This window comes from Eschrichtius robustus, chromosome 21 (genome assembly GCF_028021215.1).
Source record: "Eschrichtius robustus isolate mEscRob2 chromosome 21, mEscRob2.pri, whole genome shotgun sequence".
Taxonomy (NCBI): Eukaryota; Metazoa; Chordata; class Mammalia; order Artiodactyla; family Eschrichtiidae; genus Eschrichtius; species Eschrichtius robustus.
In genome coordinates, this window is record NC_090844.1 from 38,258,912 (window position 1) to 38,329,498 (window position 70,587).

Sequence of the window (70,587 nt, forward strand, 5' to 3'; positions counted from 1 at the left end):
AAGAGTTTCTAGAAGGAAGGCGAAGCAGATTGCGTTTTTTAGTGTAGCTCCAATGAGGGCAATGAGGCAGACTTCCATGGCATGTAGGACGTGAGAGAACAGAATCCCTGCAGCTGTTGGAGCGCTGAGGACATCTAGCTTTCCCAAGGAAGAGTGCAGTGTGTTGCCCTACCCTCTGAATACATTGACTGACTGGGAAAGGCTACTAGGACTGGATGTTTCTTAGAATGGCAGAGGAGCCTGCTGGTACTCACTGTATTTGTAGGCAAAAGGGTGCCTACACGAGGGTGCCTAGTGTCTAGAAAAGTGAAGAAACGTTAAAGTATAGCAGAACTGCGAATACGACCTAATGGAAACTGCTAAGCGCTTTCGCTCAGCAGGGCTTTTCAGGCCTTAGCTTGAGGCAAGTACTCACGTCAAGTTTCCCTGTAGCTCTAGAGCATGACAGGAGGAGCTCCCACCCATGCTATGGAAGCACCGTGTTTTCTTAGAGAAAACTCCTTTTCCTTCCATAGGGCTGCCTGCAGTGACTAGAGGCCATTCAAAAACAGTGTTATTTAGGTATCTTCAGTGCTGCATGGATAGAGCTTTTAAAATGGAAACGCAAGGTTTGTGCCATCAGGTGTTCTTTTCCAGTGAACATGCAGCCGAACACCTTCTGATTTATAACAAGTCAAAAGTGACTCTAGCTACACCCTGGTCCCTTGGGGAATCAACTTTTCTTCACAGGGTGTTCTGCATGTATCGAACGCCCTCATCCTTTGAACGTTCTATGTATGCTATCGGGCCTAACCCTATTCTAAAGTCCTGCAGTGTAACAGGAAAACATTTGCTTTGGTTCCAGTAGGAATGCAAGCCTCTTTAACCTGTAGGTATGGGGTCCTTGTGTAAGAGTTCCTAGAAGGAAGGCGAAGCAGATTGCTCTTTTTAGTGTAGGACCAATGAGGGCAATGAGGCAGACTTCCATGGCATGTAGGACGTGCGAGAACAGAATCCCTGGAGCTGTTGAAGAGCTGAGTCCACCTAGCTTCTTAAGGAAGGGTGCAGCGAGTTGCCCTACACTCTGAATACGTAGAGTTACTGGGAAAGGCTTTTATGTCTGGATGTGTCCTGGAAGGGCAAAGGAGACTGCTGGTACTCACTGTAATTGCAAGAAAAAGGGTGCCTACACGAGGGTGCCTAGTGTCAGGAAAAGTGAAGAAACGTTAAAGTAGAGCAGAACTGCGAATACGACCTAATGGAAACGGCTAAGCGCTTTCGCTTCAGCAGGGCTTCTCAGGCCTTAGCTTGAGGCAAGTACTCACGTCAAGTTTCCCTGTAGCTCTAGAGCATGACAGGAGGAGCTCCCACCCATGCTATGGAGGAACCGTGTTTTCTTAGAGAAAACTCCTTTTCCTTCCATAGGGCTGCCTGCAGTGACTAGAGGCCAGTCAAAAACAGTGTTATTTAGGTATCTTCAGTGCTGCATGTATAGAGCTTTTAAAATGGAAACGCAAGGTTTGTGCCATCAGGTGTTCTTTTCCAGTGAACATGCAGCCGAACACCTTCTGATTTATAACAAGTCAAAAGAGACACTAGCTACACCCTGGTCCCTTGCTGTATCAACTTTTCTTCACAGGGTGTTCTGCATGTATCGAACTCCTTCATCCTTGGAACGTTCTATGTATGCTATCGGGCCTAACCCTATTGTAAAGTCCTGCAATGTAACAGGAAAAACTTTGCTTTGGTTCCAGTAGGAATGCAAGCCTCCTTTATCCTGTAGGTATGGGGTCCTTGGGTAAGAGTTTCTAGAAGGAAGGCGAAGCAGATTGCGTTTTTTAGTGTAGCTCCAATGAGGGCAATGAGGCAGACTTCCATGGCATGTAGGACGTGAGAGAACAGAATCCCTGGAGCTGTTGGAGCGCTGAGGACATCTAGCTTTCCCAAGGAAGAGTGCAGTGTGTTGCCCTACCCTCTGAATACATTGACTGACTGGGAAAGTCTACTAGGCCTGGATGATTCTTAGAAGGGCAGAGGAGCCTGCTGGTACTCACTGTATTTGTAGGCAAAAGGGTGCCTACACGAGGGTGCCTAGTGTCTAGAAAAGTGAAGAAACGTTAAAGTATAGCAGAACTGCGAATACGACCTAATGGAAACTGCTAAGCGCTTTCGCTCAGCAGGGCTTTTCAGGCCTTAGCTTGAGGCAAGTACTCACGTCAAGTTTCCCTGTAGCTCTAGAGCATGACAGGAGGAGCTCCCACCCATGCTATGGAAGCACCGTGTTTCCTTAGAGAAAACTCCTTTTCTTTCAGGAGGGCTGCCTGCAGTGACTAGAGGCCAGTCAAAAACAGTGTTATTAGGTATTTTCAGTGCAGCCTGGATAGAGCTTTTCAACTGGGAAAGCAAGGTTTGTGCTCTCAGGTGTTCTTTTCCAGTGAACATGCAGCCGAACACCTTCTGATTTCTAACAAGTCAAAAGAGACTCTAGCTACACCCTGGTCCCTTGCTGTATCAACTTTTCTTCACAGGGTGTTCTGCATGTATCGAACTCCTTCATCCTTGGAACGTTCTATGTATGCTATCGGGCCTAACCCTATTGTAAAGTCCTGCAGTGTAACAGGGAAAACTTTGCTTTGGTTCCAGTAGGAATGCAAGCCTCCTTTATCCTGTAGGTATGGGGTCCTTGGGTAAGAGTTTCTAGAAGGAAGGCGAAGCAGATTGCGTTTTTTAGTGTAGCTCCAATGAGGGCAATGAGGCAGACTTCCATGGCATGTAGGACGTGAGAGAACAGAATCCCTGCAGCTGTTGGAGCGCTGAGGACATCTAGCTTTCCCAAGGAAGAGTGCAGTGTGTTGCCCTACCCTCTGAATACATTGACTGACTGGGAAAGGCTACTAGGCCTGGATGTTTCTTACAAAGGCAGAGGAGCCTGCTGGTACTCACTGTATTTGTAGGCAAAAGGGTGCCTACACGAGGGTGCCTAGTGTCTAGAAAAGTGAAGAAACGTTAAAGTATAGCAGAACTGCGAATACGACCTAATGGAAACTGCTAAGCGCTTTCGCTCAGCAGGGCTTTTCAGGCCTTAGCTTGAGGCAAGTACTCACGTCAAGTTTCCCTGTAGCTCTAGAGCATGACAGGAGGAGCTCCCACCCATGCTATGGAAGCACAGTGTTTCCTTAGAGAAAACTCCTTTTCTTTCCAGAGGGCTGCCTGCAGTGACTAGAGGCCAGTCAAAAACAGTGTTATTTAGGTATCTTCAGTGCAGCGTGGATAGAGCTTTTCAACTGGGAAAGCAAGGTTGGTGCTCTCAGGTTTTCTTTTCCAGTGAACATGCAGCCGAACACCTTCTGATTTCTAACAAGTCAAAAGAGACCCTAGCTACACCCTGGTCCCTTGGGGAATCAACTTTCCTTTACAGGGTGTTCTGCATGTATCGAACTCCCTCATCCTTGGAACGTTCTATGTATGCTATCGGGCCTAACCCTATTCTAAAGTCCTGCAGTGCAACAGGAAATCATTTGCTTTTGTTCCATTAGGAATGCAAGCCTCTTTAACCTGTAGGTATGGGGTTCTTGGGTAAGAGTTCCTAGAAGGAAGGCGAAGCAGATTGCTCTTTTTAGTGTAGGACCAATGAGGGCAATGAGGCAGACTTCCATGGCATGTAGGACGTGCGAGAACAGAATCCCTGGAGCTGTTGAAGAGTTGATTCCACCTAGCTTCTTAAGGAAGGGTGCAGCGAGTTGCCCTACACTCTGAATACGTAGAGTTACTGGGAAAGGATTTTATGTCTGGATGTGTCCTGGAAGGGCAAAGGAGACTGCTGGTACTCCCTGTATTTGCAAGAAAAAGCGTGCCTACACGAGGGTGCCTAGTGTCAGGAAAAGTGAAGAAACGTTAAAGTAGAGCAGAACTGAGAATACGACCTAATGGAAACTGCTAAGCGCTTTCGCTTCAGCAGGGCTTCTCAGGCCTTAGCTTGAGGCAAGTTCTCACGTCAAGTTTCCCTGTAGCTCTAGAGCATGACAGGAGGAGCTCCCACCCATGCTATGGAAGCACCGTGTTTTCTTAGAGAAAACTCCTTTTCCTTCCATAGGGCTGCCTGCAGTGACTAGAGGCCAGTCAAAAACAGTGTTATTTAGGTATCTTCAGTGCTGCATGGATAGAGCTTTTAAAATGGAAATGCAAGGTTTGTGCCATCAGGTGTTCTTTTCCAGTGAACATGCAGCCAAACACCTTCTGATTTATAACAAGTCAAAAGAGACTCTAGCTACACCCTGGTCCCTTGCTGTATCAACTTTTCTTCACAGGTGTTCTGCATGTATCGAACTCCTTCATCCTTGGAACGTTCTATGTATGCTATCGGGCCTAACCCTATTGTAAAGTCCTGCAGTGTAACAGGAAAAACTTTGCTTTGGTTCCAGTAGGAATGCAAGCCTCTTTAACCTGTAGGTATGGGGTCCTTGGGTAAGAGTTCCTAGAAGGAAGGCGAAGCAAATTGCTTTTTTTAGTTTAGGTCCAAGGAGGGCAATGAGGCAGACTTCCATGGCATGTAGGACATGCGAGAAAAGAATCCCTGGAGCTGTTGAAGAGCTGAGTCCACCTAGCTTCTTAAGGAAGGGTGCAGCGAGTTGCCCTACACTCTGAATACGTAGAGTTACTGGGAAAGGCTTTTATGTCTGGATGTGTCCTGGAAGGGCAAAGGAGACTGCTGGAACTCACTGTATTTGCAAGAAAAAGGGTGCCTACACGAGGGTGCCTAGTGTCAGGAAAAGTGAAGAAACGTTAAAGTAGAGCAGAACTGCGAATACGACCTAATGGAAACTGCTACACGCTTTCGCTTCAGCAGGGCTTTTCAGGCCTTAGCTTGAGGCAAGTACTCACGTCAAGTTTCCCTGTAGCTCTAGAGCATGACAGGAGGAGCTCCCACCCATGCTATGGAAGCACCGTGTTTCCTTAGAGAAAACTCCTTTTCTTTCCAGAGGGCTGCCTGCAGTGACTAGAGGCGAGTCAAAAACAGTGTTATTTAGGTATCTTCAGTGCAGCGTGGATAGAGCTTTTCAACTGGGAAAGCAAGGTTTGTGCTCTCAGGTGTTCCTTTCCAGTGAACATGCAGCCGAACACCTGATTTCTAACAAGTCAAAAGAGACTCTAGCTACACCCTGGTCCCTTGCTGAATCAACTTTTCTTCACAGGGTGTTCTGCATGTATCGAACTCCCTCATCCTTGGAACGTTCTATGTATGCTATCGGGCCTAACCCTATTCTAAAGTCCTGCAGTGTAACAGGAAAACATTTGCTTTGGTTCCAGTAGGAATGCAAGCCTCTTTAACCTGTAGGTATGGGGTCCTTGGGTAAGAGTTCCTAGAAGGAAGGCGAAGCAGATTGCTTTTTTTAGTGTAGGTCCAATGCGGGCAATGAGGCAGATATCCATGGCATGTAGGACGTGCGAGAACAGAATCCCTGGAGCTGTTGAAGAGCTGAGTCCACCTAGCTTCTTAAGGAAGGGTGCAGCGAGTTGCCCTACACTCTGAATACGTAGATTTACTGGGAAAGGCTTTTATGTCTGGATGTGTCCTGGAAGGGCAAAGGAGACTGCTGGTACTCCCTGTATTTGCAAGAAAAAGGGTGCCTACGCGAGGGTGCCTAGTGTCAGGAAAAGTGAAGAAACTTTAAAGTAGAGCAGAACTGCGAATACGACCTAATGGAAACTGCTAAGCGCTTTCGCTTCAGCAGGGCTTCTCAAGCCTTAGCTTGAGGCAAGTACTCACGTCAAGTTTCCCTGTAGCTCTAGAGCATGACAGGAGGAGCTCCCACCCATGCTATGGAAGCACCGTGTTTTCTTAGAGAAAACTCCTTTTTCTTCCATAGGGCTGCCTGCAGTGACTAGAGGCCAGTCAAAAACAGTGTTATTTAGGTATCTTCAGTGCTGCATGGATAGAGCTTTTAAAATGGAAACGCAAGGTTTGTGCCATCAGGTTTTCTTTTCCAGTGAACATGCAGCCGAACACCTTCTGATTTATAACAAGTCAAAAGAGACTCTAGCTACACCCTAGTCCCTTGCTGTATCAACTTTTCTTCACAGGGTGTTCTGCATGTATCGAACTCCTTCATCCTTGCAACGTTCTATGTATGCTATCGGGCCTAACCCTATTGTAAAGTCCTGCAGTGTAACAGGAAAAACTTTGCTTTGGTTCCAGTAGGAATGCAAGCCTCCTTTATCCTGTAGGTATGGGGTCCTTGGGTAAGAGTTTCTAGAAGGAAGGCGAAGCAGATTGCGTTTTTTAGTGTAGCTCCAATGAGGGCAATGAGGCAGACTTCCATGGCATGTAGGACGTGAGAGAACAGAATCCCTGGAGCTGTTGGAGCGCTGAGGACATCTAGCTTTCCCAAGGAAGAGTGCAGTGTGTTGCCCTACCCTCTGAATACATTGACTGACTGGGAAAGGCTACTAGGCCTGGATGTTTCTTAGAATGGCAGAGGAGCCTGCTGGTACTCACTGTATTTGTAGGCAAAAGGGTGCCTACACGAGGGTGCCTAGTGTCTAGAAAAGTGAAGAAACGTTAAAGTATAGCAGAACTGCGAATACGACCTAATGGAAACTGCTAAGCGCTTTCGCTCAGCAGGGCTTTTCAGGCCTTAGCTTGAGGCAAGTACTCACGTCAAGTTTCCCTGTAGCTCTAGAGCATGACAGGAGGAGCTCCCACCCATGCTATGGAAGCACCGTGTTTCCTTAGAGAAAACTCCTTTTCTTTCCAGAGGGCTGCCTGCAGTGACTAGAGGCCAGTCAAAAACAGTGTTATTTAGGTATCTTCAGTGCAGCGTGGATAGATCTTTTAATATGGAAACGCAAGGTTTGTGCCATCAGGTGTTCTTTTCCAGTGAACATGCAGCCGAACACCTTCTGATTTCTAACAAGTCAAAAGAGACTCTAGCTACACCGTGGTCCCTTGCTGTATCAACTTTTCTTCACAGGTGTTCTGCATGTATCGAACTCCTTCATCCTAGGAAAGTTCTATGTATGCTATCGGGCCTAACCCTATTCTAAAGTCCTGCAGTGTAACAGGAAAAACTTTGCTTTGGTTCCAGTAGGAATGCAAGCCTCTTTAACCTGTAGGTATGGGGTCCTTGGGTAAGAGTTCCTAGAAGGAAGGCGAAGCAAATTGCTTTTTTAGTGCAGGTCCAAGGAGGGCATTGAGGCAGACTTCCATGGCATGTAGGACGTGCGAGAAAAGAATCCCTGGAGCTGTTGAAGAGCTGAGTCCACCTAGCTTCTTAAGGAAGGGTGCAGCGAGTTGCCCTACACTCTGATTACGTAGAGTTACTGGGAAAGGCTTTTATGTCTGGATGTGTCCTGGAAGGGCAAAGGAGACTCCTGGTACTCCCTGTATTTGCAAGAAAAAGGGTGCCTACACGAGGGTGCCTAGTGTCAGGAAAAGTGAAGAAACGTTAAAGTAGAGCAGAACTGAGAATACGACCTAATGGAAACTGCTAAGCGCTTTCGCTTCAGCAGGGCTTCTCAGGCCTTAGCTTGAGGCAAATTCTCACGTCAAGTTTCCCTGTAGCTCTAGAGCATGACAGGAGGAGCTCCCACCCATGCTATGGAAGCACCGTGTTTTCTTAGAGAAAACTCCTTTTCCTTCCATAGGGCTGCCTGCAGTGACTAGAGGCCAGTCAAAAACAGTGTTATTTAGGTATCTTCAGTGCTGCATGGATAGAGCTTTTAAAATGGAAACGCAAGGTTTGTGCCATCAGGTGTTCTTTTCCAGTGAACATGCAGCCGAACACCTTCTGATTTCTAACAAGTCAAAAGAGACTCTAGCTACACCCTGGTCCCTTGGGGAATCAAACTTTCTTCACAGGGTGTTCTGCATGTATCGAACTCCCTCATCCTTGGAACGTTCTATGTATGCTATCGGGCCTAACCCTATTCTAAAGTCCTGCAGTGTAACAGGAAAACATTTGCTTTGGTTCCAGTAGGAATGCAAGCCTCTTTAACCTGTAGGTATGGGGACCTTGGATAAGAGTTCCTAGAAGGAAGGCGAAGCAGATTGCTTTTTTTAGTGTAGGTCCAATGAGGGCAATGAGGCAGACATCCATGGCATGTAGGACGTGCGAGAACAGAATCCCTGGAGCTGTTGAAGAGCTGAGTCCACCTAGCTTCTTAAGGAAGGGTGCAGCGAGTTGCCCTACACTCTGAATACGTAGAGTTACTGGGAAAGGCTTTTATGTCTGGATGTGTCCTGGAAGGGCAAAGGAGACTGCTGGTACTCACTGTATTTGCAAGAAAAAGGGTGCCTACACGAGGGTGCCTAGTGTCAGGAAAAGTGAAGAAACGTTAAAGTAGAGCAGAACTGCGAATACGACCTAATGGAAACTGCTAAGCGCTTTCGCTTCAGCAGGGCTTCTTAGGCCTTAGCTTGAGGCAAGTACTCACGTCAAGTTTCCCTGTAGCTCTAGAGCATGACAGGAGGAGCTCCCACCCATGCTATGGAAGCACCGTGTTTTCTTAGAGAAAACTCCTTTTCCTTCCATAGGGCTGCCTGCAGTGACTAGAGGCCAGTCAAAAACAGTGTTATTTAGGTATCTTCAGTGCAGCGTGGATAGAGCTTTTCAACTGGGAAAGCAAGGTTTGTGCTCTCAGGTGTTCTTTTCCAGTGAACATGCAGCCGAACACCTTCTGATTTCTAACAAGTCAAAAGAGACTCTAGCTACACCCTGGTCCCTTGCTGTATCAACTTTTCTTCACAGGGTGTTCTGCATGTATCGAACTCCTTCATCCTTGGAACGTTCTATGTATGCTATCGGGCCTAACCCTATTGTAAAGTCCTGCAGTGTAACAGGGAAAACTTTGCTTTGGTTCCAGTAGGAATGCAAGCCTCCTTTATCCTGTAGGTATGGGGTCCTTGGGTAAGAGTTTCTAGAAGGAAGGCGAAGCAGATTGCGTTTTTTAGTGTAGCTGCAATGAGGGCAATGAGGCAGACTTCCATGGCATGTAGGACGTGAGAGAACAGAATCCCTGCAGCTGTTGGAGCGCTGAGGACATCTAGCTTTCCCAAGGAAGAGTGCAGTGTGTTGCCCTACCCTCTGAATACATTGACTGACTGGGAAAGGCTACTAGGACTGGATGTTTCTTAGAATGGCAGAGGAGCCTGCTGGTACTCACTGTATTTGTAGGCAAAAGGGTGCCTACACGAGGGTGCCTAGTGTCTAGAAAAGTGAAGAAACGTTAAAGTAAAGCAGAACTGCGAATACGACCTAATGGAAACTGCTAAGCGCTTTCGCTCAGCAGGGCTTTTCAGGCCTTAGCTTGAGGCAAGTACTCACGTCAAGTTTCCCTGTAGCTCTAGAGCATGACAGGAGGAGCTCCCACCCATGCTATGGAAGCACCGTGTTTTCTTAGAGAAAACTCCTTTTCCTTCCATAGGGCTGCCTGCAGTGACTAGAGGCCATTCAAAAACAGTGTTATTTAGGTATCTTCAGTGCTGCATGGATAGAGCTTTTAAAATGGAAACGCAAGGTTTGTGCCATCAGGTGTTCTTTTCCAGTGAACATGCAGCCGAACACCTTCTGATTTATAACAAGTCAAAAGTGACTCTAGCTACACCCTGGTCCCTTGCTGAATCAACTTTTCTTCACAGGGTGTTCTGCATGTATCGAACTCCCTCATCCTTGGAACGTTCTATGTATGCTATCGGGCCTAACCCTATTCTAAAGTCCTGCAGTGTAACAGGAAAACATTTGCTTTGGTTCCAGTAGGAATGCAAGCCTCTTTAACCTGTAGGTATGGGGTCCTTGGGTAAGAGTTCCTAGAAGGAAGGCGAAGCAGATTGCTTTTTTTAGTGTAGGTCCAATGCGGGCAATGAGGCAGATATCCATGGCATGTAGGACGTGCGAGAACAGAATCCCTGGAGCTGTTGAAGAGCTGAGTCCACCTAGCTTCTTAAGGAAGGGTGCAGCGAGTTGCCCTACACTCTGAATACGTAGATTTACTGGGAAAGGCTTTTATGTCTGGATGTGTCCTGGAAGGGCAAAGGAGACTGCTGGTACTCCCTGTATTTGCAAGAAAAAGGGTGCCTACACGAGGGTGCCTAGTTTCAGGAAAAGTGAAGAAACGTTAAAGTAGAGCAGAACTGCGAATACGACCTAATGGAAACTGCTAAGCGCTTTCGCTTCAGCAGGGCTTCTCAGGCCTTAGCTTGAGGCAAGTACTCACGTCAAGTTTCCCTGTAGCTCTAGAGCATGACAGGAGGAGCTCCCACCCATGCTATGGAAGCACCGTGTTTTCTTAGAGAAAACTCCTTTTTCTTCCATAGGGCTGCCTGCAGTGACTAGAGACCAGTCAAAAACAGTGTTATTTAGGTATCTTCAGTGCAGCGTGGATAGAGCTTTTAATATGGAAACGCAAGGTTTGTGCCATCAGGTGTTCTTTTCCAGTGAACATGCAGCCGAACACCTTCTGATTTCTAACAAGTCAAAAGAGACTCTAGCTACACCGTGGTCCCTTGCTGTATCAACTTTTCTTCACAGGTGTTCTGCATGTATCGAACTCCTTCATCCTAGGAAAGTTCTATGTATGCTATCTGGCCTAACCCTATTCTAAAGTCCTGCAGTGTAACAGGAAAAACTTTGCTTTGGTTCCAGTAGGAATGCAAGCCTCTTTAACCTGTAGGTATGGGGTCCTTGGGTAAGAGTTCCTAGAAGGAAGGCGAAGCAAATTGCTTTTTTAGTGCAGGTCCAAGGAGGGCATTGAGGCAGACTTCCATGGCATGTAGGACGTGCGAGAAAAGAATCCCTGGAGCTGTTGAAGAGCTGAGTCCACCTAGCTTCTTAAGGAAGGGTGCAGCGAGTTGCCCTACACTCTGATTACGTAGAGTTACTGGGAAAGGCTTTTATGTCTGGATGTGTCCTGGAAGGGCAAAGGAGACTCCTGGTACTCCCTGTATTTGCAAGAAAAAGGGTGCCTACACGAGGGTGCCTAGTGTCAGGAAAAGTGAAGAAACGTTAAAGTAGAGCAGAACTGAGAATACGACCTAATGGAAACTGCTAAGCGCTTTCACTTCAGCAGGGCTTCTCAGGCCTTAGCTTGAGGCAAGTTCTCACGTCAAGTTTCCCTGTAGCTCTAGAGCATGACAGGAGGAGCTCCCACCCATGCTATGGAAGCACCGTGTTTTCTTAGAGAAAACTCCTTTTCCTTCCATAGGGCTGCCTGCAGTGACTAGAGGCCAGTCAAAAACATTGTTATTTAGGTATCTTCAGTGCTGCATGGATAGAGCTTTTAAAATGGAAACGCAAGGTTTGTGCCATCAGGTGTTCTTTTCCAGTGAACATGCAGCCGAACACCTTCTGATTTCTAACAAGTCAAAAGAGACTCTAGCTACACCCTGGTCCCTTGGGGAATCAAACTTTCTTCACAGGGTGTTCTGCATGTATCGAACTCCCTCATCCTTGGAACGTTCTATGTATGCTATCGGGCCTAACCCTATTCTAAAGTCCTGCAGTGTAACAGGAAAACATTTGCTTTGGTTCCAGTAGGAATGCAAGCCTCTTTAACCTGTAGGTATGGGGACCTTGGATAAGAGTTCCTAGAAGGAAGGCGAAGCAGATTGCTTTTTTTAGTGTAGGTCCAATGAGGGCAATGAGGCAGACATCCATGGCATGTAGGACGTGCGAGAACAGAATCCCTGGAGCTGTTGAAGAGCTGAGTCCACCTAGCTTCTTAAGGAAGGGTGCAGCGAGTTGCCCTACACTCTGAATACGTAGAGTTACTGGGAAAGGCTTTTATGTCTGGATGTGTCCTGGAAGGGCAAAGGAGACTGCTGGTACTCACTGTATTTGCAAGAAAAAGGGTGCCTACACGAGGGTGCCTAGTGTCAGGAAAACTGAAGAAACGTTAAAGTAGAGCAGAACTGCGAATACGACCTAATGGAAACTGCTAAGCGCTTTTGCTTCAGCAGGGCTTCTTAGGCCTTAGCTTGAGGCAAGTACTCACGTCAAGTTTCCCTGTAGCTCTAGAGCATGACAGGAGGAGCTCCCACCCATGCTATGGAAGCACCGTGTTTTCTTAGAGAAAACTCCTTTTCCTTCCATAGGGCTGCCTGCAGTGACTAGAGGCCAGTCAAAAACAGTGTTATTTAGGTATCTTCAGTGCAGCGTGGATAGAGCTTTTCAACTGGGAAAGCAAGGTTTGTGCTCTCAGGTGTTCTTTTCCAGTGAACATGCAGCCGAACACCTTCTGATTTCTAACAAGTCAAAAGAGACTCTAGCTACACCCTGGTCCCTTGCTGTATCAACTTTTCTTCACAGGGTGTTCTGCATGTATCGAACTCCTTCATCCTTGGAACGTTCTATGTATGCTATCGGGCCTAACCCTATTGTAAAGTCCTGCAGTGTAACAGGGAAAACTTTGCTTTGGTTCCAGTAGGAATGCAAGCCTCCTTTATCCTGTAGGTATGGGGTCCTTGGGTAAGAGTTTCTAGAAGGAAGGCGAAGCAGATTGCGTTTTTTAGTGTAGCTCCAATGAGGGCAATGAGGCAGACTTCCATGGCATGTAGGACGTGAGAGAACAGAATCCCTGCAGCTGTTGGAGCGCTGAGGACATCTAGCTTTCCCAAGGAAGAGTGCAGTGTGTTGCCCTACCCTCTGAATACATTGACTGACTGGGAAAGGCTACTAGGACTGGATGTTTCTTAGAATGGCAGAGGAGCCTGCTGGTACTCACTGTATTTGTAGGCAAAAGGGTGCCTACACGAGGGTGCCTAGTGTCTAGAAAAGTGAAGAAACGTTAAAGTAAAGCAGAACTGCGAATACGACCTAATGGAAACTGCTAAGCGCTTTCGCTCAGCAGGGCTTTTCAGGCCTTAGCTTGAGGCAAGTACTCACGTCAAGTTTCCCTGTAGCTCTAGAGCATGACAGGAGGAGCTCCCACCCATGCTATGGAAGCACCGTGTTTTCTTAGAGAAAACTCCTTTTCCTTCCATAGGGCTGCCTGCAGTGACTAGAGGCCATTCAAAAACAGTGTTATTTAGGTATCTTCAGTGCTGCATGGATAGAGCTTTTAAAATGGAAACGCAAGGTTTGTGCCATCAGGTGTTCTTTTCCAGTGAACATGCAGCCGAACACCTTCTGATTTATAACAAGTCAAAAGTGACTCTAGCTACACCCTGGTCCCTTGGGGAATCAACTTTTCTTCACAGGGTGTTCTGCATGTATCGAACGCCCTCATCCTTTGAACGTTCTATGTATGCTATCGGGCCTAACCCTATTCTAAAGTCCTGCAGTGTAACAGGAAAACATTTGCTTTGGTTCCAGTAGGAATGCAAGCCTCTTTAACCTGTAGGTATGGGGTCCTTGGGTAAGAGTTCCTAGAAGGAAGGCGAAGCAGATTGCTCTTTTTAGTGTAGGACCAATGAGGGCAATGAGGCAGACTTCCATGGCATGTAGGACGTGCGAGAACAGAATCCCTGGAGCTGTTGAAGAGCTGAGTCCACCTAGCTTCTTAAGGAAGGGTGCAGCGAGTTGCCCTACACTCTGAATACGTAGAGTTACTGGGAAAGGCTTTTATGTCTGGATGTGTCCTGGAAGGGCAAAGGAGACTGCTGGTACTCACTGTAATTGCAAGAAAAAGGGTGCCTACACGAGGGTGCCTAGTGTCAGGAAAAGTGAAGAAACGTTAAAGTAGAGCAGAACTGCGAATACGACCTAATGGAAACTGCTAAGCGCTTTCGCTTCAGCAGGGCTTTTCAGGCCTTAGCTTGAGGCAAGTACTCACGTCAAGTTTCCCTGTAGCTCTAGAGCATGACAGGAGGAGCTCCCACCCATGCTATGGAAGAACCGTGTTTTCTTAGAGAAAACTCCTTTTCCTTCCATAGGGCTGCCTGCAGTGACTAGAGGCCAGTCAAAAACAGTGTTATTTAGGTATCTTCAGTGCTGCATGTATAGAGCTTTTAAAATGGAAACGCAAGGTTTGTGCCATCAGGTGTTCTTTTCCAGTGAACATGCAGCCGAACACCTTCTGATTTATAACAAGTCAAAAGAGACACTAGCTACACCCTGGTCCCTTGCTGTATCAACTTTTCTTCACAGGGTGTTCTGCATGTACCGAACTCCTTCATCCTTGGAACGTTCTATGTATGCTATCGGGCCTAACCCTATTGTAAAGTCCTGCAGTGTAACAGGAAAAACTTTGCTTTGGTTCCAGTAGGAATGCAAGCCTCCTTTATCCTGTAGGTATGGGGTCCTTGGGTAAGAGTTTCTAGAAGGAAGGCGAAGCAGATTGCGTTTTTTAGTGTAGCTCCAATGAGGGCAATGAGGCAGACTTCCATGGCATGTAGGACGTGAGAGAACAGAATCCCTGGAGCTGTTGGAGCGCTGAGGACATCTAGCTTTCCCAAGGAAGAGTGCAGTGTGTTGCCCTACCCTCTGAATACATTGACTGACTGGGAAAGGCTACTAGGCCTGGATGTTTCTTAGAAGGGCAGAGGAGCCTGCTGGTACTCACTGTATTTGTAGGCAAAAGGGTGCCTACACGAGGGTGCCTAGTGTCTAGAAAAGTGAAGAAACGTTAAAGTAAAGCAGAACTGCGAATACGACCTAATGGAAACTGCTAAGCGCTTTCGCTCAGCAGGGCTTTTCAGGCCTTAGCTTGAGGCAAGTACTCACGTCAAGTTTCCCTGTAGCTCTAGAGCATGACAGGAGGAGCTCCCACCCATGCTATGGAAGCACCGTGTTTCCTTAGAGAAAACTCCTTTTCTTTCAGGAGGGCTGCCTGCAGTGACTAGAGGCCAGTCAAAAACAGTGTTATTAGGTATCTTCAGTGCAGCGTGGATAGAGCTTTTCAACTGGGAAAGCAAGGTTTGTGCTCTCAGGTGTTCTTTTCCAGTGAACATGCAGCCGAACACCTTCTGATTTCTAACAAGTCAAAAGAGACTCTAGCTACACCCTGGTCCCTTGCTGTATCAACTTTTCTTCACAGGGTGTTCTGCATGTATCGAACTCCTTCATCCTTGGAACGTTCTATGTATGCTATCGGGCCTAACCCTATTGTAAAGTCCTGCAGTGTAACAGGGAAAACTTTGCTTTGGTTCCAGTAGGAATACAAGCCTCCTTTATCCTGTAGGTATGGGGTCCTTGGGTAAGAGTTCCTAGAAGGAAGGCGAAGCAGATTGCGTTTTTTAGTGTAGCTCCAATGAGGGCAATGAGGCAGACTTCCATGGCATGTAGGACGTGAGAGAACAGAATCCCTGCAGCTGTTGGAGCGCTGAGGACATCTAGCTTTCCCAAGGAAGAGTGCAGTGTGTTGCCCTACCCTCTGAATACATTGACTGACTGGGAAAGGCTACTAGGACTGGATGTTTCTTAGAATGGCAGAGGAGCCTGCTGGTACTCACTGTATTTGTAGGCAAAAGGGTGCCTACACGAGGGTGCCTAGTGTCTAGAAAAGTGAAGAAACGTTAAAGTAAAGCAGAACTGCGAATACGACCTAATGGAAACTGCTAAGCGCTTTCGCTCAGCAGGGCTTTTCAGGCCTTAGCTTGAGGCAAGTACTCACGTCAAGTTTCCCTGTAGCTCTAGAGCATGACAGGAGGAGCTCCCACCCATGCTATGGAAGCACCGTGTTTTCTTAGAGAAAACTCCTTTTCCTTCCATAGGGCTGCCTGCAGTGACTAGAGGCCATTCAAAAACAGTGTTATTTAGGTATCTTCAGTGCTGCATGGATAGAGCTTTTAAAATGGAAACGCAAGGTTTGTGCCATCAGGTGTTCTTTTCCAGTGAACATGCAGCCGAACACCTTCTGATTTATAACAAGTCAAAAGTGACTCTAGCTACACCCTGGTCCCTTGGGGAATCAACTTTTCTTCACAGGGTGTTCTGCATGTATCGAACGCCCTCATCCTTTGAACGTTCTATGTATGCTATCGGGCCTAACCCTATTCTAAAGTCCTGCAGTGTAACAGGAAAACATTTGCTTTGGTTCCAGTAGGAATGCAAGCCTCTTTAACCTGTAGGTATGGGGTCCTTGTATAAGAGTTCCTAGAAGGAAGGCGAAGCAGATTGCTTTCTTTAGTGTAGGTCCAATGAGGGCAATGAGGCAGACATCCATGGCATGTAGGACGTGCGAGAACAGAATCCCTGGAGCTGTTGAAGAGCTGAGTCCACCTAGCTTCTTAAGGAAGGGTGCAGCGAGTTGCCCTACACTCTGAATACGTAGAGTTACTGGGAAAGGCTTTTATGTCTGGATGTGTCCTGGAAGGGCAAAGGAGACTGCTGGTACTCACTGTATTTGCAAGAAAAAGGGTGCCTACACGAGGGTGCCTAGTGTCAGGAAAAGTGAAGAAACGTTAAAGTAGAGCAGAACTGCGAATACGACCTAATGGAAACTGCTAAGCGCTTTCGCTTCAGCAGGGCTTCTCAGGCCTTAGCTTGAGGCAAGTACTCACGTCAAGTTTCCCTGTAGCTCTAGAGCATGACAGGAGGAGCTCCCACCCATGCTATGGAAGCACCGTGTTTTCTTAGAGAAAACTCCTTTTCCTTCCATAGGGCTGCCTGCAGTGACTAGAGCCCAGTCAAAAACAGTGTTATTTAGGTATCTTCAGTGCTGCATGGATAGAGCTTTTAAAATGGAAACGCAAGGTTTGTGCCATCAGGTGTTCTTTTCCAGTGAACATGCAGCCGAACACCTTCTGATTTATAACAACTCAAAAGAGACTCTAGCTACACCCTGGTCCCTTGCTGTATCAACTTTTCTTCACAGGGTGTTCTGCATGTATCGAACTCCTTCATCCTTGGAACGTTCTATGTATGCTATCGGGCCTAACCCTATTGTAAAGTCCTGCAGTGTAACAGGAAAAACTTTGCTTTGGTTCCAGTAGGAATGCAAGCCTCCTTTATCCTGTAGGTATGGGGTCCTTGGGTAAGAGTTTCTAGAAGGAAGGCGAAGCAGATTGCGTTTTTTAGTGTAGCTCCAATGAGGGCAATGAGGCAGACTTCCATGGCATGTAGGACGTGAGAGAACAGAATCCCTGGAGCTGTTGGAGCGCTGAGGAAATCTAGCTTTCCCAAGGAAGAGTGCAGTGTGTTGCCCTACCCTCTGAATACACTGACTGACTGGGAAAGGCTACTAGGCCTGGATGTTTCTTAGAAGGGCATAGGAGCCTGCTGGTATTCACTGTATTTGTAGGCAAAAGGGTGCCTACACGAGGGTGCCTAGTGTCTAGAAAAGTGAAGAAACGTTAAAGTATAGCAGAACTGCGAATACGACCTAATGGAAACTGCTAAGCGCTTTCGCTTCAGCAGGGCTTTTCAGGCCTTAGCTTGAGACAAGTACTCACGTCAAGTTTCCCTGTAGCTCTAGAGCATGACAGGAGGAGCTCCCACCCATGCTATGGAAGCACCGTGTTTCCTTAGAGAAAACTCCTTTTCTTTCCAGAGGGCTGCCTGCAGTGACTAGAGGCCAGTCAAAAACAGTGTTATTTAGGTATCGTCAGTGCAGCGTGGATAGAGCTTTTCAACTGGGAAAGCAAGGTTTGTGCTCTCAGGTGTTCTTTTCCAGTGAACATGCAGCCGAACACCTTCTGATTTCTAACAAGTCAAAAGAAACTCTAGCTACACCCTGGTCCCTTGGGGAATCAACTTTTCTTCACAGGGTGTTCTGCATGTATCGAACTCCCTCATCCTTGGAACGTTCTATGTATGCTATCGGGCCTAACCCTATTCTAAAGTCCTGCAGTGTAACAGGAAAACATTTGCTTTGGTTCCAGTAGGAATGCAAGCCTCTTTAACCTGTAGGTATGGGGTCCTTGGGTAAGAGTTCCTAGAAGGAAGGCGAAGCAGATTGCTCTTTTTAGTGTAGGACCAATGAGGGCAATGAGGCAGACTTCCATGGCATGTAGGACGTGCGAGAACAGAATCCCTGGAGCTGTTGAAGAGTTGATTCCACCTAGCTTCTTAAGGAAGGGTGCAGCGAGTTGCCCTACACTCTGAATACGTAGAGTTACTGGGAAAGGCTTTTATGTCTGGATGTGTCCTGGAAGGGCAAAGGAGACTGCTGGTACTCCCTGTATTTGCAAGAAAAAGGGTGCCTACACGAGGGTGCCTAGTGTCAGGAAAAGTGAAGAAACGTTAAAGTAGAGCAGAACTGAGAATACGACCTAATGGAAACTGCTAAGCGCTTTCGCTTCAGCAGGGCTTCTCAGGCCTTAGCTTGAGGCAAGTTCTCACGTCAAGTTTCCCTGTAGCTCTAGAGCATGACAGGAGGAGCTCCCACCCATGCTATGGAAGCACCGTGTTTTCTTAGAGAAAACTCCTTTTCCTTCCATAGGGCTGCCTGCAGTGACTAGAGGCCAGTCAAAAACAGTGTTATTTAGGTATCTTCAGTGCAGCGTGGATAGAGCTTTTAAAATGGAAACGCAAGGTTTGTGCCATCAGGTGTTCTTTTCCAGTGAACATGCAGCCAAACACCTTCTGATTTATAACAAGTCAAAAGAGACTCTAGCTACACCCTGGTCCCTTGCTGTATCAACTTTTCTTCACAGGTGTTCTGCATGTATCGAACTCCTTCATCCTTGGAACGTTCTATGTATGCTATCGGGCCTAACCCTATTGTAAAGTCCTGCAGTGTAACAGGAAACACTTTGCTTTGGTTCCAGTAGGAATGCAAGCCTCTTTAACCTGTAGGTATGGGGTCCTTGGGTAAGAGTTCCTAGAAGGAAGGCGAAGCAAATTGCTTTTTTTAGTTTAGGTCCAAGGAGGGCAATGAGGCAGACTTCCATGGCATGTAGGACATGCGAGAAAAGAATCCCTGGAGCTGTTGAAGAGCTGAGTCCACCTAGCTTCTTAAGGAAGGGTGCAGCGAGTTGCCCTACACTCTGAATACGTAGAGTTACTGGGAAAGGCTTTTATGTCTGGATGTGTCCTGGAAGGGCAAAGGAGACTGCTGGTACTCACTGTATTTGCAAGAAAAAGGGTGCCTACACGAGGGTGCCTAGTGTCAGGAAAAGTGAAGAAACGTTAAAGTAGTGCAGAACTGCGAATACGACCTAATGGAAACTGCTACACGCTTTCGCTTCAGCAGGGCTTTTCAGGCCTTAGCTTGAGGCAAGTACTCACGTCAAGTTTCCCTGTAGCTCTAGAGCATGACAGGAGGAGCTCCCACCCATGCTATGGAAGCACCGTGTTTCCTTAGAGAAAACTCCTTTTCTTTCCAGAGGGCTGCCTGCAGTGACTAGAGGCGAGTCAAAAACAGTGTTATTTAGGTATCTTCAGTGCAGCGTGGATAGAGCTTTTCAACTGGGAAAGCAAGGTTTGTGCTCTCAGGTGTTCCTTTCCAGTGAACATGCAGCCGAACACCTGATTTCTAACAAGTCAAAAGAGACTCTAGCTACACCCTGGTCCCTTGCTGAATCAACTTTTCTTCACAGGGTGTTCTGCATGTATCGAACTCCCTCATCCTTGGAACGTTCTATGTATGCTATCGGGCCTAACCCTATTCTAAAGTCCTGCAGTGTAACAGGAAAACATTTGCTTTGGTTCCAGTAGGAATGCAAGCCTCTTTAACCTGTAGGTATGGGGTCCTTGGGTAAGAGTTCCTAGAAGGAAGGCGAAGCAGATTGCTTTTTTTAGTGTAGGTCCAATGCGGGCAATGAGGCAGATATCCATGGCATGTAGGACGTGCGAGAACAGAATCCCTGGAGCTGTTGAAGAGCTGAGTCCACCTAGCTTCTTAAGGAAGGGTGCAGCGAGTTGCCCTACACTCTGAATACGTAGATTTACTGGGAAAGGCTTTTATGTCTGGATGTGTCCTGGAAGGGCAAAGGAGACTGCTGGTACTCCCTGTATTTGCAAGAAAAAGGGTGCCTACACGAGGGTGCCTAGTGTCAGGAAAAGTGAAGAAACGTTAAAGTAGAGCAGAACTGCGAATACGACCTAATGGAAACTGCTAAGCGCTTTCGCTTCAGCAGGGCTTCTCAGGCCTTAGCTTGAGGCAAGTACTCACGTCAAGTTTCCCTGTAGCTCTAGAGCATGACAGGAGGAGCTCCCACCCATGCTATGGAAGCACCGTGTTTTCTTAGAGAAAACTCCTTTTTCTTCCATAGGGCTGCCTGCAGTGACTAGAGACCAGTCAAAAACAGTGTTATTTAGGTATCTTCAGTGCTGCATGGATAGAGCTTTTAAAATGGAAACGCAAGGTTTGTGCCATCAGGTTTTCTTTTCCAGTGAACATGCAGCCGAACACCTTCTGATTTATAACAAGTCAAAAGAGACTCTAGCTACACCCTAGTCCCTTGCTGTATCAACTTTTCTTCACAGGGTGTTCTGCATGTATCGAACTCCTTCATCCTTGCAACGTTCTATGTATGCTATCGGGCCTAACCCTATTGTAAAGTCCTGCAGTGTAACAGGAAAAACTTTGCTTTGGTTCCAGTAGGAATGCAAGCCTCCTTTATCCTGTAGGTATGGGGTCCTTGGGTAAGAGTTTCTAGAAGGAAGGCGAAGCAGATTGCGTTTTTTAGTGTAGCTCCAATGAGGGCAATGAGGCAGACTTCCATGGCATGTAGGACGTGAGAGAACAGAATCCCTGGAGCTGTTGGAGCGCTGAGGACATCTAGCTTTCCCAAGGAAGAGTGCAGTGTGTTGCCCTACTCTCTGAATACATTGACTGACTGGGAAAGGCTACTAGGCCTGGATGTTTCTTAGAAGGGCAGAGGAGCCTGCTGGTACTCACTGTATTTGTAGGCAAAAGGGTGCCTACACGAGGGTGCCTAGTGTCTAGAAAAGTGAAGAAACGTTAAAGTATAGCAGAACTGCGAATACGACCTAATGGAAACTGCTAAGCGCTTTCGCTCAGCAGGGCTTTTCAGGCCTTAGCTTGAGGCAAGTACTCACGTCAAGTTTCCCTGTAGCTCTAGAGCATGACAGGAGGAGCTCCCACCCATGCTATGGAAGCACCGTGTTTCCTTAGAGAAAACTCCTTTTCTTTCCAGAGGGCTGCCTGCAGTGACTAGAGGCCAGTCAAAAACAGTGTTATTTAGGTATCTTCAGTGCAGCGTGGATAGAGCTTTTAATATGGAAACGCAAGGTTTGTGCCATCAGGTGTTCTTTTCCAGTGAACATGCAGCCGAACACCTTCTGATTTCTAACAAGTCAAAAGAGACTCTAGCTACACCGTGGTCCCTTGCTGTATCAACTTTTCTTCACAGGTGTTCTGCATGTATCGAACTCCTTCATCCTAGGAAAGTTCTATGTATGCTATCGGGCCTAACCCTATTCTAAAGTCCTGCAGTGTAACAGGAAAAACTTTGCTTTGGTTCCAGTAGGAATGCAAGCCTCTTTAACCTGTAGGTATGGGGTCCTTGGGTAAGAGTTCCTAGAAGGAAGGCGAAGCAAATTGCTTTTTTAGTGCAGGTCCAAGGAGGGCATTGAGGCAGACTTCCATGGCATGTAGGACGTGCGAGAACAGAATCCCTGGAGCTGTTGAAGAGCTGAGTCCACCTAGCTTCTTAAGGAAGGGTGCAGCGAGTTGCCCTACACTCTGAATACGTAGAGTTACTGGGAAAGGCTTTTATGTCTGGATGTGTCCTGGAAGGGCAAAGGAGACTGCTGGTACTCACTGTAATTGCAAGAAAAAGGGTGCCTACACGAGGGTGCCTAGTGTCTACAAAAGTGAAGAAACGTTAAAGTATAGCAGAACTGCGAATACGACCTAATGGAAACTGCTAAGCGCTTTCGCTCAGCAGGGCTTTTCAGGCCTTAGCTTGAGGCAAGTACTCACGTCAAGTTTCCCTGTAGCTCTAGAGCATGACAGGAGGAGCTCCCACCCATGCTATGGAAGCACCGTGTTTCCTTAGAGAAAACTCCTTTTCTTTCAGGAGGGCTGCCTGCAGTGACTAGAGGCCAGTCAAAAACAGTGTTATTAGGTATCTTCAGTGCAGCGTGGATAGAGCTTTTCAACTGGGAAAGCAAGGTTTGTGCTCTCAGGTGTTCTTTTCCAGTGAACATGCAGCCGAACACCTTCTGATTTCTAACAAGTCAAAAGAAACTCTAGCTACACCCTGGTCCCTTGGGGAATCAACTTTTCTTCACAGGGTGTTCTGCATGTATCGAACTCCCTCATCCTTGGAACGTTCTATGTATGCTATCGGGCCTAACCCTATTCTAAAGTCCTGCAGTGTAACAGGAAAACATTTGCTTTGGTTCCAGTAGGAATGCAAGCCTCTTTAACCTGTAGGTATGGGGTCCTTGGGTAAGAGTTCCTAGAAGGAAGGCGAAGCAGATTGCTCTTTTTAGTGTAGGACCAATGAGGGCAATGAGGCAGACTTCCATGGCATGTAGGACGTGCGAGAACAGAATCCCTGGAGCTGTTGAAGAGCTGAGTCCACCTAGCTTCTTAAGGAAGGGTGCAGCGAGTTGCCCTACACTCTGAATACGTAGAGTTACTGGGAAAGGCTTTTATGTCTGGATGTGTCCTGGAAGGGCAAAGGAGACTGCTGGTACTCCCTGTATTTGCAAGAAAAAGGGTGCCTACACGAGGGTGCCTAGTGTCAGGAAAAGTGAAGAAACGTTAAAGTAGAGCAGAACTGCGAATACGACCTAATGGAAACTGCTAAACGCTTTCGCTTCAGCAGGGCTTTTCAGGCCTTCGCTTGAGGCAAGTACTCACGTCAAGTTTCCCTGTAGCTCTAGAGCATGACAGGAGGAGCTCCCACCCATGCTATGGAAGCACCGTGTTTCCTTAGAGAAAACTCCTTTTCTTTCCAGAGGGCTGCCTGCAGTGACTAGAGGCCAGTCAAAAACAGTGTTATTAGGTATCTTCAGTGCAGCGTGGATAGAGCTTTTCAACTGGGAAAGCAAGGTTTGTGCTCTCAGGTGTTCTTTTCCAGTGAACATGCAGCCGAACACCTTCTGATTTCTAACAAGTCAAAAGAAACTCTAGCTACACCCTGGTCCCTTGGGGAATCAACTTTTCTTCACAGGGTGTTCTGCATGTATCGAACTCCCTCATCCTTGGAACGTTCTATGTATGCTATCGGGCCTAACCCTATTCTAAAGTCCTGCAGTGTAACAGGAAAACATTTGCTTTGGTTCCAGTAGGAATGCAAGCCTCTTTAACCTGTAGGTATGGGGTCCTTGGGTAAGAGTTCCTAGAAGGAAGGCGAAGCAGATTGCTCTTTTTAGTGTAGGACCAATGAGGGCAATGAGGCAGACTTCCATGGCATGTAGGACGTGCGAGAACAGAATCCCTGGAGCTGTTGAAGAGCTGAGTCCACCTAGCTTCTTAAGGAAGGGTGCAGCGAGTTGCCCTACACTCTGAATACGTAGAGTTACTGGGAAAGGCTTTTATGTCTGGATGTGTCCTGGAAGGGCAAAGGAGACTGCTGGTACTCCCTGTATTTGCAAGAAAAAGGGTGCCTACACGAGGGTGCCTAGTGTCAGGAAAAGTGAAGAAACGTTAAAGTAGAGCAGAACTGCGAATACGACCTAATGGAAACTGCTACACGCTTTCGCTTCAGCAGGGCTTTTCAGGCCTTCGCTTGAGGCAAGTACTCACGTCAAGTTTCCCTGTAGCTCTAGAGCATGACAGGAGGAGCTCCCACCCATGCTATGGAAGCACCGTGTTTCCTTAGAGAAAACTCCTTTTCTTTCCAGAGGGCTGCCTGCAGTGACTAGAGGCCAGTCAAAAACAGTGTTATTTAGGTATCTTCAGTGCAGCGTGGATAGAGCTTTTCAACTGGGAAAGCAATGTTTGTGCTCTCAGGTGTTCTTTTCCAGTGAACATGCAGCCGAACACCTTCTGATTTCTAACAAGTCAAAAGAGACTCTAGCTACACCCTGGTCCCTTGCTGAATCAACTTTTCTTCACAGGGTGTTCTGCATGTATCGAACTCCCTCATCCTTGGAACGTTCTATGTATGCTATCGGGCCTAACCCTATTCTAAAGTCCTGCAGTGTAACAGGAAAACATTTGCTTTGGTTCCAGTAGGAATGCAAGCCTCTTTAACCTGTAGGTATGGGGTCCTTGGATAAGAGTTCCTAGAAGGAAGGCGAAGCAGATTGCTTTTTTTAGTGTAGGTCCAATGAGGGCAATGAGGCAGACATCCATGGCATGTAGGACGTGCGAGAACAGAATCCCTGGAGCTGTTGAAGAGCTGAGTCCACCTAGCTTCTTAAGGAAGGGTGCAGCCAGTTGCCCTACACTCTGAATACGTAGAGTTACTGGGAAAGGCTTTTATGTCTGGATGTGTCCTGGAAGGGCAAAGGAGACTGCTGGTACTCACTGTATTTGCAAGAAAAAGGGTGCCTACACGAGGGTGCCTAGTACCAGGAAAAGTGAAGAAACGTTAAAGTAGAGCAGAACTGCGAATACGACCTAATGGAAACTGCTAAGCGCTTTCGCTTCAGCAGGGCTTCTCAGGCCTTAGCTTGAGGCAAGTACTCACGTCAAGTTTCCCTGTAGCTCTAGAGCATGACAGAAGGAGCTCCCACCCATGCTATGGAAGCACCGTGTTTTCTTAGAGAAAACTCCTTTTCCTTCCATAGGGCTGCCTGCAGTGACTAGAGGCCAGTCAAAAACAGTGTTATTTAGGTATCTTCAGTGCTGCATGGATAGAGCTTTTAAAATGGAAACGCAAGGTTTGTGCCATCAGGTGTTCTTTTCCAGTGAACATGCAGCCGAACACCTTCTGATTTATAACAAGTCAAAAGAGACTCTAGCTACACCCTGGTCCCTTGCTGTATCAACTTTTCTTCACAGGGTGTTCTGCATGTATCGAACTCCTTCATCCTTGGAACGTTCTATGTATGCTATCGGGCCTAACCCTATTGTAAAGTCCTGCAGTGTAACAGGAAAAACTTTGCTTTGGTTCCAGTAGGAATGCAAGCCTCCTTTATCCTGTAGGTATGGGGTCCTTGGGTAAGAGTTTCTAGGAGGAAGGCGAAGCAGATTGCGTTTTTTAGTGTAGCTCCAATGAGGGCAATGAGGCAGACTTCCATGGCATGTAGGACGTGAGAGAACAGAATCCCTGGAGCTGTTGGAGCGCTGAGGACATCTAGCTTTCCCAAGGAAGAGTGCAGTGTGTTGCCCAACCCTCTGAATACATTGACTGACTGGGAAAGGCTACTAGGCCTGGATGTTTCTTAGAAAGGCAGAGGAGCCTGCTGGTACTCACTGTATTTGTAGGCAAAAGGGTGCCTACACGAGGGTGCCTAGTGTCTAGAAAAGTGAAGAAACGTTAAAGTAGAGCAGAACTGCGAATACGACCTAATGGAAACTGCTAAGCGCTTTCGCTTCAGCAGGGCTTTTCAGGCCTTAGCTTGAGACAAGTACTCACGTCAAGTTTCCCTGTAGCTCTAGAGCATGACAGGAGGAGCTCCCACCCATGCTATGGAAGCACCGTGTTTCCTTAGAGAAAACTCCTTTTCTTTCCAGAGGGCTGCCTGCAGTGACTAGAGGCCAGTCAAAAACAGTGTTATTTAGGTATCGTCAGTGCAGCGTGGATAGAGCTTTTCAACTGGGAAAGCAAGGTTTGTGCTCTCAGGTGTTCTTTTCCAGTGAACATGCAGCCGAACACCTTCTGATTTCTAACAAGTCAAAAGAAACTCTAGCTACACCCTGGTCCCTTGGGGAATCAACTTTTCTTCACAGGGTGTTCTGCATGTATCGAACTCCCTCATCCTTGGAACGTTCTATGTATGCTATCGGGCCTAACCCTATTCTAAAGTCCTGCAGTGTAACAGGAAAACATTTGCTTTGGTTCCAGTAGGAATGCAAGCCTCTTTAACCTGTAGGTATGGGGTCCTTGGGTAAGAGTTCCTAGAAGGAAGGCGAGGCAGATTGCTCTATTTAGTGTAGGACCAATGAGGGCAATGAGGCAGACTTCCATGGCATGTAGGACGTGCGAGAACAGAATCCCTGGAGCTGTTGAAGAGCTGAGTCCACCTAGCTTCTTAAGGAAGGGTGCAGCGAGTTGCCCTACACTCTGAATACGTAGAGTTACTGGGAAAGGCTTTTATGTCTGGATGTGTCCTGGAAGGGCAAAGGAGACTGCTGGTACTCCCTGTATTTGCAAGAAAAAGGGTGCCTACACGAGGGTGCCTAGTGTCAGGAAAAGTGAAGAAACGTTAAAGTAGAGCAGAACTGCGAATACGACCTAATGGAAACTGCTAAGCGCTTTCGCTTCAGCAGGGCTTCTCAGGCCTTAGCTTGAGGCAAGTACTCACGTCAAGTTTCCCTGTAGCTCTAGAGCATGACAGGAGGAGCTCCCACCCATGCTATGGAAGCACCGTGTTTCCTTAGAGAAAACTCCTTTTCTTTCCAGAGGGCTGCCTGCAGTGACTAGAGGCCAGTCAAAAACAGTGTTATTTAGGTATCTTCAGTGCAGCGTGGATAGAGCTTTTCAACTGGGAAAGCAAGGTTTGTGCTCTCAGGTGTTCTTTTCCAGTGAACATGCAGCCGAACACCTTCTGATTTCTAACAAGTCAAAAGAGACTCTAGCTACACCCTGGTCCCTTGCTGAATCAACTTTTCTTCACAGGGTGTTCTGCATGTATCGAACTCCCTCATCCTTGGAACGTTCTATGTATGCTATCGGGCCTAACCCTATTCTAAAGTCCTGCAGTGTAACAGGAAAACATTTGCTTTGGTTCCAGTAGGAATGCAAGCCTCTTTAACCTGTAGGTATGGGGTCCTTGGATAAGAGTTCCTAGAAGGAAGGCGAAGCAGATTGCTTTCTTTAGTGTAGGTCCAATGAGGGCAATGAGGCAGACATCCATGGCATGTAGGACGTGCGAGAACAGAATCCCTGGAGCTGTTGAAGAGCTGAGTCCACCTAGCTTCTTAAGGAAGGGTGCAGCGAGTTGCCCTACACTCTGAATACGTAGAGTTACTGGGAAAGGCTTTTATGTCTGGATGTGTCCTGGAAGGGCAAAGGAGACTGCTGGTACTCACTGTATTTGCAAGAAAAAGGGTGCCTACACGAGGGTGCCTAGTATCAGGAAAAGTGAAGAAACGTTAAAGTAGAGCAGAACTGCGAATACGACCTAATGGAAACTGCTAAGCACTTTCGCTTCAGCAGGGCTTCTCAGGCCTTAGCTTGAGGCAAGTACTCACGTCAAGTTTCCCTGTAGCTCTAGAGCATGACAGGAGGAGCTCCCACCCATGCTATGGAAGCACCGTGTTTTCTTAGAGAAAACTCCTTTTCCTTCCATAGGGCTGCCTGCAGTGACTAGAGGCCAGTCAAAAACAGTGTTATTTAGGTATCTTCAGTGCTGCATGGATAGAGCTTTTAAAATGGAAACGCAAGGTTTGTGCCATCAGGTGTTCTTTTCCAGTGAACATGCAGCCGAACACCTTCTGATTTCTAACAAGTCAAAAGAGACTCTAGCTACACCCTGGTCCCTTGGGGAATCAACTTTTCTTCACAGGGTGTTCTGCATGTATCGAACTCCCTCATCCTTGGAACGTTCTATGTATGCTATCGGGCCTAACCCTATTGTAAAGTCCTGCAGTGTAACAGGAAAAACTTTGCTTTGGTTCCAGTAGGAATGCAAGCCTCCTTTATCCTTTAGGTATGGGGTCCTTGGGTAAGAGTTTCTAGAAGGAAGGCGAAGCAGATTGCGTTTTTTAGTGTAGCTCCAATGAGGGCAATGAGGCAGACTTCCATGGCATGTAGGACGTGAGAGAACAGAATCCCTGGAGCTGTTGGAGCGCTGAGGACATCTAGCTTTCCCAAGGAAGAGTGCAGTGTGTTGCCCTACCTTCTGAATACATTGACTGACTGGGAAAGGCTACTAGGCCTGGATGTTTCTTAGAAGGGCAGAGGAGCCTTCTGGTACTCACTGTATTTGTAGGCAAAAGGGTGCCTACACGAGGGTGCCTAGTGTCTAGAAAAGTGAAGAAACGTTAAAGTATAGCAGAACTGCGAATACGACCTAATGGAAACTGCTAAGCGCTTTCGCTTCAGCAGGGCTTTTCAGGCCTTAGCTTGAGGCAAGTACTCACGTCAAGTTTCCCTGTAGCTCTAGAGCATGACAGGAGGAGCTCCCACCCATGCTATGGAAGCACCGTGTTTCCTTAGAGAAAACTCCTTTTCTTTCAGGAGGGCTGCCTGCAGTGACTAGAGGCCAGTCAAAAACAGTGTTATTAGGTATCTTCAGTGCAGCGTGGATAGAGCTTTTCAACTGGGAAAGCAAGGTTTGTGCTCTCAGGTGTTCTTTTCCAGTGAACATGCAGCCGAACACCTTCTGATTTCTAACAAGTCAAAAGAAACTCTAGCTACACCCTGGTCCCTTGGGGAATCAACTTTTCTTCACAGGGTGTTCTGCATGTATCGAACTCCCTCATCCTTGGAACGTTCTATGTATGCTATCGGGCCTAACCCTATTCTAAAGTCCTGCAGTGTAACAGGAAAACATTTGCTTTGGTTCCAGTAGGAATGCAAGCCTCTTTAACCTGTAGGTATGGGGTCCTTGGGTAAGAGTTCCTAGAAGGAAGGCGAAGCAGATTGCTCTTTTTAGTGTAGGACCAATGAGGGCAATGAGGCAGACTTCCATGGCATGTAGGACGTGCGAGAACAGAATCCCTGGAGCTGTTGAAGAGCTGAGTCCACCTAGCTTCTTAAGGAAGGGTGCAGCGAGTTGCCCTACACTCTGAATACGTAGAGTTACTGGGAAAGGCTTTTATGTCTGGATGTGTCCTGGAAGGGCAAAGGAGACTGCTGGTACTCCCTGTATTTGCAAGAAAAAGGGTGCCTACACGAGGGTGCCTAGTGTCAGGAAAAGTGAAGAAACGTTAAAGTAGAGCAGAACTGCGAATACGACCTAATGGAAACTGCTAAACGCTTTCGCTTCAGCAGGGCTTTTCAGGCCTTCGCTTGAGGCAAGTACTCACGTCAAGTTTCCCTGTAGCTCTAGAGCATGACAGGAGGAGCTCCCACCCATGCTATGGAAGCACCGTGTTTCCTTAGAGAAAACTCCTTTTCTTTCCAGAGGGCTGCCTGCAGTGACTAGAGGCCAGTCAAAAACAGTGTTATTAGGTATCTTCAGTGCAGCGTGGATAGAGCTTTTCAACTGGGAAAGCAAGGTTTGTGCTCTCAGGTGTTCTTTTCCAGTGAACATGCAGCCGAACACCTTCTGATTTCTAACAAGTCAAAAGAAACTCTAGCTACACCCTGGTCCCTTGGGGAATCAACTTTTCTTCACAGGGTGTTCTGCATGTATCGAACTCCCTCATCCTTGGAACGTTCTATGTATGCTATCGGGCCTAACCCTATTCTAAAGTCCTGCAGTGTAACAGGAAAACATTTGCTTTGGTTCCAGTAGGAATGCAAGCCTCTTTAACCTGTAGGTATGGGGTCCTTGGGTAAGAGTTCCTAGAAGGAAGGCGAAGCAGATTGCTCTTTTTAGTGTAGGACCAATGAGGGCAATGAGGCAGACTTCCATGGCATGTAGGACGTGCGAGAACAGAATCCCTGGAGCTGTTGAAGAGCTGAGTCCACCTAGCTTCTTAAGGAAGGGTGCAGCGAGTTGCCCTACACTCTGAATACGTAGAGTTACTGGGAAAGGCTTTTATGTCTGGATGTGTCCTGGAAGGGCAAAGGAGACTGCTGGTACTCCCTGTATTTGCAAGAAAAAGGGTGCCTACACGAGGGTGCCTAGTGTCAGGAAAAGTGAAGAAACGTTAAAGTAGAGCAGAACTGCGAATACGACCTAATGGAAACTGCTACACGCTTTCGCTTCAGCAGGGCTTTTCAGGCCTTCGCTTGAGGCAAGTACTCACGTCAAGTTTCCCTGTAGCTCTAGAGCATGACAGGAGGAGCTCCCACCCATGCTATGGAAGCACCGTGTTTCCTTAGAGAAAACTCCTTTTCTTTCCAGAGGGCTGCCTGCAGTGACTAGAGGCCAGTCAAAAACAGTGTTATTTAGGTATCTTCAGTGCAGCGTGGATAGAGCTTTTCAACTGGGAAAGCAATGTTTGTGCTCTCAGGTGTTCTTTTCCAGTGAACATGCAGCCGAACACCTTCTGATTTCTAACAAGTCAAAAGAGACTCTAGCTACACCCTGGTCCCTTGCTGAATCAACTTTTCTTCACAGGGTGTTCTGCATGTATCGAACTCCCTCATCCTTGGAACGTTCTATGTATGCTATCGGGCCTAACCCTATTCTAAAGTCCTGCAGTGTAACAGGAAAACATTTGCTTTGGTTCCAGTAGGAATGCAAGCCTCTTTAACCTGTAGGTATGGGGTCCTTGGATAAGAGTTCCTAGAAGGAAGGCGAAGCAGATTGCTTTTTTTAGTGTAGGTCCAATGAGGGCAATGAGGCAGACATCCATGGCATGTAGGACGTGCGAGAACAGAATCCCTGGAGCTGTTGAAGAGCTGAGTCCACCTAGCTTCTTAAGGAAGGGTGCAGCCAGTTGCCCTACACTCTGAATACGTAGAGTTACTGGGAAAGGCTTTTATGTCTGGATGTGTCCTGGAAGGGCAAAGGAGACTGCTGGTACTCACTGTATTTGCAAGAAAAAGGGTGCCTACACGAGGGTGCCTAGTACCAGGAAAAGTGAAGAAACGTTAAAGTAGAGCAGAACTGCGAATACGACCTAATGGAAACTGCTAAGCGCTTTCGCTTCAGCAGGGCTTCTCAGGCCTTAGCTTGAGGCAAGTACTCACGTCAAGTTTCCCTGTAGCTCTAGAGCATGACAGAAGGAGCTCCCACCCATGCTATGGAAGCACCGTGTTTTCTTAGAGAAAACTCCTTTTCCTTCCATAGGGCTGCCTGCAGTGACTAGAGGCCAGTCAAAAACAGTGTTATTTAGGTATCTTCAGTGCTGCATGGATAGAGCTTTTAAAATGGAAACGCAAGGTTTGTGCCATCAGGTGTTCTTTTCCAGTGAACATGCAGCCGAACACCTTCTGATTTATAACAAGTCAAAAGAGACTCTAGCTACACCCTGGTCCCTTGCTGTATCAACTTTTCTTCACAGGGTGTTCTGCATGTATCGAACTCCTTCATCCTTGGAACGTTCTATGTATGCTATCGGGCCTAACCCTATTGTAAAGTCCTGCAGTGTAACAGGAAAAACTTTGCTTTGGTTCCAGTAGGAATGCAAGCCTCCTTTATCCTGTAGGTATGGGGTCCTTGGGTAAGAGTTTCTAGGAGGAAGGCGAAGCAGATTGCGTTTTTTAGTGTAGCTCCAATGAGGGCAATGAGGCAGACTTCCATGGCATGTAGGACGTGAGAGAACAGAATCCCTGGAGCTGTTGGAGCGCTGAGGACATCTAGCTTTCCCAAGGAAGAGTGCAGTGTGTTGCCCAACCCTCTGAATACATTGACTGACTGGGAAAGGCTACTAGGCCTGGATGTTTCTTAGAAAGGCAGAGGAGCCTGCTGGTACTCACTGTATTTGTAGGCAAAAGGGTGCCTACACGAGGGTGCCTAGTGTCTAGAAAAGTGAAGAAACGTTAAAGTAGAGCAGAACTGCGAATACGACCTAATGGAAACTGCTAAGCGCTTTCGCTTCAGCAGGGCTTTTCAGGCCTTAGCTTGAGACAAGTACTCACGTCAAGTTTCCCTGTAGCTCTAGAGCATGACAGGAGGAGCTCCCACCCATGCTATGGAAGCACCGTGTTTCCTTAGAGAAAACTCCTTTTCTTTCCAGAGGGCTGCCTGCAGTGACTAGAGGCCAGTCAAAAACAGTGTTATTTAGGTATCGTCAGTGCAGCGTGGATAGAGCTTTTCAACTGGGAAAGCAAGGTTTGTGCTCTCAGGTGTTCTTTTCCAGTGAACATGCAGCCGAACACCTTCTGATTTCTAACAAGTCAAAAGAAACTCTAGCTACACCCTGGTCCCTTGGGGAATCAACTTTTCTTCACAGGGTGTTCTGCATGTATCGAACTCCCTCATCCTTGGAACGTTCTATGTATGCTATCGGGCCTAACCCTATTCTAAAGTCCTGCAGTGTAACAGGAAAACATTTGCTTTGGTTCCAGTAGGAATGCAAGCCTCTTTAACCTGTAGGTATGGGGTCCTTGGGTAAGAGTTCCTAGAAGGAAGGCGAGGCAGATTGCTCTATTTAGTGTAGGACCAATGAGGGCAATGAGGCAGACTTCCATGGCATGTAGGACGTGCGAGAACAGAATCCCTGGAGCTGTTGAAGAGCTGAGTCCACCTAGCTTCTTAAGGAAGGGTGCAGCGAGTTGCCCTACACTCTGAATACGTAGAGTTACTGGGAAAGGCTTTTATGTCTGGATGTGTCCTGGAAGGGCAAAGGAGACTGCTGGTACTCCCTGTATTTGCAAGAAAAAGGGTGCCTACACGAGGGTGCCTAGTGTCAGGAAAAGTGAAGAAACGTTAAAGTAGAGCAGAACTGCGAATACGACCTAATGGAAACTGCTAAGCGCTTTCGCTTCAGCAGGGCTTCTCAGGCCTTAGCTTGAGGCAAGTACTCACGTCAAGTTTCCCTGTAGCTCTAGAGCATGACAGGAGGAGCTCCCACCCATGCTATGGAAGCACCGTGTTTCCTTAGAGAAAACTCCTTTTCTTTCCAGAGGGCTGCCTGCAGTGACTAGAGGCCAGTCAAAAACAGTGTTATTTAGGTATCTTCAGTGCAGCGTGGATAGAGCTTTTCAACTGGGAAAGCAAGGTTTGTGCTCTCAGGTGTTCTTTTCCAGTGAACATGCAGCCGAACACCTTCTGATTTCTAACAAGTCAAAAGAGACTCTAGCTACACCCTGGTCCCTTGCTGAATCAACTTTTCTTCACAGGGTGTTCTGCATGTATCGAACTCCCTCATCCTTGGAACGTTCTATGTATGCTATCGGGCCTAACCCTATTCTAAAGTCCTGCAGTGTAACAGGAAAACATTTGCTTTGGTTCCAGTAGGAATGCAAGCCTCTTTAACCTGTAGGTATGGGGTCCTTGGATAAGAGTTCCTAGAAGGAAGGCGAAGCAGATTGCTTTCTTTAGTGTAGGTCCAATGAGGGCAATGAGGCAGACATCCATGGCATGTAGGACGTGCGAGAACAGAATCCCTGGAGCTGTTGAAGAGCTGAGTCCACCTAGCTTCTTAAGGAAGGGTGCAGCGAGTTGCCCTACACTCTGAATACGTAGAGTTACTGGGAAAGGCTTTTATGTCTGGATGTGTCCTGGAAGGGCAAAGGAGACTGCTGGTACTCACTGTATTTGCAAGAAAAAGGGTGCCTACACGAGGGTGCCTAGTATCAGGAAAAGTGAAGAAACGTTAAAGTAGAGCAGAACTGCGAATACGACCTAATGGAAACTGCTAAGCACTTTCGCTTCAGCAGGGCTTCTCAGGCCTTAGCTTGAGGCAAGTACTCACGTCAAGTTTCCCTGTAGCTCTAGAGCATGACAGGAGGAGCTCCCACCCATGCTATGGAAGCACCGTGTTTTCTTAGAGAAAACTCCTTTTCCTTCCATAGGGCTGCCTGCAGTGACTAGAGGCCAGTCAAAAACAGTGTTATTTAGGTATCTTCAGTGCTGCATGGATAGAGCTTTTAAAATGGAAACGCAAGGTTTGTGCCATCAGGTGTTCTTTTCCAGTGAACATGCAGCCGAACACCTTCTGATTTCTAACAAGTCAAAAGAGACTCTAGCTACACCCTGGTCCCTTGGGGAATCAACTTTTCTTCACAGGGTGTTCTGCATGTATCGAACTCCCTCATCCTTGGAACGTTCTATGTATGCTATCGGGCCTAACCCTATTGTAAAGTCCTGCAGTGTAACAGGAAAAACTTTGCTTTGGTTCCAGTAGGAATGCAAGCCTCCTTTATCCTTTAGGTATGGGGTCCTTGGGTAAGAGTTTCTAGAAGGAAGGCGAAGCAGATTGCGTTTTTTAGTGTAGCTCCAATGAGGGCAATGAGGCAGACTTCCATGGCATGTAGGACGTGAGAGAACAGAATCCCTGGAGCTGTTGGAGCGCTGAGGACATCTAGCTTTCCCAAGGAAGAGTGCAGTGTGTTGCCCTACCTTCTGAATACATTGACTGACTGGGAAAGGCTACTAGGCCTGGATGTTTCTTAGAAGGGCAGAGGAGCCTTCTGGTACTCACTGTATTTGTAGGCAAAAGGGTGCCTACACGAGGGTGCCTAGTGTCTAGAAAAGTGAAGAAACGTTAAAGTATAGCAGAACTGCGAATACGACCTAATGGAAACTGCTAAGCGCTTTCGCTTCAGCAGGGCTTTTCAGGCCTTAGCTTGAGGCAAGTACTCACGTCAAGTTTCCCTGTAGCTCTAGAGCATGACAGGAGGAGCTCCCACCCATGCTATGGAAGCACCGTGTTTCCTTAGAGAAAACTCCTTTTCTTTCCAGAGGGCTGCCTGCAGTGACTAGAGGCCAGTCAAAAACAGTGTTATTTAGGTATCTTCAGTGCAGCGTGGATAGAGCTTTTCAACTGGGAAAGCAAGGTTTGTGCTCTCAGGTGTTCTTTTCCAGTGAACATGCAGCCGAACACTTTTTGATTTCTAACAAGTCAAAAGAGACTCTAGCTACACCCTGGTCCCTTGGGGAATCAACTTTTCTTCACAGGGTGTTCTGCATGTATCGAAAGCCCTCATCCTTGGAACGTTCTATGTATGCTATCGGGCCTAACCCTATTCTAAAGTCCTGCAGTGTAACAGGAAAACATTTGCTTTGGTTCCAGTAGGAATGCAAGCCTCTTTAACCTGTAGGTATGGGGTCCTTGGGTAAGAGTTCCTAGAAGGAAGGCGAAGCAGATTGCTCTTTTTAGTGTAGGACCAATGAGGGCAATGAGGCAGACATCCATGGCATGTAGGACGTGCGAGAACAGAATCCCTGGAGCTGTTGAAGAGCTGAGTCCACCTAGCTTCTTAAGGAAGGGTGCAGCGAGTTGCCCTACACTCTGAATACGTAGAGTTACTGGGAAAGGCTTTTATGTCTGGATGTGTCCTGGAAGGACAAAGGAGACTGCTGGTACTCCCTGTATTTGCAAGAAAAAGGGTGCCTACACGAGGGTGCCTAGTGTCAGGAAAAGTGAAGAAACGTTAAAGTAGAGCAGAACTGCGAATACGACCTAATTGAAACTGCTACACGCTTTCGCTTCAGCAGGGCTTTTCAGGCCTTAGCTTGAGGCAAGTACTCACGTCAAGTTTCCCTGTAGCTCTAGAGCATGACAGGAGGAGCTCCCACCCATGCTATGGAAGCACCGTGTTTCCTTAGAGAAAACTCCTTTTCTTTCCAGAGGGCTGCCTGCAGTGACTAGAGGCCAGTCAAAAACAGTGTTATTTAGGTATCTTCAGTGCAGCGTGGATAGAGCTTTTCAACTGGGAAAGCAAGGTTTGTGCTCTCAGGTGTTCTTTTCCAGTGAACATGCAGCCGAACACCTTCTGATTTCTAACAAGTCAAAAGAGACTCTAGCTACACCCTGGTCCCTTGGGGAATCAACTTTTCTTCACAGGGTGTTCTGCATGTATCGAACTCCCTCATCCTTGGAACGTTCTATGTATGCTATCGGGCCTAACCCTATTCTAAAGTCCTGCAGTGTAACAGGAAAACATTTGCTTTGGTTCCAGTAGGAATGCAAGCCTCTTTAAACTGTAGGTATGGGGACCTTGGATAAGAGTTCCTAGAAGGAAGGCGAAGCAGATTGCTTTTTTTAGTGTAGGTCCAATGAGGGCAATGAGGCAGACATCCATGGCATGTAGGACGTGCGAGAACAGAATCCCTGGAGCTGTTGAAGAGCTGAGTCCACCTAGCTTCTTAAGGAAGGGTGCAGCGAGTTGCCCTACACTCTGAATACGTAGATTTACTGGGAAAGGCTTTTATGTCTGGATGTGTCCTGGAAGGGCAAAGGAGACTGCTGGTACTCCCTGTATTTGCAAGAAAAAGGGTGCCTACACGAGGGTGCCTAGTGTCAGGAAAAGTGAAGAAACGTTAAAGTAGAGCAGAACTGCGAATACGACCTAATGGAAACTGCTAAGCGCTTTCGCTTCAGCAGGGCTTCTCAGGCCTTAGCTTGAGGCAAGTACTCACGTCAAGTTTCCCTGTAGCTCTAGAGCATGACAGGAGGAGCTCCCACCCATGCTATGGAAGCACCGTGTTTTCTTAGAGAAAACTCCTTTTCCTTCCATAGGGCTGCCTGCAGTGACTAGAGCCCAGTCAAAAACAGTGTTATTTAGGTATCTTCAGTGCTGCATGGATAGAGCTTTTAAAATGGAAACGCAAGGTTTGTGCCATCAGGTGTTCTTTTCAAGTGAACATACAGCCGAACACCTTCTGATTTATAACAAGTCAAAAGAGACTCTAGCTACACCCTGGTCCCTTCCTGTATCAACTTTTCTTCACAGGGTGTTCTGCATGTATCGAACTCCTTCATCCTTGCAACGTTCTATGTATGCTATCGGGCCTAACCCTATTGTAAAGTCCTGCAGTGTAACAGGAAAAACTTTGCTTTGGTTCCAGTAGGAATGCAAGCCTCCTTTATCCTGTAGGTATGGGGTCCTTGGGTAAGAGTTTCTAGGAGGAAGGGGAAGCAGATTGCGTTTTTTAGTGTAGCTCCAATGAGGGCAATGAGGCAGACTTCCATGGCATGTAGGACGTGAGAGAACAGAATCCCTGGAGCTGTTGGAGCGCTGAGGACATCTAGCTTTCCCAAGGAAGAGTGCAGTGTGTTGCCCTACCCTCTGAATACATTGACTGACTGGGAAAGGCTACTAGGCCTGGATGTTTCTTAGAAAGGCAGAGGAGCCTGCTGGTACTCACTGTATTTGTAGGCAAAAGGGTGCCTACAGGAGGGTGCCTAGTGTCTAGAAAAGTGAAGAAACGTTAAAGTATAGCAGAACTGCGAATACGACCTAATGGAAACTGCTAAGCGCTTTCGCTTCAGCAGGGCTTTTCAGGCCTTAGCTTGAGACAAGTACTCACGTCAAGTTTCCCTGTAGCTCTAGAGCATGACAGGAGGAGCTCCCACCCATGCTATGGAAGCACCGTGTTTCCTTAGAGAAAACTCCTTTTCTTTCCAGAGGGCTGCCTGCAGTGACTAGAGGCGAGTCAAAAACAGTGTTATTTAGGTATCTTCAGTGCAGCGTGGATAGAGCTTTTCAACTGGGAAAGCAAGGTTTGTGCTCTCAGGTGTTCTTTTCCAGTGAACATGCAGCCGAACACCTTCTGATTTCTAACAAGTCAAAAGAGACTCTAGCTACACCCTGGTCCATTGCTGAATCAACTTTTCTTCACAGGGTGTTCTGCATGTATCGAACTCCCTCATCCTTGGAACGTTCTATGTATGCTATCGGGCCTAACCCTATTCTAAAGTCCTGCAGTGTAACAGGAAAACATTTGCTTTGGTTCCAGTAGGAATGCAAGCCTCTTTAACCTGTAGGTATGGGGTCCTTGTATAAGAGTTCCTAGAAGGAAGGCGAAGCAGATTGCTTTCTTTAGTGTAGGTCCAATGAGGGCAATGAGGCAGACATCCATGGCATGTAGGACGTGCGAGAACAGAATCCCTGGAGCTGTTGAAGAGCTGAGTCCACCTAGCTTCTTAAGGAAGGGTGCAGCGAGTTGCCCTACACTCTGAATACGTAGAGTTACTGGGAAAGGCTTTTATGTCTGGATGTGTCCTGGAAGGGCAAAGGAGACTGCTGGTACTCACTGTATTTGCAAGAAAAAGGGTGCCTACACGAGGGTGCCTAGTATCAGGAAAAGTGAAGAAACGTTAAAGTAGAGCAGAACTGCGAATACGACCTAATGGAAACTGCTAAGCACTTTCGCTTCAGCAGGGCTTCTCAGGCCTTAGCTTGAGGCAAGTACTCACGTCAAGTTTCCCTGTAGCTCTAGAGCATGACAGGAGGAGCTCCCACCCATGCTATGGAAGCACCGTGTTTTCTTAGAGAAAACTCCTTTTCCTTCCATAGGGCTGCCTGCAGTGACTAGAGGCCAGTCAAAAACAGTGTTATTTAGGTATCTTCAGTGCTGCATGGATAGAGCTTTTAAAATGGAAACGCAAGGTTTGTGCCATCAGGTGTTCTTTTCCAGTGAACATGCAGCCGAACACCTTCTGATTTATAACAAGTCAAAAGAGACTCTAGCTACACCCTGGTCCCTTGCTGTATCAACTTTTCTTCACAGGGTGTTCTGCATGTATCGAACTCCTTCATCCTTGGAACGTTCTATGTATGCTATCGGGCCTAACCCTATTGTAAAGTCCTGCAGTGTAACAGGAAAAACTTTGCTTTGGTTCCAGTAGGAATGCAAGCCTCCTTTATCCTGTAGGTATGGGGTCCTTGGGTAAGAGTTTCTAGAAGGAAGGCGAAGCAGATTGCGTTTTTTAGTGTAGCTCCAATGAGGGCAATGAGGCAGACTTCCATGGCATGTAGGACGTGAGAGAACAGAATCCCTGGAGCTGTTGGAGCGCTGAGGACATCTAGCTTTCCCAAGGAAGAGTGCAGTGTGTTGCCCTACCCTCTGAATACACTGACTGACTGGGAAAGGCTACTAGGCCTGGATGTTTCTTAGAAGGGCATAGGAGCCTGCTGGTATTCACTGTATTTGTAGGCAAAAGGGTGCCTACACGAGGGTGCCTAGTGTCTAGAAAAGTGAAGAAACGTTAAAGTATAGCAGAACTGCGAATACGACCTAATGGAAACTGCTAAGCGCTTTCGCTTCAGCAGGGCTTTTCAGGCCTTAGCTTGAGACAAGTACTCACGTCAAGTTTCCCTGTAGCTCTAGAGCATGACATGAGGAGCTCCCACCCATGCTATGGAAGCACCGTGTTTCCTTAGAGAAAACTCCTTTTCTTTCCAGAGGGCTGCCTGCAGTGACTAGAGGCCAGTCAAAAACAGTGTTATTTAGGTATCGTCAGTGCAGCGTGGATAGAGCTTTTCAACTGGGAAAGCAAGGTTTGTGCTCTCAGGTGTTCTTTTCCAGTGAACATGCAGCCGAACACCTTCTGATTTCTAACAAGTCAAAAGAAACTCTAGCTACACCCTGGTCCCTTGGGGAATCAACTTTTCTTCACAGGGTGTTCTGCATGTATCGAACGCCCTCATCCTTTGAACGTTCTATGTATGCTATCGGGCCTAACCCTATTCTAAAGTCCTGCAGTGTAACAGGAAAACATTTGCTTTGGTTCCAGTAGGAATGCAAGCCTCTTTAACCTGTAGGTATGGGGTCCTTGGGTAAGAGTTCCTAGAAGGAAGGCGAAGCAGATTGCTCTTTTTAGTGTAGGACCAATGAGGGCAATGAGGCAGACTTCCATGGCATGTAGGACGTGCGAGAACAGAATCCCTGGAGCTGTTGAAGAGCTGAGTCCACCTAGCTTCTTAAGGAAGGGTGCAGCGAGTTGCCCTACACTCTGAATACGTAGAGTTACTGGGAAAGGCTTTTATGTCTGGATGTGTCCTGGAAGGGCAAAGGAGACTGCTTGTACTCACTGTAATTGCAAGAAAAAGGGTGCCTACACGAGGGTGCCTAGTGTCAGGAAAAGTGAAGAAACGTTAAAGTAGAGCAGAACTGCGAATACGACCTAATGGAAACTGCTAAGCGCTTTCGCTTCAGCAGGGCTTTTCAGGCCTTAGCTTGAGGCAAGTACTCACGTCAAGTTTCCCTGTAGCTCTAGAGCATGACAGGAGGAGCTCCCACCCATGCTATGGAAGAACCGTGTTTTCTTAGAGAAAACTCCTTTTCCTTCCATAGGGCTGCCTGCAGTGACTAGAGGCCAGTCAAAAACAGTGTTATTTAGGTATCTTCAGTGCTGCATGTATAGAGCTTTTAAAATGGAAACGCAAGGTTTGTGCCATCAGGTGTTCTTTTCCAGTGAACATGCAGCCGAACACCTTCTGATTTATAACAAGTCAAAAGAGACACTAGCTACACCCTGGTCCCTTGCTGTATCAACTTTTCTTCACAGGGTGTTCTGCATGTATCGAACTCCTTCATCCTTGGAACGTTCTATGTATGCTATCGGGCCTAACCCTATTGTAAAGTCCTGCAGTGTAACAGGAAAAACTTTGCTTTGGTTCCAGTAGGAATGCAAGCCTCCTTTATCCTGTAGGTATGGGGTCCTTGGGTAAGAGTTTATAGAAGGAAGGCGAAGCAGATTGCGTTTTTTAGTGTAGCTCCAATGAGGGCAATGAGGCAGACTTCCATGGCATGTAGGACGTGAGAGAACAGAATCCCTGGAGCTGTTGGAGCGCTGAGGACATCTAGCTTTCCCAAGGAAGAGTGCAGTGTGTTGCCCTACCCTCTGAATACATTGACTGACTGGGAAAGGCTACTAGGCCTGGATGTTTCTTAGAAGGGCAGAGGAGCCTGCTGGTACTCACTGTATTTGTAGGCAAAAGGGTGCCTACACGAGGGTGCCTAGTGTCTAGAAAAGTGAAGAAACGTTAAAGTATAGCAGAACTGCGAATACGACCTAATGGAAACTGCTAAGCGCTTTCGCTCAGCAGGGCTTTTCAGGCCTTAGCTTGAGGCAAGTACTCACGTCAAGTTTCCCTGTAGCTCTAGAGCATGACAGGAGGAGCTCCCACCCATGCTATGGAAGCACCGTGTTTCCTTAGAGAAAACTCCTTTTCTTTCAGGAGGGCTGCCTGCAGTGACTAGAGGCCAGTCAAAAACAGTGTTATTAGGTATCTTCAGTGCAGCGTGGATAGAGCTTTTCAACTGGGAAAGCAAGGTTTGTGCTCTCAGGTGTTCTTTTCCAGTGAACATGCAGCCGAACACCTTCTGATTTCTAACAAGTCAAAAGAGACTCTAGCTACACCCTGGTCCCTTGCTGTATCAACTTTTCTTCACAGGGTGTTCTGCATGTATCGAACTCCTTCATCCTTGGAACGTTCTATGTATGCTATCGGGCCTAACCCTATTGTAAAGTCCTGCAGTGTAACAGGGAACACTTTGCTTTGGTTCCAGTAGGAATACAAGCCTCCTTTATCCTGTAGGTATGGGGTCCTTGGGTAAGAGTTTCTAGAAGGAAGGCGAAGCAGATTGCGTTTTTTAGTGTAGCTCCAATGAGGGCAATGAGGCAGACTTCCATGGCATGTAGGACGTGAGAGAACAGAATCCCTGCAGCTGTTGGAGCGCTGAGGACATCTAGCTTTCCCAAGGAAGAGTGCAGTGTGTTGCCCTACCCTCTGAATACATTGACTGACTGGGAAAGGCTACTAGGCCTGGATGTTTCTTACAAGGGCAGAGGAGCCTGCTGGTACTCACTGTATTTGTAGGCAAAAGGGTGCCTACACGAGGGTGCCTAGTGTCTAGAAAAGTGAAGAAACGTTAAAGTATAGCAGAACTGCGAATACGACCTAATGGAAACTGCTAAGCGCTTTCGCTCAGCAGGGCTTTTCAGGCCTTAGCTTGAGGCAAGTACTCACGTCAAGTTTCCCTGTAGCTCTAGAGCATGACAGGAGGAGCTCCCACCCATGCTATGGAAGCACCGTGTTTCCTTAGAGAAAACTCCTTTTCTTTCAAGAGGGCTGCCTGCAGTGACTAGAGGCCAGTCAAAAACAGTGTTATTTAGGTATCTTCAGTGCAGCGTGGATAGAGCTTTTCAACTGGGAAAGCAAGGTTTGTGCTCTCAGGTGTTCTTTTCCAGTGAACATGCAGCCGAACACCTTCTGATTTCTAACAAGTCAAAAGAGACTCTAGCTACACCCTGGTCCCTTGCTGTATCAACTTTTCTTCACAGGGTGTTCTGCATGTATCGAACTCCCTCATCCTTGGAACGTTCTATGTATGCTATCGGGCCTAACCCTATTGTAAAGTCCTGCAGTGTAACAGGGAAAACTTTGCTTTGGTTCCAGTAGGAATGCAAGCCTCCTTTATCCTGTAGGTATGGGGTCCTTGGGTAAGAGTTTCTAGAAGGAAGGCGAAGCAGATTGCGTTTTTTAGTGTAGCTCCAATGAGGGCAATGAGGCAGACTTCCATGGCATGTAGGACGTGAGAGAACAGAATCCCTGCAGCTGTTGGAGCGCTGAGGACATCTAGCTTTCCCAAGGAAGAGTGCAGTGTGTTGCCCTACCCTCTGAATACATTGACTGACTGGGAAAGGCTACTAGGCCTGGATGTTTCTTACAAGGGCAGAGGAGCCTGCTGGTACTCACTGTATTTGTAGGCAAAAGGGTGCCTACACGAGGGTGCCTAGTGTCTAGAAAAGTGAAGAAACGTTAAAGTATAGCAGAACTGCGAATACGACCTAATGGAAACTGCTAAGCGTTTTCGCTCAGCAGGGCTTTTCAGGCCTTAGCTTGAGGCAAGTACTCACGTCAAGTTTCCCTGTAGCTCTAGAGCATGACAGGAGGAGCTCCCACCCATGCTATGGAAGCACCGTGTTTCCTTAGAGAAAACTCCTTTTCTTTCCAGCGGGCTGCCTGCAGTGACTAGAGGCCAGTCAAAAACAGTGTTATTTAGGTATCTTCAGTGCAGCGTGGATAGAGCTTTTCAACTGGGAAAGCAAGGTTTGTGCTCTCAGGTGTTCTTTTCCAGTGAACATGCAGCCGAACACCTTCTGATTTCTAACAAGTCAAAAGAGACTCTAGCTACACCCTGGTCCCTTGCTGTATCAACTTTTCTTCACAGGGTGTTCTGCATGTATCGAACTCCCTCATCCTTGGAACGTTCTATGTATGCTATCGGGCCTAACCCTATTGTAAAGTCCTGCAGTGTAACAGGGAAAACTTTGCTTTGGTTCCAGTAGGAATGCAAGCCTCCTTTATCCTGTAGGTATGGGGTCCTTGGGTAAGAGTTTCTAGAAGGAAGGCGAAGCAGATTGCGTTTTTTAGTGTAGCTCCAATGAGGGCAATGAGGCAGACTTCCATGGCATGTAGGACGTGAGAGAACAGAATCCCTGCAGCTGTTGGAGCGCTGAGGACATCTAGCTTTCCCAAGGAAGAGTGCAGTGTGTTGCCCTACCCTCTGAATACATTGACTGACTGGGAAAGGCTACTAGGACTGGATGTTTCTTAGAATGGCAGAGGAGCCTGCTGGTACTCACTGTATTTGTAGGCAAAAGGGTGCCTACACGAGGGTGCCTAGTGTCTAGAAAAGTGAAGAAACGTTAAAGTATAGCAGAACTGCGAATACGACCTAATGGAAACTGCTAAGCGCTTTCGCTCAGCAGGGCTTTTCAGGCCTTAGCTTGAGGCAAGTACTCACGTCAAGTTTCCCTGTAGCTCTAGAGCATGACAGGAGGAGCTCCCACCCATGCTATGGAAGCACCGTGTTTTCTTAGAGAAAACTCCTTTTCCTTCCATAGGGCTGCCTGCAGTGACTAGAGGCCAGTCAAAAACAGTGTTATTTAGGTATCTTCAGTGCTGCATGGATAGAGCTTTTAAAATGGAAACGCAAGGTTTGTGCCATCAGGTGTTCTTTTCCAGTGAACATGCAGCCGAACACCTTCTGATTTATAACAAGTCAAAAGTGACTCTAGCTACACCCTGGTCCCTTGGGGAATCAACTTTTCTTCACAGGGTGTTCTGCATGTATCGAACGCCCTCATCCTTTGAACGTTCTATGTATGCTATCGGGCCTAACCCTATTCTAAAGTCCTGCAGTGTAACAGGAAAACATTTGCTTTGGTTCCAGTAGGAATGCAAGCCTCTTTAACCTGTAGGTATGGGGTCCTTGGGTAAGAGTTCCTAGAAGGAAGGCGAAGCAGATTGCTCTTTTTAGTGTAGGACCAATGAGGGCAATGAGGCAGACTTCCATGGCATGTAGGACGTGCGAGAACAGAATCCCTGGAGCTGTTGAAGAGCTGAGTCCACCTAGCTTCTTAAGGTAGGGTGCAGCGAGTTGCCCTACACTCTGAATACGTAGAGTTACTGGGAAAGGCTTTTATGTCTGGATGTGTCCTGGAAGGGCAAAGGAGACTGCTGGTACTCACTGTAATTGCAAGAAAAAGGGTGCCTACACGAGGGTGCCTAGTGTCAGGAAAAGTGAAGAAACGTTAAAGTAGAGCAGAACTGCGAATACGACCTAATGGAAACTGCTAAGCGCTTTCGCTTCAGCAGGGCTTCTCAGGCCTTAGCTTGAGGCAAGTACTCACGTCAAGTTTCCCTGTAGCTCTAGAGCATGACAGGAGGAGCTCCCACCCATGCTATGGAAGCACCGTGTTTTCTTAGAGAAAACTCCTTTTCCTTCCATAGGGCTGCCTGCAGTGACTAGAGGCCAGTCAAAAACAGTGTTATTTAGGTATCTTCAGTGCTGCATGTATAGAGCTTTTAAAATGGAAACGCAAGGTTTGTGCCATCAGGTGTTCTTTTCCAGTGAACATGCAGCCGAACACCTTCTGATTTATAACAAGTCAAAAGAGACACTAGCTACACCCTGGTCCCTTGCTGTATCAACTTTTCTTCACAGGGTGTTCTGCATGTATCGAACTCCTTCATCCTTGGAACGTTCTATGTATGCTATCGGGCCTAACCCTATTGTAAAGTCCTGCAGTGTAACAGGGAAAACTTTGCTTTGGTTCCAGTAGGAATGCAAGCCTCCTTTATCCTGTAGGTATGGGGTCCTTGGGTAAGAGTTTCTAGAAGGAAGGCGAAGCAGATTGCGTTTTTTAGTGTAGCTCCAATGAGGGCAATGAGGCAGACTTCCATGGCATGTAGGACGTGAGAGAACAGAATCCCTGCAGCTGTTGGAGCGCTGAGGACATCTAGCTTTCCCAAGGAAGAGTGCAGTGTGTTGCCCTACCCTCTGAATACATTGACTGACTGGGAAAGGCTACTAGGCCTGGATGTTTCTTACAAGGGCAGAGGAGCCTGCTGGTACTCACTGTATTTGTAGGCAAAAGGGTGCCTACACGAGGGTGCCTAGTGTCTAGAAAAGTGAAGAAACGTTAAAGTATAGCAGAACTGCGAATACGACCTAATGGAAACTGCTAAGCGCTTTCGCTCAGCAGGGCTTTTCAGGCCTTAGCTTGAGGCAAGTACTCACGTCAAGTTTCCCTGTAGCTCTAGAGCATGACAGGAGGAGCTCCCACCCATGCTATGGAAGCACCGTGTTTTCTTAGAGAAAACTCCTTTTCCTTCCATAGGGCTGCCTGCAGTGACTAGAGGCCAGTCAAAAACAGTGTTATTTAGGTATCTTCAGTGCTGCATGGATAGAGCTTTTAAAATGGAAACGCAAGGTTTGTGCCATCAGGTGTTCTTTTCCAGTGAACATGCAGCCGAACACCTTCTGATTTATAACAAGTCAAAAGAGACTCTAGCTACACCCTGGTCCCTTGCTGTATCAACTTTTCTTCACAGGGTGTTCTGCATGTATCGAACTCCTTCATCCTTGGAACGTTCTATGTATGCTATCGGGCCTAACCCTATTGTAAAGTCCTGCAGTGTAACAGGAAAAACTTTGCTTTGGTTCCAGTAGGAATGCAAGCCTCCTTTATCCTGTAGGTATGGGGTCCTTGGGTAAGAGTTTCTAGAAGGAAGGCGAAGCAGATTGCGTTTTTTAGTGTAGCTCCAATGAGGGCAATGAGGCAGACTTCCATGGCATGTAGGACGTGAGAGAACAGAATCCCTGGAGCTGTTGGAGCGCTGAGGACATCTAGCTTTCCCAAGGAAGAGTGCAGTGTGTTGCCCTACCCTCTGAATACACTGACTGACTGGGAAAGGCTACTAGGCCTGGATGTTTCTTAGAAGGGCATAGGAGCCTGCTGGTATTCACTGTATTTGTAGGCAAAAGGGTGCCTACACGAGGGTGCCTAGTGTCTAGAAAAGTGAAGAAACGTTAAAGTATAGCAGAACTGCGAATACGACCTAATGGAAACTGCTAAGCGCTTTCGCTTCAGCAGGGCTTTTCAGGCCTTAGCTTGAGACAAGTACTCACGTCAAGTTTCCCTGTAGCTCTAGAGCATGACATGAGGAGCTCCCACCCATGCTATGGAAGCACCGTGTTTCCTTAGAGAAAACTCCTTTTCTTTCCAGAGGGCTGCCTGCAGTGACTAGAGGCCAGTCAAAAACAGTGTTATTTAGGTATCGTCAGTGCAGCGTGGATAGAGCTTTTCAACTGGGAAAGCAAGGTTTGTGCTCTCAGGTGTTCTTTTCCAGTGAACATGCAGCCGAACACCTTCTGATTTCTAACAAGTCAAAAGAAACTCTAGCTACACCCTGGTCCCTTGGGGAATCAACTTTTCTTCACAGGGTGTTCTGCATGTATCGAACGCCCTCATCCTTTGAACGTTCTATGTATGCTATCGGGCCTAACCCTATTCTAAAGTCCTGCAGTGTAACAGGAAAACATTTGCTTTGGTTCCAGTAGGAATGCAAGCCTCTTTAACCTGTAGGTATGGGGTCCTTGGGTAAGAGTTCCTAGAAGGAAGGCGAAGCAGATTGCTCTTTTTAGTGTAGGACCAATGAGGGCAATGAGGCAGACTTCGATGGCATGTAGGACGTGCGAGAACAGAATCCCTGGAGCTGTTGAAGAGCTGAGTCCACCTAGCTTCTTAAGGAAGGGTGCAGCGAGTTGCCCTACACTCTGAATACGTAGAGTTACTGGGAAAGGCTTTTATGTCTGGATGTGTCCTGGAAGGGCAAAGGAGACTGCTGGTACTCACTGTAATTGCAAGAAAAAGGGTGCCTACACGAGGGTGCCTAGTGTCAGGAAAAGTGAAGAAACGTTAAAGTAGAGCAGAACTGCGAATACGACCTAATGGAAACTGCTAAGCGCTTTCGCTTCAGCAGGGCTTTTCAGGCCTTAGCTTGAGGCAAGTACTCACGTCAAGTTTCCCTGTAGCTCTAGAGCATGACAGGAGGAGCTCCCACCCATGCTATGGAAGAACCGTGTTTTCTTAGAGAAAACTCCTTTTCCTTCCATAGGGCTGCCTGCAGTGACTAGAGGCCAGTCAAAAACAGTGTTATTTAGGTATCTTCAGTGCTGCATGTATAGAGCTTTTAAAATGGAAACGCAAGGTTTGTGCCATCAGGTGTTCTTTTCCAGTGAACATGCAGCCGAACACCTTCTGATTTATAACAAGTCAAAAGAGACACTAGCTACACCCTGGTCCCTTGCTGTATCAACTTTTCTTCACAGGGTGTTCTGCATGTATCGAACTCCTTCATCCTTGGAACGTTCTATGTATGCTATCGGGCCTAACCCTATTGTAAAGTCCTGCAGTGTAACAGGAAAAACTTTGCTTTGGTTCCAGTAGGAATGCAAGCCTCCTTTATCCTGTAGGTATGGGGTCCTTGGGTAAGAGTTTATAGAAGGAAGGCGAAGCAGATTGCGTTTTTTAGTGTAGCTCCAATGAGGGCAATGAGGCAGACTTCCATGGCATGTAGGACGTGAGAGAACAGAATCCCTGGAGCTGTTGGAGCGCTGAGGACATCTAGCTTTCCCAAGGAAGAGTGCAGTGTGTTGCCCTACCCTCTGAATACATTGACTGACTGGGAAAGGCTACTAGGCCTGGATGTTTCTTAGAAGGGCAGAGGAGCCTGCTGGTACTCACTGTATTTGTAGGCAAAAGGGTGCCTACACGAGGGTGCCTAGTGTCTAGAAAAGTGAAGAAACGTTAAAGTATAGCAGAACTGCGAATACGACCTAATGGAAACTGCTAAGCGCTTTCGCTCAGCAGGGCTTTTCAGGCCTTAGCTTGAGGCAAGTACTCACGTCAAGTTTCCCTGTAGCTCTAGAGCATGACAGGAGGAGCTCCCACCCATGCTATGGAAGCACCGTGTTTCCTTAGAGAAAACTCCTTTTCTTTCAGGAGGGCTGCCTGCAGTGACTAGAGGCCAGTCAAAAACAGTGTTATTAGGTATCTTCAGTGCAGCGTGGATAGAGCTTTTCAACTGGGAAAGCAAGGTTTGTGCTCTCAGGTGTTCTTTTCCAGTGAACATGCAGCCGAACACCTTCTGATTTCTAACAAGTCAAAAGAGACTCTAGCTACACCCTGGTCCCTTGCTGTATCAACTTTTCTTCACAGGGTGTTCTGCATGTATCGAACTCCTTCATCCTTGGAACGTTCTATGTATGCTATCGGGCCTAACCCTATTGTAAAGTCCTGCAGTGTAACAGGGAACACTTTGCTTTGGTTCCAGTAGGAATACAAGCCTCCTTTATCCTGTAGGTATGGGGTCCTTGGGTAAGAGTTTCTAGAAGGAAGGCGAAGCAGATTGCGTTTTTTAGTGTAGCTCCAATGAGGGCAATGAGGCAGACTTCCATGGCATGTAGGACGTGAGAGAACAGAATGCCTGCAGCTGTTGGAGCGCTGAGGACATCTAGCTTTCCCAAGGAAGAGTGCAGTGTGTTGCCCTACCCTCTGAATACATTGACTGACTGGGAAAGGCTACTAGGCCTGGATGTTTCTTAGAATGGCAGAGGAGCCTGCTGGTACTCACTGTATTTGTAGGCAAAAGGGTGCCTACACGAGGGTGCCTAGTGTCTAGAAAAGTGAAGAAACGTTAAAGTATAGCAGAACTGCGAATACGACCTAATGGAAACTGCTAAGCGCTTTCGCTCAGCAGGGCTTTTCAGGCCTTAGCTTGAGGCAAGTACTCACGTCAAGTTTCCCTGTAGCTCTAGAGCATGACAGGAGGAGCTCCCACCCATGCTATGGAAGCACCGTGTTTTCTTAGAGAAAACTCCTTTTCCTTCCATAGGGCTGCCTGCAGTGACTAGAGGCCAGTCAAAAACAGTGTTATTTAGGTATCTTCAGTGCTGCATGGATAGAGCTTTTAAAATGGAAACGCAAGGTTTGTGCCATCAGGTGTTCTTTTCCAGTGAACATGCAGCCGAACACCTTCTGATTTATAACAAGTCAAAAGTGACTCTAGCTACACCCTGGTCCCTTGGGGAATCAACTTTTCTTCACAGGGTGTTCTGCATGTATCGAACGCCCTCATCCTTTGAACGTTCTATGTATGCTATCGGGCCTAACCCTATTCTAAAGTCCTGCAGTGTAACAGGAAAACATTTGCTTTGGTTCCAGTAGGAATGCAAGCCTCTTTAACCTGTAGGTATGGGGTCCTTGGGTAAGAGTTCCTAGAAGGAAGGCGAAGCAGATTGCTCTTTTTAGTGTAGGACCAATGAGGGCAATGAGGCAGACTTCCATGGCATGTAGGACGTGCGAGAACAGAATCCCTGGAGCTGTTGAAGAGCTGAGTCCACCTAGCTTCTTAAGGTAGGGTGCAGCGAGTTGCCCTACACTCTGAATACGTAGAGTTACTGGGAAAGGCTTTTATGTCTGGATGTGTCCTGGAAGGGCAAAGGAGACTGCTGGTACTCACTGTAATTGCAAGAAAAAGGGTGCCTACACGAGGGTGCCTAGTGTCAGGAAAAGTGAAGAAACGTTAAAGTAGAGCAGAACTGCGAATACGACCTAATGGAAACTGCTAAGCGCTTTCGCTTCAGCAGGGCTTCTCAGGCCTTAGCTTGAGGCAAGTACTCACGTCAAGTTTCCCTGTAGCTCTAGAGCATGACAGGAGGAGCTCCCACCCATGCTATGGAAGCACCGTGTTTTCTTAGAGAAAACTCCTTTTCCTTCCATAGGGCTGCCTGCAGTGACTAGAGGCCAGTCAAAAACAGTGTTATTTAGGTATCTTCAGTGCTGCATGTATAGAGCTTTTAAAATGGAAACGCAAGGTTTGTGCCATCAGGTGTTCTTTTCCAGTGAACATGCAGCCGAACACCTTCTGATTTATAACAAGTCAAAAGAGACACTAGCTACACCCTGGTCCCTTGCTGTATCAACTTTTCTTCACAGGGTGTTCTGCATGTATCGAACTCCTTCATCCTTGGAACGTTCTATGTATGCTATCGGGCCTAACCCTATTGTAAAGTCCTGCAGTGTAACAGGGAAAACTTTGCTTTGGTTCCAGTAGGAATGCAAGCCTCCTTTATCCTGTAGGTATGGGGTCCTTGGGTAAGAGTTTCTAGAAGGAAGGCGAAGCAGATTGCGTTTTTTAGTGTAGCTCCAATGAGGGCAATGAGGCAGACTTCCATGGCATGTAGGACGTGAGAGAACAGAATCCCTGCAGCTGTTGGAGCGCTGAGGACATCTAGCTTTCCCAAGGAAGAGTGCAGTGTGTTGCCCTACCCTCTGAATACATTGACTGACTGGGAAAGGCTACTAGGCCTGGATGTTTCTTACAAGGGCAGAGGAGCCTGCTGGTACTCACTGTATTTGTAGGCAAAAGGGTGCCTACACGAGGGTGCCTAGTGTCTAGAAAAGTGAAGAAACGTTAAAGTATAGCAGAACTGCGAATACGACCTAATGGAAACTGCTAAGCGCTTTCGCTCAGCAGGGCTTTTCAGGCCTTAGCTTGAGGCAAGTACTCACGTCAAGTTTCCCTGTAGCTCTAGAGCATGACAGGAGGAGCTCCCACCCATGCTATGGAAGCACCGTGTTTCCTTAGAGAAAACTCCTTTTCTTTCCAGAGGGCTGCCTGCAGTGACTAGAGGCCAGTCAAAAACAGTGTTATTTAGGTATCTTCAGTGCAGCGTGGATAGAGCTTTTCAACTGGGAAAGCAAGGTTTGTGCTCTCAGGTGTTCTTTTCCAGTGAACATGCAGCCGAACACCTTCTGATTTCTAACAAGTCAAAAGAGACTCTAGCTACACCCTGGTCCCTTGCTGAATCAACTTTTCTTCACAGGGTGTTCTGCATGTATCGAACTCCCTCATCCTTGGAACGTTCTATGTATGCTATCGGGCCTAACCCTATTCTAAAGTCCTGCCGTGTAACAGGAAAACATTTGCTTTGGTTCCAGTAGGAATGCAAGCCTCTTTAACCTGTAGGTATGGGGTCCTTGGATAAGAGTTCCTAGAAGGAAGGCGAAGCAGATTGCTTTTTTTAGTGTAGGTCCAATGAGGGCAATGAGGCAGACATCCATGGCATGTAGGACGTGCGAGAACAGAATCCCTGGAGCTGTTGAAGAGCTGAGTCCACCTAGCTTCTTAAGGAAGGGTGCAGCGAGTTGCCCTACACTCTGAATACGTAGAGTTACTGGGAAAGGCTTTTATGTCTGGATGTGTCCTGGAAGGGCAAAGGAGACTGCTGGTACTCACTGTATTTGCAAGAAAAAGGGTGCCTACACGAGGGTGCCTAGTATCAGGAAAAGTGAAGAAAAGTTAAAGTAGACCAGAACTGCGAATACGACCTAATGGAAACTGCTAAGCGCTTTCGCTTCAGCAGGGCTTCTCAGGCCTTAGCTTCAGGCAAGTACTCACGTCAAGTTTCCCTGTAGCTCTAGAGCATGACAGGAGGAGCTCCCACCCATGCTATGGAAGCACCGTGTTTCCTTAGAGAAAACTCCTTTTCTTTCCAGAGGGCTGCCTGCAGTGACTAGAGGCCAGTCAAAAACAGTGTTATTTAGGTATCTTCAGTGCAGCGTGGATAGAGCTTTTCAACTGGGAAAGCAAGGTTTGTGCTCTCAGGTGTTCTTTTCCAGTGAACATGCAGCCGAACACCTTCTGATTTCTAACAAGTCAAAAGAGACTCTAGCTACACCCTGGTCCCTTGCTGAATCAACTTTTCTTCACAGGGTGTTCTGCATGTATCGAACTCCCTCATCCTTGGAACGTTCTATGTATGCTATCGGGCCTAACCCTATTCTAAAGTCCTGCAGTGTAACAGGAAAACATTTGCTTTGGTTCCAGTAGGAATGCAAGCCTCTTTAACCTGTAGGTATGGGGTCCTTGGATAAGAGTTCCTAGAAGGAAGGCGAAGCAGATTGCTTTTTTTAGTGTAGGTCCAATGAGGGCAATGAGGCAGACATCCATGGCATGTAGGACGTGCGAGAACAGAATCCCTGGAGCTGTTGAAGAGCTGAGTCCACCTAGCTTCTTAAGGAAGGGTGCAGCGAGTTGCCCTACACTCTGAATACGTAGAGTTACTGGGAAAGGCTTTTATGTCTGGATGTGTCCTGGAAGGGCAAAGGAGACTGCTGGTACTCACTGTATTTGCAAGAAAAAGGGTGCCTACACGAGGGTGCCTAGTATCAGGAAAAGTGAAGAAACGTTAAAGTAGAGCAGAACTGCGAATACGACCTAATGGAAACTTCTAAGCACTTTCGCTTCAGCAGGGCTTCTCAGGCCTTAGCTTGAGGCAAGTACTCACGTCAAGTTTCCCTGTAGCTCTAGAGCATGACAGGAGGAGCTCCCACCCATGCTATGGAAGCACCGTGTTTTCTTAGAGAAAACTCCTTTTCCTTCCATAGGGCTGCCTGCAGTGACTAGAGGCCAGTCAAAAACAGTGTTATTTAGGTATCTTCAGTGCTGCATGGATAGGGCTTTTAAAATGGAAACGCAAGGTTTGTGCCATCAGGTGTTCTTTTCCAGTGAACATGCAGCCGAACACCTTCTGATTTATAACAAGTCAAAAGAGACACTAGCTACACCCTGGTCCCTTGCTGTATCAACTTTTCTTCACAGGGTGTTCTGCATGTATCGAACTCCTTCATCCTTGGAACGTTCTATGTATGCTATCGGGCCTAACCCTATTGTAAAGTCCTGCAGTGTAACAGGAAAAACTTTGCTTTGGTTCCAGTAGGAATGCAAGCCTCCTTTATCCTGTAGGTATGGGGTCCTTGGGTAAGAGTTTCTAGAAGGAAGGCGAAGCAGATTGCGTTTTTTAGTGTAGCTCCAATGAGGGCAATGAGGCAGACTTCCATGGCATGTAGGACGTGAGAGAACAGAATCCCTGGAGCTGTTGGAGCGCTGAGGACATCTAGCTTTCCCAAGGAAGAGTGCAGTGTGTTGCCCTACCCTCTGAATACATTGACTGACTGGGAAAGGCTACTAGGCCTGGATGTTTCTTAGAAGGGCAGAGGAGCCTGCTGGTACTCACTGTATTTGTAGGCAAAAGTGTGCCTACACGAGGGTGCCTAGTGTCTAGAAAAGTGAAGAAACAAAGTATAGCAGAACTGCGAATACGACCTAATGGAAACTGCTAAGCGCTTTCGCTCAGCAGGGCTTTTCAGGCCTTAGCTTGAGGCAAGTACTCACGTCAAGTTTCCCTGTAGCTCTAGAGCATGACAGGAGGAGCTCCCACCCATGCTATGGAAGCACCGTGTTTCCTTAGAGAAAACTCCTTTTCTTTCAGGAGGGCTGCCTGCAGTGACTAGAGGCCAGTCAAAAACAGTGTTATTAGGTATCTTCAGTGCAGCGTGGATAGAGCTTTTCAACTGGGAAAGCAAGGTTTGTGCTCTCAGGTGTTCTTTTCCAGTGAACATGCAGCCGAACACCTTCTGATTTCTAACAAGTCAAAAGAGACTCTAGCTACACCCTGGTCCCTTGCTGTATCAACTTTTCTTCACAGGGTGTTCTGCATGTATCGAACTCCTTCATCCTTGGAACGTTCTATGTATGCTATCGGGCCTAACCCTATTGTAAAGTCCTGCAGTGTAACAGGGAACACTTTGCTTTCGTTCCAGTAGGAATACAAGCCTCCTTTATCCTGTAGGTATGGGGTCCTTGGGTAAGAGTTTCTAGAAGGAAGGCGAAGCAGATTGCGTTTTTTAGTGTAGCTCCAATGAGGGCAATGAGGCAGACTTCCATGGCATGTAGGACGTGAGAGAACAGAATCCCTGCAGCTGTTGGAGCGCTGAGGACATCTAGCTTTCCCAAGGAAGAGTGCAGTGTGTTGCCCTACCCTCTGAATACATTGACTGACTGGGAAAGGCTACTAGGCCTGGATGTTTCTTACAAGGGCAGAGGAGCCTGCTGGTACTCACTGTATTTGTAGGCAAAAGGGTGCCTACACGAGGGTGCCTAGTGTCTAGAAAAGTGAAGAAACGTTAAAGTATAGCAGAACTGCGAATACGACCTAATGGAAACTGCTAAGCGCTTTCGCTCAGCAGGGCTTTTCAGGCCTTAGCTTGAGGCAAGTACTCACGTCAAGTTTCCCTGTAGCTCTAGAGCATGACAGGAGGAGCTCCCACCCATGCTATGGAAGCACCGTGTTTCCTTAGAGAAAACTCCTTTTCTTTCAAGAGGGCTGCCTGCAGTGACTAGAGGCCAGTCAAAAACAGTGTTATTTAGGTATCTTCAGTGCAGCGTGGATAGAGCTTTTCAACTGGGAAAGCAAGGTTTGTGCCATCAGGTATTCTTTTCCGGTGAACATGCAGCCTAACATCTACTGATTTCTCACAAGTCAAAAGAGACTCTAGCTATAACAAGGTCCTTTGCTGAATCAACTTTTCTTCACAGGGTGTTCTGCATGTATCGAACTCCCTCATCCTTGGAACGTTCTATGTATGCTATCGGGCCTAACCCTATTCTAAAGTCCTGCAGTGTAACAGGAAAACATTTGCTTTGGTTCCAGTAGGAATGCAAGCCTCTTTAACCTGTAGGTATGGGGTCCTTGTATAAGAGTTCCTAGAAGGAAGGCGAAGCAGATTGCTTTCTTTAGTGTAGGTCCAATGAGGGCAATGAGGCAGACATCCATGGCATGTAGGACGTGCGAGAACAGAATCCCTGGAGCTGTTGAAGAGCTGAGTCCACCTAGCTTCTTAAGGAAGGGTGCAGCGAGTTGCCCTACATTCTGAATACGTAGAGTTACTGGGAAAGGCTTTTATGTCTGGATGTGTCCTGGAAGGGCAAAGGAGACTGCTTGTACTCACTGTATTTGCAAGAAAAAGGGTGCCTACACGAGGGTGCCTAGTGTCAGGAAAAGTGAAGAAACGTTAAAGTAGAGCAGAACTGCGAATACGACCTAATGGAAACTGCTAAGCGCTTTCGCTTCAGGAGGGCTTTTCAGGCCTTAGCTTGAGGCAAGTACTCACGTCAAGTTTCCCTGTAGCTCTAGAGCATGACAGGAGGAGCTCCCACCCATGCTATGGAAGCACCGTGTTTTCTTAGAGAAAACTCCTTTTCCTTCCATAGGGCTGCCTGCAGTGACTAGAGGCCAGTCAAAAACAGTGTTATTTAGGTATCTTCAGTGCTGCATGGATAGAGCTTTTAAAATGGAAACGCAAGGTTTGTGCCATCAGGTGTTCTTTTCCAGTGAACATGCAGCCGAACACCTTCTGATTTATAACAAGTCAAAAGTGACTCTAGCTACACCCTGGTCCCTTGGGGAATCAACTTTTCTTCACAGGGTGTTCTGCATGTATCGAACGCCCTCATCCTTTGAACGTTCTATGTATGCTATCGGGCCTAACCCTATTCTAAAGTCCTGCAGTGTAACAGGAAAACATTTGCTTTGGTTCCAGTAGGAATGCAAGCCTCTTTAACCTGTAGGTATGGGGTCCTTGGGTAAGAGTTCCTAGAAGGAAGGCGAAGCAGATTGCTCTTTTTAGTGTAGGACCAATGAGGGCAATGAGGCAGACTTCGATGGCATGTAGGACGTGCGAGAACAGAATCCCTGGAGCTGTTGAAGAGCTGAGTCCACCTAGCTTCTTAAGGAAGGGTGCAGCGAGTTGCCCTACACTCTGTATACGTAGAGTTACTGGGAAAGGCTTTTATGTCTGGATGTGTCCTGGAAGGGCAAAGGAGACTGCTGGTACTCACTGTAATTGCAAGAAAAAGGGTGCCTACACGAGGGTGCCTAGTGTCAGGAAAAGTGAAGAAACGTTAAAGTAGAGCAGAACTGCGAATACGACCTAATGGAAACTGCTAAGCGCTTTCGCTTCAGCAGGGCTTTTCAGGCCTTAGCTTGAGGCAAGTACTCACGTCAAGTTTCCCTGTAGCTCTAGAGCATGACAGGAGGAGCTCCCACCCATGCTATGGAAGAACCGTGTTTTCTTAGAGAAAACTCCTTTTCCTTCCATAGGGCTGCCTGCAGTGACTAGAGGCCAGTCAAAAACAGTGTTATTTAGGTATCTTCAGTGCTGCATGTATAGAGCTTTTAAAATGGAAACGCAAGGTTTGTGCCATCAGGTGTTCTTTTCCAGTGAACATGCAGCCGAACACCTTCTGATTTATAACAAGTCAAAAGAGACACTAGCTACACCCTGGTCCCTTGCTGTATCAACTTTTCTTCACAGGGTGTTCTGCATGTATCGAACTCCTTCATCCTTGGAACGTTCTATGTATGCTATCGGGCCTAACCCTATTGTAAAGTCCTGCAGTGTAACAGGAAAAACTTTGCTTTGGTTCCAGTAGGAATGCAAGCCTCCTTTATCCTGTAGGTATGGGGTCCTTGGGTAAGAGTTTCTAGAAGGAAGGCGAAGCAGATTGCGTTTTTTAGTGTAGCTCCAATGAGGGCAATGAGGCAGACTTCCATGGCATGTAGGACGTGAGAGAACAGAATCCCTGGAGCTGTTGGAGCGCTGAGGACATCTAGCTTTCCCAAGGAAGAGTGCAGTGTGTTGCCCTACCCTCTGAATACATTGACTGACTGGGAAAGGCTACTAGGCCTGGATGTTTCTTAGAAGGGCAGAGGAGCCTGCTGGTACTCACTGTATTTGTAGGCAAAAGGGTGCCTACACGAGGGTGCCTAGTGTCTAGAAAAGTGAAGAAACGTTAAAGTATAGCAGAACTGCGAATACGACCTAATGGAAACTGCTAAGCGCTTTCGCTCAGCAGGGCTTTTCAGGCCTTAGCTTGAGGCAAGTACTCACGTCAAGTTTCCCTGTAGCTCTAGAGCATGACAGGAGGAGCTCCCACCCATGCTATGGAAGCACCGTGTTTCCTTAGAGAAAACTCCTTTTCTTTCAGGAGGGCTGCCTGCAGTGACTAGAGGCCAGTCAAAAACAGTGTTATTAGGTATCTTCAGTGCAGCGTGGATAGAGCTTTTCAACTGGGAAAGCAAGGTTTGTGCTCTCAGGTGTTCTTTTCCAGTGAACATGCAGCCGAACACCTTCTGATTTCTAACAAGTCAAAAGAGACTCTAGCTACACCCTGGTCCCTTGCTGTATCAACTTTTCTTCACAGGGTGTTCTGCATGTATCGAACTCCTTCATCCTTGGAACGTTCTATGTATGCTATCGGGCCTAACCCTATTGTAAAGTCCTGCAGTGTAACAGGGAACACTTTGCTTTGGTTCCAGTAGGAATACAAGCCTCCTTTATCCTGTAGGTATGGGGTCCTTGGGTAAGAGTTTCTAGAAGGAAGGCGAAGCAGATTGCGTTTTTTAGTGTAGCTCCAATGAGGGCAATGAGGCAGACTTCCATGGCATGTAGGACGTGAGAGAACAGAATCCCTGCAGCTGTTGGAGCGCTGAGGACATCTAGCTTTCCCAAGGAAGAGTGCAGTGTGTTGCCCTACCCTCTGAATACATTGACTGACTGGGAAAGGCTACTAGGCCTGGATGTTTCTTACAAGGGCAGAGGAGCCTGCTGGTACTCACTGTATTTGTAGGCAAAAGGGTGCCTACACGAGGGTGCCTAGTGTCTAGAAAAGTGAAGAAACGTTAAAGTATAGCAGAACTGCGAATACGACCTAATGGAAACTGCTAAGCGCTTTCGCTCAGCAGGGCTTTTCAGGCCTTAGCTTGAGGCAAGTACTCACGTCAAGTTTCCCTGTAGCTCTAGAGCATGACAGGAGGAGCTCCCACCCATGCTATGGAAGCACCGTGTTTCCTTAGAGAAAACTCCTTTTCTTTCAAGAGGGCTGCCTGCAGTGACTAGAGGCCAGTCAAAAACAGTGTTATTTAGGTATCTTCAGTGCAGCGTGGATAGAGCTTTTCAACTGGGAAAGCAAGGTTTGTGCCATCAGGTATTCTTTTCCGGTGAACATGCAGCCTAACATCTACTGATTTCTCACAAGTCAAAAGAGACTCTAGCTATAACAAGGTCCTTTGCTGAATCAACTTTTCTTCACAGGGTGTTCTGCATGTATCGAACTCCCTCATCCTTGGAACGTTCTATGTATGCTATCGGGCCTAACCCTATTCTAAAGTCCTGCAGTGTAACAGGAAAACATTTGCTTTGGTTCCAGTAGGAATGCAAGCCTCTTTAACCTGTAGGTATGGGGTCCTTGTATAAGAGTTCCTAGAAGGAAGGCGAAGCAGATTGCTTTCTTTAGTGTAGGTCCAATGAGGGCAATGAGGCAGACATCCATGGCATGTAGGACGTGCGAGAACAGAATCCCTGGAGCTGTTGAAGAGCTGAGTCCACCTAGCTTCTTAAGGAAGGGTGCAGCGATTTGCCCTACACTCTGAATACGTAGAGTTACTGGGAAAGGCTTTTATGTCTGGATGTGTCCTGGAAGGGCAAAGGAGACTGCTGGTACTCACTGTATTTGCAAGAAAAAGGGTGCCTACACGAGGGTGCCTAGTGTCAGGAAAAGTGAAGAAACGTTAAAGTAGAGCAGAACTGCGAATACGACCTAATGGAAACTGCTAAGCGCTTTCGCTTCAGCAGGGCTTCTCAGGCCTTAGCTTGAGGCAAGTACTCACGTCAAGTTTCCCTGTAGCTCTAGAGCATGACAGGAGGAGCTCCCACCCATGCTATGGAAGCACCGTGTTTTCTTAGAGAAAACTCCTTTTCCTTCCATAGGGCTGCCTGCAGTGACTAGAGCCCAGTCAAAAACAGTGTTATTTAGGTATCTTCAGTGCTGCATGGATAGAGCTTTTAAAATGGAAACGCAAGGTTTGTGCCATCAGGTGTTCTTTTCCAGTGAACATGCAGCCGAACACCTTCTGATTTATAACAAGTCAAAAGAGACTCTAGCTACACCCTGGTCCCTTGCTGTATCAACTTTTCTTCACAGGGTGTTCTGCATGTATCGAACTCCTTCATCCTTGGAACGTTCTATGTATGCTATCGGGCCTAACCCTATTGTAAAGTCCTGCAGTGTAACAGGAAAAACTTTGCTTTGGTTCCAGTAGGAATGCAAGCCTCCTTTATCCTGTAGGTATGGGGTCCTTGGGTAAGAGTTTCTAGAAGGAAGGCGAAGCAGATTGCGTATTTAGTGTAGCTCCAATGAGGGCAATGAGGCAGACTTCCATGGCATGTAGGACGTGAGAGAACAGAATCCCTGGAGCTGTTGGAGCGCTGAGGACATCTAGCTTTCCCAAGGAAGAGTGCAGTGTGTTGCCCTACCCTCTGAATACACTGACTGACTGGGAAAGGCTACTAGGCCTGGATGTTTCTTAGAAGGGCATAGGAGCCTGCTGGTATTCACTGTATTTGTAGGCAAAAGGGTGCCTACACGAGGGTGCCTAGTGTCTAGAAAAGTGAAGAAACGTTAAAGTATAGCAGAACTGCGAATACGACCTAATGGAAACTGCTAAGCGCTTTCGCTTCAGCAGGGCTTTTCAGGCCTTAGCTTGAGACAAGTACTCACGTCAAGTTTCCCTGTAGCTCTAGAGCATGACAGGAGGAGCTCCCACCCATGCTATGGAAGCACCGTGTTTCCTTAGAGAAAACTCCTTTTCTTTCCAGAGGGCTGCCTGCAGTGACTAGAGGCCAGTCAAAATCAGTGTTATTTAGGTATCGTCAGTGCAGCGTGGATAGAGCTTTTCAACTGGGAAAGCAAGGTTTGTGCTCTCAGGTGTTCTTTTCCAGTGAACATGCAGCCGAACACCTTCTGATTTCTAACAAGTCAAAAGAAACTCTAGCTACACCCTGGTCCCTTGGGGAATCAACTTTTCTTCACAGGGTGTTCTGCATGTATCGAACTCCCTCATCCTTGGAACGTTCTATGTATGCTATCGGGCCTAACCCTATTCTAAAGTCCTGCAGTGTAACAGGAAAACATTTGCTTTGGTTCCAGTAGGAATGCAAGCCTCTTTAACCTGTAGGTATGGGGTCCTTGGGTAAGAGTTCCTAGAAGGAAGGCGAAGCAGATTGCTCTTTTTAGTGTAGGACCAATGAGGGCAATGAGGCAGACTTCCATGGCATGTAGGACGTGCGAGAACAGAATCCCTGGAGCTGCTGAAGAGCTGAGTCCACCTAGCTTCTTAAGGAAGGGTGCAGCGAGTTGCCCTACACTCTGAATACGTAGAGTTACTGGGAAAGGCTTTTATGTCTGGATGTGTCCTGGAAGGGCAAAGGAGACTGCTGGTACTCCCTGTATTTGCAAGAAAAAGGGTGCCTACACGAGGGTGCCTAGTGTCAGGAAAAGTGAAGAAACGTTAAAGTAGAGCAGAACTGCGAATACGACCTAATGGAAACTGCTACACGCTTTCGCTTCAGCAGGGCTTTTCAGGCCTTCGCTTGAGGCAAGTACTCACGTCAAGTTTCCCTGTAGCTCTAGAGCATGACAGGAGGAGCTCCCACCCATGCTATGGAAGCACCGTGTTTCCTTAGAGAAAACTCCTTTTCTTTCCAGAGGGCTGCCTGCAGTGACTAGAGGCCAGTCAAAAACAGTGTTATTTAGGTATCTTCAGTGCAGCGTGGATAGAGCTTTTCAACTGGGAAAGCAAGGTTTGTGCTCTCAGGTGTTCTTTTCCAGTGAACATGCAGCCGAACACCTTCTGATTTCTAACAAGTCAAAAGAGACTCTAGCTACACCCTGGTCCCTTGCTGAATCAACTTTTCTTCACAGGGTGTTCTGCATGTATCGAACTCCCTCATCCTTGGAACGTTCTATGTATGCTATCGGGCCTAACCCTATTCTAAAGTCCTGCAGTGTAACAGGAAAACATTTGCTTTGGTTCCAGTAGGAATGCAAGCCTCTTTAACCTGTAGGTATGGGGTCCTTGGATAAGAGTTCCTAGAAGGAAGGCGAAGCAGATTGCTTTTTTTAGTGTAGGTCCAATGAGGGCAATGAGGCAGACATCCATGGCATGTAGGACGTGCGAGAACAGAATCCCTGGAGCTGTTGAAGAGCTGAGTCCACCTAGCTTCTTAAGGAAGGGTGCAGCGAGTTGCCCTACACTCTGAATACGTAGAGTTACTGGGAAAGGCTTTTATGTCTGGATGTGTCCTGGAAGGGCAAAGGAGACTGCTGGTACTCACTGTATTTGCAAGAAAAATGGTGCCTACACGAGGGTGCCTAGTACCAGGAAAAGTGAAGAAACGTTAAAGTAGAGCAGAACTGCGAATACGACCTAATGGAAACTGCTAAGCGCTTTCGCTTCAGCAGGGCTTCTCAGGCCTTAGCTTGAGGCAAGTACTCACGTCAAGTTTCCCTGTAGCTCTAGAGCATGACAGGAGGAGCTCCCACCCTTGCTATGGAAGCACCGTGTTTTCTTAGAGAAAACTCCTTTTCCTTCCATAGGGCTGCCTGCAGTGACTAGAGGCCAGTCAAAAACAGTGTTATTTAGGTATCTTCAGTGCTGCATGGATAGAGCTTTTAAAATGGAAACGCAAGGTTTGTGCCATCAGGTGTTCTTTTCCAGTGAACATGCAGCCGAACACCTTCTGATTTATAACAAGTCAAAAGAGACTCTAGCTACACCCTGGTCCCTTGCTGTATCAACTTTTCTTCACAGGGTGTTCTGCATGTATCGAACTCCTTCATCCTTGGAACGTTCTATGTATGCTATCGGGCCTAACCCTATTGTAAAGTCCTGCAGTGTAACAGGAAAAACTTTGCTTTGGTTCCAGTAGGAATGCAAGCCTCCTTTATCCTGTAGGTATGGGGTCCTTGGGTAAGAGTTTCTAGGAGGAAGGCGAAGCAGATTGCGTTTTTTAGTGTAGCTCCAATGAGGGCAATGAGGCAGACTTCCATGGCATGTAGGACGTGAGAGAACAGAATCCCTGGAGCTGTTGGAGCGCTGAGGACATCTAGCTTTCCCAAGGAAGAGTGCAGTGTGTTGCCCAACCCTCTGAATACATTGACTGACTGGGAAAGGCTACTAGGCCTGGATGTTTCTTAGAAAGGCAGAGGAGCCTGCTGGTACTCACTGTATTTGTAGGCAAAAGGGTGCCTACACGAGGGTGCCTAGTGTCTAGAAAAGTGAAGAAACGTTAAAGTAGAGCAGAACTGCGAATACGACCTAATGGAAACTGCTAAGCGCTTTCGCTTCAGCAGGGCTTTTCAGGCCTTAGCTTGAGACAAGTACTCACGTCAAGTTTCCCTGTAGCTCTAGAGCATGACAGGAGGAGCTCCCACCCATGCTATGGAAGCACCGTGTTTCCTTAGAGAAAACTCCTTTTCTTTCCAGAGGGCTGCCTGCAGTGACTAGAGGCCTGTCAAAAACAGTGTTATTTAGGTATCGTCAGTGCAGCGTGGATAGAGCTTTTCAACTGGGAAAGCAAGGTTTGTGCTCTCAGGTGTTCTTTTCCAGTGAACATGCAGCCGAACACCTTCTGATTTCTAACAAGTCAAAAGAAACTCTAGCTACACCCTGGTCCCTTGGGGAATCAACTTTTCTTCACAGGGTGTTCTGCATGTATCGAACTCCCTCATCCTTGGAACGTTCTATGTATGCTATCGGGCCTAACCCTATTCTAAAGTCCTGCAGTGTAACAGGAAAACATTTGCTTTGGTTCCAGTAGGAATGCAAGCCTCTTTAACCTGTAGGTATGGGGTCCTTGGGTAAGAGTTCCTAGAAGGAAGGCGAGGCAGATTGCTCTATTTAGTGTAGGACCAATGAGGGCAATGAGGCAGACTTCCATGGCATGTAGGACGTGCGAGAACAGAATCCCTGGAGCTGTTGAAGAGCTGAGTCCACCTAGCTTCTTAAGGAAGGGTGCAGCGAGTTGCCCTACACTCTGAATACGTAGAGTTACTGGGAAAGGCTTTTATGTCTGGATGTGTCCTGGAAGGGCAAAGGAGACTGCTGGTACTCCCTGTATTTGCAAGAAAAAGGGTGCCTACACGAGGGTGCCTAGTGTCAGGAAAAGTGAAGAAACGTTAAAGTAGAGCAGAACTGCGAATACGACCTAATGGAAACTGCTAAGCGCTTTCGCTTCAGCAGGGCTTCTCAGGCCTTAGCTTGAGGCAAGTACTCACGTCAAGTTTCCCTGTAGCTCTAGAGCATGACAGGAGGAGCTCCCACCCATTCTATGGAAGCACCGTGTTTCCTTAGAGAAAACTCCTTTTCTTTCCAGAGGGCTGCCTGCAGTGACTAGAGGCCAGTCAAAAACAGTGTTATTTAGGTATCTTCAGTGCAGCGTGGATAGAGCTTTTCAACTGGGAAAGCAAGGTTTGTGCTCTCAGGTGTTCTTTTCCAGTGAACATGCAGCCGAACACCTTCTGATTTCTAACAAGTCAAAAGAGACTCTAGCTACACCCTGGTCCCTTGCTGAATCAACTTTTCTTCACAGGGTGTTCTGCATGTATCGAACTCCCTCATCCTTGGAACGTTCTATGTATGCTATCGGGCCTAACCCTATTCTAAAGTCCTGCAGTGTAACAGGAAAACATTTGCTTTGGTTCCAGTAGGAATGCAAGCCTCTTTAACCTGTAGGTATGGGGTCCTTGGATAAGAGTTCCTAGAAGGAAGGCGAAGCAGATTGCTTTCTTTAGTGTAGGTCCAATGAGGGCAATGAGGCAGACATCCATGGCATGTAGGACGTGCGAGAACAGAATCCCTGGAGCTGTTGAAGAGCTGAGTCCACCTAGCTTCTTAAGGAAGGGTGCAGCGAGTTGCCCTACACTCTGAATACGTAGAGTTACTGGGAAAGGCTTTTATGTCTGGATGTGTCCTGGAAGGGCAAAGGAGACTGCTGGTACTCACTGTATTTGCAAGAAAAAGGGTGCCTACACGAGGGTGCCTAGTATCAGGAAAAGTGAAGAAACGTTAAAGTAGAGCAGAACTGCGAATACGACCTAATGGAAACTGCTAAGCACTTTCGCTTCAGCAGGGCTTCTCAGGCCTTAGCTTGAGGCAAGTACTCACGTCAAGTTTCCCTGTAGCTCTAGAGCATGACAGGAGGAGCTCCCACCCATGCTATGGAAGCACCGTGTTTTCTTAGAGAAAACTCCTTTTCCTTCCATAGGGCTGCCTGCAGTGACTAGAGGCCAGTCAAAAACAGTGTTATTTAGGTATCTTCAGTGCTGCATGGATAGAGCTTTTAAAATGGAAACGCAAGGTTTGTGCCATCAGGTGTTCTTTTCCAGTGAACATGCAGCCGAACACCTTCTGATTTCTAACAAGTCAAAAGAGACTCTAGCTACACCCTGGTCCCTTGGGGAATCAACTTTTCTTCACAGGGTGTTCTGCATGTATCGAACTCCCTCATCCTTGGAACGTTCTATGTATGCTATCGGGCCTAACCCTATTGTAAAGTCCTGCAGTGTAACAGGAAAAACTTTGCTTTGGTTCCAGTAGGAATGCAAGCCTCCTTTATCCTTTAGGTATGGGGTCCTTGGGTAAGAGTTTCTAGAAGGAAGGCGAAGCAGATTGCGTTTTTTAGTGTAGCTCCAATGAGGGCAATGAGGCAGACTTCCATGGCATGTAGGACGTGAGAGAACAGAATCCCTGGAGCTGTTGGAGCGCTGAGGACATCTAGCTTTCCCAAGGAAGAGTGCAGTGTGTTGCCCTACCCTCTGAATACATTGACTGACTGGGAAAGGCTACTAGGCCTGGATGTTTCTTAGAAGGGCAGAGGAGCCTGCTGGTACTCACTGTATTTGTAGGCAAAAGGGTGCCTACACGAGGGTGCCTAGTGTCTAGAAAAGTGAAGAAACGTTAAAGTATAGCAGAACTGCGAATACGACCTAATGGAAACTGCTAAGCGCTTTCGCTCAGCAGGGCTTTTCAGGCCTTAGCTTGAGGCAAGTACTCACGTCAAGTTTCCCTGTAGCTCTAGAGCATGACAGGAGGAGCTCCCACCCATGCTATGGAAGCACCGTGTTTCCTTAGAGAAAACTCCTTTTCTTTCAGGAGGGCTGCCTGCAGTGACTAGAGGCCAGTCAAAAACAGTGTTATTAGGTATCTTCAGTGCAGCGTGGATAGAGCTTTTCAACTGGGAAAGCAAGGTTTGTGCTCTCAGGTGTTCTTTTCCAGTGAACATGCAGCCGAACACCTTCTGATTTCTAACAAGTCAAAAGAGACTCTAGCTACACCCTGGTCCCTTGCTGTATCAACTTTTCTTCACAGGGTGTTCTGCATGTATCGAACTCCTTCATCCTTGGAACGTTCTATGTATGCTATCGGGCCTAACCCTATTGTAAAGTCCTGCAGTGTAACAGGGAACACTTTGCTTTGGTTCCAGTAGGAATACAAGCCTCCTTTATCCTGTAGGTATGGGGTCCTTGGGTAAGAGTTTCTAGAAGGAAGGCGAAGCAGATTGCGTTTTTTAGTGTAGCTCCAATGAGGGCAATGAGGCAGACTTCCATGGCATGTAGGACGTGAGAGAACAGAATCCCTGCAGCTGTTGGAGCGCTGAGGACATCTAGCTTTCCCAAGGAAGAGTGCAGTGTGTTGCCCTACCCTCTGAATACATTGACTGACTGGGAAAGGCTACTAGGCCTGGATGTTTCTTACAAGGGCAGAGGAGCCTGCTGGTACTCACTGTATTTGTAGGCAAAAGGGTGCCTACACGAGGGTGCCTAGTGTCTAGAAAAGTGAAGAAACGTTAAAGTATAGCAGAACTGCGAATACGACCTAATGGAAACTGCTAAGCGCTTTCGCTCAGCAGGGCTTTTCAGGCCTTAGCTTGAGGCAAGTACTCACGTCAAGTTTCCCTGTAGCTCTAGAGCATGACAGGAGGAGCTCCCACCCATGCTATGGAAGCACCGTGTTTCCTTAGAGAAAACTCCTTTTCTTTCAAGAGGGCTGCCTGCAGTGACTAGAGGCCAGTCAAAAACAGTGTTATTTAGGTATCTTCAGTGCAGCGTGGATAGAGCTTTTCAACTGGGAAAGCAAGGTTTGTGCCATCAGGTATTCTTTTCCGGTGAACATGCAGCCTAACATCTACTGATTTCTCACAAGTCAAAAGAGACTCTAGCTATAACAAGGTCCTTTGCTGAATCAACTTTTCTTCACAGGGTGTTCTGCATGTATCGAACTCCCTCATCCTTGGAACGTTCTATGTATGCTATCGGGCCTAACCCTATTCTAAAGTCCTGCAGTGTAACAGGAAAACATTTGCTTTGGTTCCAGTAGGAATGCAAGCCTCTTTAACCTGTAGGTATGGGGTCCTTGTATAAGAGTTCCTAGAAGGAAGGCGAAGCAGATTGCTTTCTTTAGTGTAGGTCCAATGAGGGCAATGAGGCAGACATCCATGGCATGTAGGACGTGCGAGAACAGAATCCCTGGAGCTGTTGAAGAGCTGAGTCCACCTAGCTTCTTAAGGAAGGGTGCAGCGAGTTGCCCTACACTCTGAATACGTAGAGTTACTGGGAAAGGCTTTTATGTCTGGATGTGTCCTGGAAGGGCAAAGGAGACTGCTGGTACTCACTGTATTTGCAAGAAAAAGGGTGCCTACACGAGGGTGCCTAGTGTCAGGAAAAGTGAAGAAACGTTAAAGTAGAGCAGAACTGCGAATACGACCTAATGGAAACTGCTAAGCGCTTTCGCTTCAGCAGGGCTTCTCAGGCCTTAGCTTGAGGCAAGTACTCACGTCAAGTTTCCCTGTAGCTCTAGAGCATGACAGGAGGAGCTCCCACCCATGCTATGGAAGCACCGTGTTTTCTTAGAGAAAACTCCTTTTCCTTCCATAGGGCTGCCTGCAGTGACTAGAGCCCAGTCAAAAACAGTGTTATTTAGGTATCTTCAGTGCTGCATGGATAGAGCTTTTAAAATGGAAACGCAAGGTTTGTGCCATCAGGTGTTCTTTTCCAGTGAACATGCAGCCGAACACCTTCTGATTTATAACAAGTCAAAAGAGACTCTAGCTACACCCTGGTCCCTTGCTGTATCAACTTTTCTTCACAGGGTGTTCTGCATGTATCGAACTCCTTCATCCTTGGAACGTTCTATGTATGCTATCGGGCCTAACCCTATTGTAAAGTCCTGCAGTGTAACAGGAAAAACTTTGCTTTGGTTCCAGTAGGAATGCAAGCCTCCTTTATCCTGTAGGTATGGGGTCCTTGGGTAAGAGTTTCTAGAAGGAAGGCGAAGCAGATTGCGTATTTAGTGTAGCTCCAATGAGGGCAATGAGGCAGACTTCCATGGCATGTAGGACGTGAGAGAACAGAATCCCTGGAGCTGTTGGAGCGCTGAGGACATCTAGCTTTCCCAAGGAAGAGTGCAGTGTGTTGCCCTACCCTCTGAATACACTGACTGACTGGGAAAGGCTACTAGGCCTGGATGTTTCTTAGAAGGGCATAGGAGCCTGCTGGTATTCACTGTATTTGTAGGCAAAAGGGTGCCTACACGAGGGTGCCTAGTGTCTAGAAATGTGAAGAAACGTTAAAGTATAGCAGAACTGCGAATACGACCTAATGGAAACTGCTAAGCGCTTTCGCTTCAGCAGGGCTTTTCAGGCCTTAGCTTGAGACAAGTACTCACGTCAAGTTTCCCTGTAGCTCTAGAGCATGACAGGAGGAGCTCCCACCCATGCTATGGAAGCACCGTGTTTCCTTAGAGAAAACTCCTTTTCTTTCCAGAGGGCTGCCTGCAGTGACTAGAGGCCAGTCAAAAACAGTGTTATTTAGGTATCGTCAGTGCAGCGTGGATAGAGCTTTTCAACTGGGAAAGCAAGGTTTGTGCTCTCAGGTGTTCTTTTCCAGTGAACATGCAGCCGAACACCTTCTGATTTCTAACAAGTCAAAAGAAACTCTAGCTACACCCTGGTCCCTTGGGGAATCAACTTTTCTTCACAGGGTGTTCTGCATGTATCGAACTCCCTCATCCTTGGAACGTTCTATGTATGCTATCGGGCCTAACCCTATTCTAAAGTCCTGCAGTGTAACAGGAAAACATTTGCTTTGGTTCCAGTAGGAATGCAAGCCTCTTTAACCTGTAGGTATGGGGTCCTTGGGTAAGAGTTCCTAGAAGGAAGGCGAAGCAGATTGCTCTTTTTAGTGTAGGACCAATGAGGGCAATGAGGCAGACTTCCATGGCATGTAGGACGTGCGAGAACAGAATCCCTGGAGCTGCTGAAGAGCTGAGTCCACCTAGCTTCTTAAGGAAGGGTGCAGCGAGTTGCCCTACACTCTGAATACGTAGAGTTACTGGGAAAGGCTTTTATGTCTGGATGTGTCCTGGAAGGGCAAAGGAGACTGCTGGTACTCCCTGTATTTGCAAGAAAAAGGGTGCCTACACGAGGGTGCCTAGTGTCAGGAAAAGTGAAGAAACGTTAAAGTAGAGCAGAACTGCGAATACGACCTAATGGAAACTGCTACACGCTTTCGCTTCAGCAGGGCTTTTCAGGCCTTCGCTTGAGGCAAGTACTCACGTCAAGTTTCCCTGTAGCTCTAGAGCATGACAGGAGGAGCTCCCACCCATGCTATGGAAGCACCGTGTTTCCTTAGAGAAAACTCCTTTTCTTTCCAGAGGGCTGCCTGCAGTGACTAGAGGCCAGTCAAAAACAGTGTTATTTAGGTATCTTCAGTGCAGCGTGGATAGAGCTTTTCAACTGGGAAAGCAAGGTTTGTGCTCTCAGGTGTTCTTTTCCAGTGAACATGCAGCCGAACACCTTCTGATTTCTAACAAGTCAAAAGAGACTCTAGCTACACCCTGGTCCCTTGCTGAATCAACTTTTCTTCACAGGGTGTTCTGCATGTATCGAACTCCCTCATCCTTGGAACGTTCTATGTATGCTATCGGGCCTAACCCTATTCTAAAGTCCTGCAGTGTAACAGGAAAACATTTGCTTTGGTTCCAGTAGGAATGCAAGCCTCTTTAACCTGTAGGTATGGGGTCCTTGGATAAGAGTTCCTAGAAGGAAGGCGAAGCAGATTGCTTTTTTTAGTGTAGGTCCAATGAGGGCAATGAGGCAGACATCCATGGCATGTAGGACGTGCGAGAACAGAATCCCTGGAGCTGTTGAAGAGCTGAGTCCACCTAGCTTCTTAAGGAAGGGTGCAGCGAGTTGCCCTACACTCTGAATACGTAGAGTTACTGGGAAAGGCTTTTATGTCTGGATGTGTCCTGGAAGGGCAAAGGAGACTGCTGGTACTCACTGTATTTGCAAGAAAAAGGGTGCCTACACGAGGGTGCCTAGTACCAGGAAAAGTGAAGAAACGTTAAAGTAGAGCAGAACTGCGAATACGACCTAATGGAAACTGCTAAGCGCTTTCGCTTCAGCAGGGCTTCTCAGGCCTTAGCTTGAGGCAAGTACTCACGTCAAGTTTCCCTGTAGCTCTAGAGCATGACAGGAGGAGCTCCCACCCTTGCTATGGAAGCACCGTGTTTTCTTAGAGAAAACTCCTTTTCCTTCCATAGGGCTGCCTGCAGTGACTAGAGGCCAGTCAAAAACAGTGTTATTTAGGTATCTTCAGTGCTGCATGGATAGAGCTTTTAAAATGGAAACGCAAGGTTTGTGCCATCAGGTGTTCTTTTCCAGTGAACATGCAGCCGAACACCTTCTGATTTATAACAAGTCAAAAGAGACTCTAGCTACACCCTGGTCCCTTGCTGTATCAACTTTTCTTCACAGGGTGTTCTGCATGTATCGAACTCCTTCATCCTTGGAACGTTCTATGTATGCTATCGGGCCTAACCCTATTGTAAAGTCCTGCAGTGTAACAGGAAAAACTTTGCTTTGGTTCCAGTAGGAATGCAAGCCTCCTTTATCCTGTAGGTATGGGGTCCTTGGGTAAGAGTTTCTAGGAGGAAGGCGAAGCAGATTGCGTTTTTTAGTGTAGCTCCAATGAGGGCAATGAGGCAGACTTCCATGGCATGTAGGACGTGAGAGAACAGAATCCCTGGAGCTGTTGGAGCGCTGAGGACATCTAGCTTTCCCAAGGAAGAGTGCAGTGTGTTGCCCAACCCTCTGAATACATTGACTGACTGGGAAAGGCTACTAGGCCTGGATGTTTCTTAGAAAGGCAGAGGAGCCTGCTGGTACTCACTGTATTTGTAGGCAAAAGGGTGCCTACACGAGGGTGCCTAGTGTCTAGAAAAGTGAAGAAACGTTAAAGTAGAGCAGAACTGCGAATACGACCTAATGGAAACTGCTAAGCGCTTTCGCTTCAGCAGGGCTTTTCAGGCCTTAGCTTGAGACAAGTACTCACGTCAAGTTTCCCTGTAGCTCTAGAGCATGACAGGAGGAGCTCCCACCCATGCTATGGAAGCACCGTGTTTCCTTAGAGAAAACTCCTTTTCTTTCCAGAGGGCTGCCTGCAGTGACTAGAGGCCTGTCAAAAACAGTGTTATTTAGGTATCGTCAGTGCAGCGTGGATAGAGCTTTTCAACTGGGAAAGCAAGGTTTGTGCTCTCAGGTGTTCTTTTCCAGTGAACATGCAGCCGAACACCTTCTGATTTCTAACAAGTCAAAAGAAACTCTAGCTACACCCTGGTCCCTTGGGGAATCAACTTTTCTTCACAGGGTGTTCTGCATGTATCGAACTCCCTCATCCTTGGAACGTTCTATGTATGCTATCGGGCCTAACCCTATTCTAAAGTCCTGCAGTGTAACAGGAAAACATTTGCTTTGGTTCCAGTAGGAATGCAAGCCTCTTTAACCTGTAGGTATGGGGTCCTTGGGTAAGAGTTCCTAGAAGGAAGGCGAGGCAGATTGCTCTATTTAGTGTAGGACCAATGAGGGCAATGAGGCAGACTTCCATGGCATGTAGGACGTGCGAGAACAGAATCCCTGGAGCTGTTGAAGAGCTGAGTCCACCTAGCTTCTTAAGGAAGGGTGCAGCGAGTTGCCCTACACTCTGAATACGTAGAGTTACTGGGAAAGGCTTTTATGTCTGGATGTGTCCTGGAAGGGCAAAGGAGACTGCTGGTACTCCCTGTATTTGCAAGAAAAAGGGTGCCTACACGAGGGTGCCTAGTGTCAGGAAAAGTGAAGAAACGTTAAAGTAGAGCAGAACTGCGAATA